Source organism: Nicotiana tomentosiformis, chromosome 12 (assembly GCF_000390325.3).
Source record: "Nicotiana tomentosiformis chromosome 12, ASM39032v3, whole genome shotgun sequence".
In the NCBI taxonomy this organism is placed as follows: Eukaryota; Viridiplantae; Streptophyta; class Magnoliopsida; order Solanales; family Solanaceae; genus Nicotiana; species Nicotiana tomentosiformis.
In genome coordinates this window covers 132776270-132847917 of record NC_090823.1, presented here as the reverse complement: position 1 = coordinate 132847917, position 71648 = coordinate 132776270, and the positions used below count along the sequence as shown (strand labels likewise).

At 38.9% G+C, this 71648-nt stretch overlaps 5 protein-coding genes across 7 annotated transcripts; 3 read left to right on the top strand and 2 right to left on the bottom strand.

Moving 5' to 3' along the window:
- The first annotated feature begins 16902 nt into the window (after window positions 1–16902).
- On the top strand, window positions 16903–21507 carry LOC104117967 (ubiquitin-conjugating enzyme E2 32). Its single transcript, XM_009629123.4, has 5 exons — window positions 16903–17140; window positions 19065–19196; window positions 19898–19982; window positions 20595–20758; window positions 20840–21507. The coding sequence occupies exons 1-5, from the start codon at window positions 17030–17032 to the stop codon at window positions 21248–21250; spliced, it is 903 nt and encodes a 300-aa protein (XP_009627418.1). The 5' UTR covers window positions 16903–17029; the 3' UTR covers window positions 21251–21507.
- A 560-nt stretch (window positions 21508–22067) lies between these two features.
- LOC104117960 (UPF0481 protein At3g47200-like) lies at window positions 22068–24001 on the bottom strand. Its single transcript, XM_009629114.4, has 2 exons — window positions 23896–24001; window positions 22068–23606 (listed from the first exon to the last, which is right to left on the bottom strand). The coding sequence occupies exon 2, from the start codon at window positions 23539–23541 to the stop codon at window positions 22225–22227; it is 1317 nt and encodes a 438-aa protein (XP_009627409.1). The 5' UTR covers window positions 23542–23606; window positions 23896–24001; the 3' UTR covers window positions 22068–22224.
- A 7659-nt stretch (window positions 24002–31660) lies between these two features.
- LOC138903425 (uncharacterized) lies at window positions 31661–33177 on the top strand. Its single transcript, XM_070191396.1, has 2 exons — window positions 31661–32313; window positions 33030–33177. Exons 1-2 carry the CDS (start codon window positions 31661–31663, stop codon window positions 33175–33177), a joined length of 801 nt encoding a protein of 266 aa, XP_070047497.1.
- A 20440-nt stretch (window positions 33178–53617) lies between these two features.
- Window positions 53618–60930, top strand: LOC104090529 (aldehyde dehydrogenase 22A1). Its single transcript, XM_009595644.4, has 14 exons — window positions 53618–53892; window positions 54038–54081; window positions 55343–55435; window positions 56014–56141; window positions 57230–57352; window positions 57473–57626; window positions 57865–57968; window positions 58045–58123; window positions 58277–58372; window positions 58538–58675; window positions 59085–59300; window positions 59390–59581; window positions 60255–60398; window positions 60470–60930. Exons 1-14 carry the CDS (start codon window positions 53781–53783, stop codon window positions 60623–60625), a joined length of 1779 nt encoding a protein of 592 aa, XP_009593939.1. The 5' UTR covers window positions 53618–53780; the 3' UTR covers window positions 60626–60930.
- An 833-nt stretch (window positions 60931–61763) lies between these two features.
- Window positions 61764–71301, bottom strand: LOC104090530 (FIP1[III]-like protein). Of its 3 annotated transcripts, none has more exons than XM_033654634.2 (9): window positions 70886–71301; window positions 69342–69520; window positions 68787–68913; window positions 68530–68598; window positions 67639–67740; window positions 67385–67563; window positions 65079–66867; window positions 62520–62602; window positions 61764–62447 (listed from the first exon to the last, which is right to left on the bottom strand). In XM_033654634.2, exons 1-9 carry the CDS (start codon window positions 71249–71251, stop codon window positions 62027–62029), a joined length of 3315 nt encoding a protein of 1104 aa, XP_033510525.1. In that variant the 5' UTR covers window positions 71252–71301; the 3' UTR covers window positions 61764–62026. The 3 variants fall into 3 exon arrangements, with proteins under 3 accessions (XP_033510525.1, XP_009593941.1, XP_070048275.1); XM_009595646.4 differs by having other exon boundaries at window positions 62520–62566; XM_070192174.1 differs by having other exon boundaries at window positions 62309–62447; window positions 62520–62566; window positions 64939–66867.
- Between the last annotated feature and the right edge of the window lie 347 nt (window positions 71302–71648).

Sequence of the window (71648 nt, the reverse complement as noted above, 5' to 3'; positions counted from 1 at the left end):
TCGCCGGTGGGGCCCACGTCTCGGAACCCGATAAAAGTTACAAAATATGAACTCCCATTCAACCACGAGTCCAACCATACAAATTTATCAAATTTCGATAACAACTCGACCTTAAAATCCCCAAATCTCATTTTCAAATCCCTAGGCCCAAATCCTTTAATTTCACCTCAAAAATATGTAATCTAGTCGAAATACTCAATGATAATCCAATATTATTGACTAAAAATAATCACAAGTGAATTACCTCAAGTTTTTCCGTGAATTCTCTCTGAAAAATCACCTCAACCCATGTTGGAAATGACCAAAAATTCCAAAATCCCGCAACCCCTATATTTTTATTCTATCCATGGGTTTTCGCATCTGCGGCTCACTAAGCCGCTTCTGCGGTTCCCACTTCTGAGTCGAAGTTGCCGCTTCTGCAGCTTATTTCGCTTCTGCGAACAAGAGGTCTGCATCTGCTGCCTCGCATTCGCGGAACCCAAGCCATTTCTGCGATGAGGCCCCTCCTCTCTCACTTCCTCTTTTGCGATTAGCTCGTCGTAGGTGCGAGTCCACTTTTGCGGTCCTGCGTGCGAACGTGCGACCCCTGCTCTTGCCAAGCCAATTCCGCTTTTGCACAACCAAGCTCACTTTTGCGAGCTCGCACTTGCGGTCCCTCATGCGCAGGTGCGAAGACACTAGCAACAGAAAAATTCCAGCATTTCCTTATGTCAGAATTTGATCCGTTAATCATCTGAAACTCACCCGAGGCCCCCGAGACCTCAACCAAATATACCAACAAGTCCTAAAACATTATACGAACTTAGTCAAGGCCTCAAATCACATCAAACAATGCTAAAACCACGAATCATACCCCAATTCAAGCTTAATGAAACTAAGAATTTTCAACTTCTACATTTGATGCCGAAACCTATCAAATCAAGTCCGATTGACCTCAAATTTTGCACAAAAGTCATAAATGATATAACGGACCTATTCAAATTTCTAGAATCGGATTCCGACCCGGATATTAAAAAGTCAACTCCCTTGTCAAACTTCCAAGCTTAAATTTCTATTTTAGCCATTTCAAGCCTAATTTAACTACGGACTTCCAAATAATTTTCTGGACACGCTCCTAAGTCCAAAATCACCATACGGAGCTATTAGAATCATCAAAACTCTATTCCGAGGTCGTTTACATATAAGTCAATATCTGGCCAATCTTTTCAACTTAAGTTTCATCTTGAATACCAAGTGTCTCAATTCATTTTAAAAACTCACCGGACCCGAACCAATTACCCCGGTAAGTTATACAATAACTGTAAAGCATAAATTAAGCAATAAATGGGAGAACAGGGTTGTAATACTCAAAATAACCGGCCGGATCGTTACAGTCCTGCAGTAATAGCGAGAGGTCATTGTAGGCCATATCACATGGCAGTATAAGGTTATGACGGAACTAAAGCAAGCATTGTCAGGTGCTTCCAATAACGCAAATGAATGAGGTCTAGTTCTTGTTGGTGCTCTCGCAAATAAAACAACACAGAGGGCCGATAACAATACCTTGAGGGGCGAGGTTGTTTTCAATGGGGCCGGGGGGAGCAGTTTCGGTCACAATAACGAGAGCGATCCCTTCAAAAGCGAGCTTTTATGATTTATGAGGGAAGTGAACGCTCGCATGGACCAAATCTCGGGCGCACCACCCGTGCTGAAAGGGCCGGGCTTAAAGAAGTATACTCAGTTGTCGTACAAATCAAGCGCGGCACCAAAATTAATCCTGAAGCAGTTTAAAATGCCCGACGTGCCGAAATATGATGGGACTTAGGACCCTGAAGAGCATATTACCACCTATACAACGACGGTGAAGGGGGACGATTTAGCTCCCCCATGAGATCAAATCTGTTTTGCTGAAGAAATTCGGAGAGACACTCATGAGGGGAGCCTTAACGTGGTATTCGCTATTGCCTGAGCATTCCATAGATTCCTTTGAGATGCTCGTGTTCTCGAACTTTTGGAAGTGCGGGGGGAACATTTTTGAGTGCTGAGGCAAAAGGAAAAGTGTGGACCGCAGAGGAAAAGTGCGGACCGCATAGCAAAAGTTCTTTTATTAAGTCCCATGCCGGGGCTAGAAAGGTGAAGGCCCGAAATGTCGACATATTCAGAATTACACAAGGAGAGTCCGAGTTGCTACGGGAATTCATTACCCGGTTCCAAAAATAAAGAATGTTGCTCCCGGTTGTTCTAGATAAATGGGCAGCTGAAGCATTCACCAAGGGTCTGAATCCGAGAAGTTATGATGTTTCTCAAAAATTGAAGAAAAGTTTGCTTGAGTTCCAAGTGATGAATTTGGAGGATATTCACAACCGTTACGAGTCCAAGATAAGGATTGAAGATGATCAGATTGGCTTCCTGGCGTCAGCAAAAGGTCAGGATAAGAATAAAGAAAAATCAAAAGACGATTTCGACACAGATAGACGGTCTTCGAGGGGTCAGTTTTTGCCCTACGAACGGGCCGAAGGATGTGGCAGAGGTTTTCGGTCAGCAGACAGGTTCGTTACTGACAGAAGAACTGATCGCAGTCAGAACAACAGATCATTGTAGGACAAAGAGACGTTAGGTTCTCGGGATCCTTCTTATCCAGTCTATCAGAATACAACTTCAACATGAGTGTAGTAGAGTTGTATCGGCTATGAGGAACATTAAAGAATCACGGTTCCCGAAGCCGATGAGGTCCAATCCCAGCCAGAGGGACCCAATTTATGGTTCGAATACCATGGGATGAATAGCCACCGGACTGGGGACTGCTGACATCTGTGAGAAGAGGTGGTAACATTACTGAAAAATGGCCATCTCAGGGAATTCTTAAGTGACCGGGCCAAGAACAATTACGATCGCAACCGTGATAATGCGGAGCCCTTGAAAAGAGGAGAAGACCCCCCGCATCAGACGATCAACATGATTTTCGGGGGAAACAAGATTAACTGGGTTACCTTCTCAGAAGAAAAAGATGAAGGTATCACTAACCCACAACAAGAAACTCCGAAAAGTCGCTGAAGACGACATCACTTTCACGGAGGACGCAGACGGACTGTTGCTACCGCATAACGACTCATTGGTAATTTTTCTAAATGTGTTAGATTTTAAAATCAAACGTGTTCTGGTGGATCCAGGAAGTTCGGCCACTATCATATAATGGAGTGTATTGGAACAAGCCAAACTTATCGGAAGCATTATTTCGGCCACAAAACTCATCACCGGATTCAACCTCGCAAGCGTGACGACCCAAGAAGAAATCCTGCTGCCAACAAATGCCGAAGGGGTAATTAAAATGACTCTTTAGGTTGTGGACGGTGATATGGGTTACAACATTATTCTGGAAAAACCATGGTTGCACGAGATGAAAGCCGTGCCTTTAACATATCATCAGTTATTGAAATTCCCAACTCCCGAGAGGATTAAGCAGATTAAGGTGATCAACCGGCAACAAGGGAGATGAATGCGATTTCGGTCTCAAGTAGCAAAGAAAGGAAACATACGTCATAGCAATTACAGGAACCGGCGCCTGCTCCTGAATCACGTCAAGTTAACCAGGGGGAAAAAGCGTCAGAATCTTATCAGGTGTCAAGATACTTCCAGGTACCAGAAGAGACGGACGCAACGGAGTCCACAACGGAAGAGCTTGAGCATGTCATTTTATTTGAAAAGTTCTTGAAAAGGAAATTTCACTTGGGGACAGGACTACACCCCGAGCTCATGTCGGGGTTTATTAAAATTCCTAAATTTAATATCGATTGTCTTGTGTGGTCGCATGCGGATATGACAGGTATCCCGACGGAAGTGGCCGTACACAAGTTAAGCTTGGATCCCAACATCCCTCCGGTAAGATAAAGGAAACACCCTATTACGGAGGCGAGGAATAAATTCATCAAAGAAGAGGTAACTCGCCTACTTGATTTTGGTTCGATTCGAGAGGTAAAGTATCCAGACTGGCTAGCTAATGTAGTAGTAGTTCCTACGAAGAAAAATAAATTTTGTATGTGCATAGACTATAAGGATTTGAATAAGGCGTGCCCAAAGGACTCATTCCCACTGCCAAACATCGATCAAATGATTGATGCAACGGCCGGGCATGAGTTGACGAGTTCCCTCGATGCTTATTCCAGGTACAATAAAATTAAGATGAACCAGGAGGATTAGGAAAAAACTTCGTTCATAACGAATTTCGGCACATACTGCTATAATATGATGCACTTTGAGCTAAAGAACGTTGGAGCCACTTATCAACGGCTCGTAAACAAGATGTTTGAAAAAAGGGAAAACCATGGAAGTCTATATAGATGATATTCTTGTTAAGTCTTTGAACGCATGTGATCACCTTAAGCATTTGCAAGAAACTTTTGACATCATAAGGAAGCATAACATGAAGCTTAACCCCAAGAAGTGCACGTTCGGGGTCAACTCCAGCAAGTTCCTAGGATTTATGGTATCACAAAGGGGGATTGAGGTAAACTCCGATAAGATCAAAGCCATCGAATACATCCCAGACCAGCTATCAAGCGTGAAAGAAGTTTAAAGGCTCGCATGAAGATTAGACGTTTTGAGCAGGTTCATTTCCCGGTCATCAGAGAAATGGCACTGTTTCTTCGTGCTGCTCAAAAAGAAAAACAACTTCGAATGGACCTCGGAATGCCAACAAGCTTTGAGAGATTTGAAAATGTACTTGTCAAGCCCTCCGTTACTATCAAAGCCGAAGGAAGATGAAACACTGTTAATCTACCTAGCAGTCTCGGAGGTAGCATTAAGTGTCGTTTTAGTCCATGAGGATGAAGGTACACAATCTCCCATTTATTACGTTAGTAGAATTTTTAATGGGAGAAGAAACTCGCTATCCACACTTGGAGAAGCTGGCCTTAGCTATCGTAGTTGCCGCTCGGAAGCTGAGGCCTTACTTCCAATGTCACCCGATAGTTGTGGTGACCACCTTTCTGTCACAACCCAAATTTTTCTCCGTAGGATATCGTGATGGCACCTAGTCTTAGGGACTAGGTAAGCCTAACACTTACTGAATTAGTGTATCACAATATGCATACGCCCATAACCACATCTCTGGTCATAATAGTTATTCATAACCAATTACTTCATTGTCAATTAACTTCATGTTAACAAAAATCCCGTTTAAAACCTTCACAATACTGACAACAAGACACGAGGCATAAAGGCCTCATAATTATTTACCTGAATTAACGAGTTATATTTAACGCCATCTGGGCACTAATCTCGTAGGCTAAAACTCAATAATTGCAGTACGAATATGGCTAAATATGCACATACCACATGAAATAATTATCAATTAAGTCTTAACATGCATGACTCCCTATTGAAACTATAGTACAAATTAAATTTCACAAAGGAAAAATTTAAAACACATAAATTTTTATCACTAGGATCTCGTCCTGATATAACTTCCACCGCAGCTTATAGCCCGGTTTAAACAGTTCACATCATATTAAAATGTGAGGATCTTGTCCTCAACTCTGAATCACAGGTAATATGCACATAGTGTCAACCGAAATCTTTCCATTTCTTCTTTAAAATAATTTCTGTTAAACAAAATCACGACACATAATTAACCCTCATACCGGTAGGGCATATAATTCATAAAATTATAATTAATTGAGATGGTGTTGACGAACCTATGTCAGGTGCGGCGATGTGGTATCACCTGCGAGTTTATGTATAAGAGTAAAATCAGCAATTTGATAACCTCATAATAATTCTTAGCACGTTCGAGGACGAACGTTTGTTTAAGAGGTGGAGGATGTAACGTCCCGACTTGTCATTTTGAGAATTAGCATCCCGTTCGACAGTTTAAGATCTCGAGAAGCTTCGTAATACGTATTATGACTTGCGTGTGCGGTCGAGTTTGGTTTTTGGAAGGTTCAGAATTAAATTGGAAAAACAATCCTTATTTTTAAAACTTAAATGAAAAGAGTTAACCGGAGTTTGACTTTTGAGAAAACGACTCCGGAATAGGATTTTGATGATGTCAATATCTTCATATGGTGATTTCGGACTTAGGCGTATGTCCGAATTTGGATTTGGAAGTCCGTAGGATAATTTGATGTATTTTTGCGAAAGTTAAAAATGGAAGATTTTTAAAAAGTTTGACCAATAGTTGACTTTATTGATATTGGGGTCGAAATTCGATTTCGGAAATTGGAACAACTCCATTATGTCATTTAAGACTCGTGTGCAAAATTTGAAGTCATTCCGGATTGATTTGATACGTTTCGACGTAAATTATAGAATTTGAAAAATTCATAAACTCATGATTCGATTCGAGGCGTGATTCATAATTTTGACGTTGTTTGATGTGATTTGAGGCCTCGAGCAGGTCCGCTTTATTTTATGGGACTTGTTGGTATGTTAGGACGGGGTCCCGAGAGGTTCGGGTGAGTTTCGGGGTGGTTTCAGACCATTTTTAGGTCATTTTTAGTTGCTGATTTTTGGCCACAGAGGTATGCATCGCGATCACGAAAATGCAGTCGCGATCACGAAGAGCAATTTTGCTATTTGGACACTGTGAATCGCGATCGCGGAAGCCTTTTCGCGATCACGTAGAGGAAAATTCTGCTGCACTAACTTGATTTTGGAAGCTTATGTCTCGCAATCTATAAGGAATTTGGAGATGATTCAAAAATAAAAGTTGTATCTCTTTGTGTCTAGTTTTTAGAAAATCAAACCATTTGGCATTTAGGTTTGTGTACAAAAGGGTATGATGGATAAACTACAGTCTGTCTGGGAAGAGTTTGAAAATTGCGAAGAAGAAATTGATGTTGCACAGGGCTGACTTTGGAAGCTTATATCTCGAAATATATAAGGAATTGGGAGATGAGCAAAACATGAAAGTTGTACCTCTTGATGTCTAGTTTTCAAAAAGTCAAACCATTTATTATTTGATATTTTGAACAAAAAGTTATGATCATTAAACTAGAGGCTATCTAGAAGAGTTGGGGAGTTTGTGCCTCGGGATCGCGATTGGTTTTCCGCGATCGCGAAGAGCAAATTTTGAGCTGGAATCTTTTGTCTAGAAATTGTCCGAAACCACTTCGAAACTCATCCGAGCCCCTCGGGACCCCGTCCTAACATACCAACAAGTCCCATAACACAATGAGGACCTGCTCGAGGCCTCAAATCACATCAAACAAATTCGAAATTACAAATCGTGCCTCGAATCATGAGTTTATAGATTTTCCAAACTTTGTAATTTACGTCGAAACGTATCAAATCAATCCGAAATGACTTTAAATTTTACACACGAGTCTTAAATAACATAATGGAACTGTTCTAATATCCGGAATTGAATTTTGACCCCGATATCAATAAAGTCAACCCCCGGTCAAACTTTCTAAAAATCTTTCATTTTCTAACTTTTGCCAAAATGCGTCAAATTGTCCTACAGACTTCCAAATCTAAATCCGGGCATACGCCTAAGTCCGAAATTACCATACAAAGCTATTGATATCATCAAAATCCTATTTCGGAGTCGTTTTCTCAAAAGTCAAACTCCGGTTAACTCTTTTCATTTAAGCTTAAAAAATAAGAATTGTTCTTTCAATTTAATTCTGAACCTTCCAAAAACCAAACTCGACTGCACACGCAAGTCATAATACGCATTACAAAGCTGCTCGAGATCTTAAATTGTCGAACGGGACGCTAATTCTCAAAATGACAAGTCGGGTCGTTACACTTTCCCCTGCGGAATATCCTTCACTAAACTGAACTCTCTGGTAGATTGGCCAAATGGGCCGTCGAAATGAGTGAATTCGATAAAGAGTATAAACCTAGGACTACGATTAAGTCACAAGTTTTGGTCGATTTTCTAGCCGATTTCAGTCCAGGATTACTGCCTTTGGCAACCAAAGAAGTAGTGATGGTGTCAGAATCGACATCGGGAGTTTGGACCTTATTTACAGACGGAGCTTCCAATGTAAACGGGTACGGGTCTGGCATAGTATTAACCACGCCTTCGGGAGAAACCCTAAGACAGGCCATAAAAACAGTCTTTTTGACTAACAACAAAGCAAAGTATGAAGCATTGATTGCAGGACTCGAATTGCTCGGGGACTAGATTCTGAGGTCATAGAAGTCAAATGCGACTCCCAGTTGGTGGTAAATCAAGTCTACGAGATCTTCGAAACCAAAGTAGAGCGCATGTAACAATACATGATGAAGGTTTAGGATCTACTTGCACGATTCCAGGAGTGGTCAATTACAGATATCCCAAGGGAAGAAAACGCAGAAGCGGATGCACTAGCTAACCTCAGTTCATCAACGAAAATGAAGGGATTGGATTTTGTGATGGTAGTGTATCTCATGCCCTCGATTCTGGACGCAGATAGCTATTATGAGGTAAATACGACTAATTTGGTATGGGATTGGAGGAATGAGATCATTGATTATCTCGAACACGGAAAGTTGCTCGAAGATTCCAAGGCATCCCGGGCGTTGTGTGCCAAAGCAACGCGATATAGCTTCAATGGAGGCCAACTGTACAGGAAATCTTTTCAAGGCGCGCTGGCCCAATGCTTGGGAACCTCCAAAGCTAATTATATTATGCGAGAAGTCCACGAAAGGATATGTGAAAATCATTCGGGCACAGACTCATTAGTACTAAAACTGATAAGGGGAGGGTATATTGACCCCAAATGGAACAAGACGCCAAAGCTTTCGTGCAAAAATGAGATAAGTGTCAACGGTACGCACCACTGGTAAATCAACCAGCGGAACCATTACATTCAGTTCTATATCTATGGTTGTTCATGAAGTGGGTAATGGATATCGTTGGACCACTGTCGCCGGCCCCTGGTAAGGTAAGATTTCTTTTAATTTTAATTGATAATTTTTCTAAGTGGGTTGAAGCAGGTCCTTATCAAAAGATCGATGAACGCGAGGTGATGGATTTCTTATGGGAGAACATAATTTGCAGATTTGGGATACCAAAGAGATAACCTGCGATAACGGGCCATAATTTATAGGCGCAAAGATTACAAAGTTCCTTGAAGACTTGAAAATCAAAAGAATCACGTCTTCGCCCTATCTTCCGAGCGCAAATGGTTAAGCGGAATCAATGAACAAATGGATTATACATAATCACAAGAAGAGGTTGGAAGCGGCCAAAGGTAAATGGCCCGAGGAGCTGTTTGGAGTGCTATGGGCATACCGAATAACGGCCAAATCAAGCACAAGAGAAACTCATTTTTCCCTTATGTACGGAGTAGAAGCTTTATTCCCGGTGGAAGTAGGGGAGCCCACCTCGAGATATTTCTAAGCAAATGAAGAGACAGACAACGATGCAATGTTAATCAACTTAGAGCTACTCGATGAGCGCATGGACTTGGCACATATAAGAATGGCGGCCCAAAAGTAGAGAATGGAAAGATATTATAATCGAAGAGCCAACCTCCGTTATTTCAAAGTGGGAGACTTGGTTCTAAGGAAAGTAAATCAAAACACCCGGGAAATCAACACAGGGAAGCTAGTCCCAACCTGGGAAGGCCCCTACCGGGTTTCAGCTGTCACCGGGAAAGGTTCGTATGAGTTAGAGAATCGGGATGGAGAAAAGTCGCCAAGCAAATGGAATGTGGCATACCTCAAGAGATATTATTGCTGATGAACATCACATGTACTGAAATTATGTGTTGCACGCTTTTTCTCTTTGTCCAATTTTTGTCCCAATTAAGTTTTTCTGGCAAGGTTTTTAACGAGGCATCAATGGAAAGCACACTACGAAGAAGGTTTCAACAACATCAATAAGACCTTTAATAGCAAGGCACACAAGCAAAAAAACACTTAGGAGCGGTTATATAATCTTTGGCTCGATAGCAAAATTTCCACGGGGAAATTAAATTTGCTATCGAGCAAAGGTTACCCAACCGTTCACAAGTGCAAACCACTAAGGGATTGTTAGATAGTCTTTGGCTCGATAGCATAAATTCCTAAGGGGAAGTGAAGTTTGTTACCGAACTGAAGATTATCTAGCAATTCATTAGTGGAATCCTCGAAGGTGCAAAACTTCCAGTGTTCCAATTCACTTTCTTCGCATTCGAACACTTAGGGGGGATGATATGAGGATACGATAACAATTACTGCCACATCGATCGAAATACAAAAATCGGAAATATAGTTGTATCATCGGGATCGGGGATGCGCAACCAGCCTCGTAGAAACAAGTTGTACAAGTTAGCCACAAAAAATAGTAGTTTCTTTTAACATCACGAATGCTTATGTACTTTTTGAAAATTGAAGGAATAAAGTAAAGTCATTTTATTTCTATCTTGTTTCTTGTCTGAACGATGAATTGATTTTATCATTTGAGAGTTAAACAAGTACTTCAAATGCTAGTGTCGTAATGAACATGAGACGTCATCTTCAAGAGCACCGTATCATTTATGCAATCTCTTCAATACTTGTATAAATGTTCAAACGAAAGAACGCAGAAAGACTCATGCAATACCTAAGCAAAAGATGTTTTTATTCACAATAAATGTGCCAAAACGGAAGCATCGGGCCCTGTCGGGAGACCCGGAGGAAAAGTTAAACTGCTGTATCTCCGAAACTCGGAAGAAGAGAAGCGTTCGCGCCCCCATGGTAAGTGGGTAGATCTTCCGATGGCTCAACATCTTGGCCCTTATAAGTTTGGCCTTTAACATCTTCGCCCTCCGGTTCCTCTTCAGCTCTCGAGGTTTCGAAACCGGAACCAGAAGAACCGGAAGCATTAGGCCTTGCTGGGAGACCCCTTTTTAGCAGCTTACTCTAGCTCACGGGCTTTAGCGATTTCAGAATCAAAGTCAATGATACCCGCTTTAGCCTCTTCCAAGGTTTTCTCCTCATGTTGAACATAACGTAAGTTTTTTCAACAACGAGGGAAGCCACTCATTGCTTGAGTTCTTCATTAAGTTGGTTAATCTCGGCAGAAAGATTTTTCCGGGTGGATCTAATGGACTTGAGGCTAACGTTGAGTTTGCAGATAGTAGAGTTGAAAATTCTATTATGCTCAATGATTTTATTATACTTCTCCTCCAATTGGGGATATTTCACCCCCGCAGTAGCAATCTCTTCAGTTTTTCTTGCTTGCTTTGCTACAAACGAGTCTCTAACACAATGGCCTCATCAATTTTGGCTTCCAATTCTGAGAGGCGAGCAGCAGGTTGGTCCCGCTCGGCCAAAAGTTGATCATGTTCGGAGGTAAGTTCTTTTTTGTCCCGAATCAACCTCTGGAGGCCCTTGGAAGAAAGGAAATTGGCCTATAAAACAAGAAAGGTGAACTCAGGATATTTATTTAATCAAAGATAGGAGACATGGCAAAAGAAATAAAGAATGTGCCGATGTGGCGTTGTGCATGGCATTGTTCAACAAGCACTCTCCCAAGAGAGCCTGTATCTTTTCCCAATCTTTTTATGAAGTGAAAGGCTTCAGATACTTTGCAAGTTTCACCGGCCGGGACATCAAATTGCATCCGATGGAGATCGAGAGAGTAACGCTCCTCCTCCTTTGCAGATCTTCTGAGGGGGCAGCATAATTTTTCCCCAAATTCCCATGAACTGGGACTGGGGGGGATGAATCTCCTCTACTCGGGCAGATGCAGCCGGTGAAGATAATTTAGTAGTTGCTGGTGGAAGAGTTGGTGAAGAAAGAAATGAAGCTGATGGTGTTGAAGGGTGAAAAGCAGCTGCGTCAAATGCAGTGCTGGTTATTAGTTGCTCGTCAACCGAAGATGACAGAGACCCGGTACTCAGCCCCACAATACCGGGCGCAACGACTAGGATTCGAAAACGGGAGTTGGCATTTTCCACCATTTCATACTCCCCCTGAGCGCCGAGGCATCGTCCTCGGTTAGTGTAACTAACTCAATAGATTGAGCAATCTGTTAAGTTAAGGAAGGTCGTCGTCTTCTATGTAGAGAAGCTCCTTCCTCGTTAGCTTCTCCATCATCGTCAATAATCACAGTATCTATGGTCGGCTTATGCGGAGGGCTCGTCACCACGACTTCCGAAGATGACTCAGTGGCAGCATTCTTTGCCCTCTTATTCTTTTCCCCTGGTCGCGGAGGAACGCCTTTTTCTGGTTGTTTGTTCTCTGGCCGGGGACTCCGGGAAAAAACACTTGCACCAGAAGCAGGCCCGGAGATGCATGTCTATGAAAAAGCTCTCTGCAGCAGCCTCGCCGCATCAACAAGATCAGCCAAACATCATCCTCGGGGACGATAACCGAGCCCTAGGGTAGACCTATATTCAGCAGGAGAGAAGAATCTGACAACTTTCTCATAAGAAAGGATAAGGACAAGATAAATTCAACTTACCATGATTTTTGGACTTCCATCCATATTTCAGGGATAGTTCTTTCCACGTGCGGGTTTCGGGCATAGCGACGTTTAAAATTTTTTGAACCTTTTTGTCCAAGACCTCAACCCTATGGGTAACCCACCGAGTCGTTGAGACAGGTAAAAGGAGAAAATTTAATAATGGCGAGGAATGGTCTTTAACAAGAATAAAAGCAAACTGTATACTTACGAGTGCAATTCCACAATTCCGGGAAGGAAAGAGCCGAGGCCGAGATGATGTCACTAGTGGAAATTGAAACAAACCGTTCCATCCACCCAAGATCATTATCATCATCCATGCTGGATAGCAATGCATAGTGGCCCCTGTTACAACTCATGTTTTCGTACGAACGAGTACGTCGTAAGTCAATTGATGTAAGCTCAGAAATGAAATTATATTTTAAAAGTATATAAAATAAGATAATCATGTTACCTCTGAGGTTACAAATATTTAAGATCATGAACAACAAGTACAAAGAGGGTTGGACGGTTCAGAAGCTAAAGCAATTGAAGAAAACAATGTTTCGTCAAAAGTCGACAAGTTGGGAATGTTATAACATGTATCTTTGGGGTGAGACTAGGGTGCTTAACATGATAAGGAGATTATGTTATGATTTGTATTAGTCGTATAACATCCGTATGTTATGTTTTAAAGTCAAGCGAGTTGTGGTATAAAAGTCGATGAAAGTCATCACAAGTTACATTCGTAAGTTTTACTGAAACTTTGGGTCAAATGTAACTGCACGTTTCTCCCAATATACTTAGAGTTACGGGGTGTTCTACCCATCAAATTAAATATATATGAGTCTATTTTCCAATGCATTGAACCGTTTATCAATACGACATCGGAGTAGAGAGATATGATCATTGTTGCGATACTGCGCAAGCTGCTAGGTGACAAGTAGGTGTGTCACCTACTTGCTTAAATGAGAGCCCAAAAATGGGCCATTTCGGGTCGTCCAAAGAGGCCTTTTAAAGGCCTATTTTCTTCATATATTAGACTTAAAATAGAGCATAATAACCAGATATAAGCTCTGCAAAAATCCTCCCAAAAATTTCCCACAAACCCTAATTGATTTTCTCTCCCTTTCAAGTTCTAATTGGAGGTAAAACCTAGAGTTTGAAGAACCAAGATAGGAGCTGAGTTATCTAACAAATAAGGTGAGTTTACTGCTCTCTTTCATCCATTTTTTCTGCTGTAAATTCATGGTAAGTCGTTCTATACTTGTAAGAACTCACGGGACGATGATCGGAAGCCGTGAGTTCGAATTATTCACTTGTAGTGGACTATTTTGTGGAGTTTTGGAGGAGGAAGGGGGTGTAGAAACACCATATAAATGTAGGGTGTTGGGCTGGTCATTCGTCATAATATTTCCGGGTCGTTTGACACTACTACGGTGGTCATTTTGTGTATGAAGAGATTGGGGTGTGTTGGGCTGTTTTGTAGTATTTGATGGCGTATATAGAGCTGGAAAATGATGTATATATGTTGTTATTGTTCTGTTCTTGTATTGTTGGTGTTATCTTAAATTTGGAGAAAGTAAGGATTATATGGGAGATGCTGCCCATTTTAATACAAAATAAGCTTGTCGTTCGTTGTGCGATAGTTGTACCTTTTGTAACTTAACGATAGCATTATTATCATTCTTGTAAATTAAGGTGAAAAGAGGTGAGCTCAACTTGGTGATTGGAAAGATTGTGATAAGATATGTTAAGGCTAAACCTTTCTTCATTTTGGTATGATCTCGTAACTACATGAGTTTGATAACGAAGCATAAAGAGAAGTTTGTATTCCTGAATTTATTCACATTATCCTAGTCTCAGAAGTTACAGTATTCTCCCTTATCGGGACTTCATATTCAGTTTAGTATTGTCTTATTTCAGCCAATAGAGCAGAGAGTGTATATATATATACAGTGTTACAGTATTTTTACCACCATCGAGCTATAATCGGTGGGCAGGCCTCTATTGGGCAACCTCTGATCAGATGGTAAGTTATATACCGAGCCTACTGTGGCTGAGCGCCTATGAGCGAGCCCAGAATGGCCGAGATACAGAGCCTAGTATGGCCGAGCGCCTATGAGCGAGCCTACTACGGCACGGCAGTTACACATACCGAGCATTATAGGGCCGGACAACTATTTTACATACTATATGGAGAGAGTTGAGTCAGTATCAATAGGTAAGCATATCTTCAGATTATTTTTGACTCCCAGTTACATTCAGTTATTATATCATCAGTTCAGTTTTAGCTTTCAGTTATTCTGTTGCCTTACATAGACAGTACATTATTTGTACTGACATCCCTTTGCTGGGGACGCTGCATTTCATGCCTGCAGGTCCTGATAGACAGCTGGATAGACCTTCCCAGTAGACAGAGCTAAATGACAGCTTGGTTGGTAAGCTCCACTTCCCCGGAGTTACCAGGTCTAGACCTTGGAGTCTGTTTTATATATACAGGTTTGATGGGTAGGTCGAGGCCCTGTCCCGACCATGATACAGTTCAACTATCTCTAGAGGCTTGTAGACAAGTCCTGTATAGTTTGTATATCAGTAGATATTCATGGCGGCCTCGTCAGCCTGCACATTTATATATAGATATATATATTTAAATATATATGAGTTTTTGGGTATGTTTACCCCTCAGATGAGAGAGATGATATTTTCAGATAATTCAGAATATGGCCTCATCGGCCTAGGTTGAGGGTTACCCCTCTAGAGTTCATAGTTACAGAGTGGCACGCTCGGGTCGAGTATGGTACCGGGTGCAGGCCACGTCTCTTCAGGTTTGGGGCGTGACAGCCCCGCTTACTGAAGTTAATCATCCCTCCACGGAAGATCTTGGGGGAATAAAGATTCATCATGTGAGCTAGGGATAGCTCCTCCCCCGTTTCTTGGCACAGGTGCCGAAGGCAAGCAATTATCCTCCACACCGAGGGACTCACCTGTGCCAAACATACTTGGTAGCGGAGGCAAAACTCCACAATAACAGAATCAAGCTCTCTACTCAGAGAAAATGTCCCCAAAGTGAAGGGATACGTATAGAAGTACGTAAAACCCTTCTTGGGTAAGGTTACCCACTCCGCTATATCAGGAGCAATAATGCTTAAATCCTAGCAGTTACAATCTTCCTTCACAACAGGAATGCTGGAAGGATGGATGGAAGAAGGATATCTGCTAACAGCCCATGTACGAGAGCTAACAGAAAGAAATTTCTCTTCGAAGTCTTTAGTTGTGACAAGACTTCTAGGGATGATAGTGCTCACTGTAGGAGGAGCGGCTTCATCGGCTTTGTTTTTGTTCTTTGAGGAACTGATATTTTTTGAAGAAGAAGCCATTATATGTTATAGAATAAGGAAATGTTTTTCTCGTATGAGGAGAGTTAATGAAATATTGAAGAACAACGTACAAATTGAACGAAGAGAGTTTGGAGAATTATGGGTGTGAATGAAGGAGATTGATGCATATAAGTAAAGATTTATGTGCCTAAATTCGTGGCCATAATTATCTTGATAATCGAAAAAAGTTATGTTGAATCGTGGGATGGCGAGTATTCGGGGCATTAAATGCGGAAAGACGTACGTCTAATCAACCGTCAGAAGTTTTTCAGATGGGGTTAGAGAAATTTCCGCTAAAAAGAATGTTTCTACCAACTTCCCGGTGACACAAAGTTATGTCATCGAAAAGCATGGGGGCTATCTGTATAGGGTAAAATATGCTATGTTAGGTAATTACATAAGAGGATGACACGTGGAACCGAAGGCATATGATAGCTAAGGCCGAAGACAACTGTTTCATTTATTACCGGAAAGAATGATGCTCATAAAGATGCACTAAATGCTTGCCACCCGGTAGTATTTAATAGAGAATATTCTACAGCATTTAATATACTACATGTTACAAAGAATTTGTCATTCATACTCACTGTTACACATTGTTCAATGGCCCTCATAATTGACATTAAAGAAGGGTATGATTCTAAGACTTTGTCCCCTAGGAGCAACTATAAATAGTGAGCTCTGTTATTATTGTAAAGGACACGAATTTTCTGGCAAACTTATGCTATAATCTATTCAAAACTTTATACAATTTTACCTTATTACTTTTTGATTTCATTAATGTTGTGCCCGGAAGCCTTGCTCCCGAAACTACTGTTTATGCTATTTCATCTTCATCTCAATGCTTAGTATTATATATTTGTTCAATTCTTTTATTATTTCATGATCGAATTAATTTATTTGTATAGAAACCACGTATAAATTCAATTGTACCGTTTTACGGAAAAATAGTAACAACCATCCAAACAAGCTGTTAACTACTACCCTTTTTCTCAACAAATCATTATCACCCCCCTTTAAGATTAGCCTAAATAAATTTCCTAAATTCATCCCTTCAAATCATTAATCTTTCATAATCACTCTTTAGTCTTTACCATAACAGCCATTAAGACTTTGTCATTGTACCCAATAAATTACTGCCACGTCATCCTGAATGACGCATCGCCCATCCCATCTTAAAATCCCACCCACTTCCACTTTTTCCCAAAAACAAAGTTTTCGCTTATTTATTCGCACCAATTTTCATCATTATCATCGGTGGAACTTTTCGACCGGCGGTAGGTTTAATTTTCCGACATACGGTGGTCGGTGGCGGCTCAGATCGATAGAAATGGCGGAGGATAAGTATAATCTGAAAAATCCAGCGGTGAAGAGAATACTACAGGAGGTTAAAGAGATGCAATCTAATCCTTCCGATGATTTCATGAGCCTTCCTCTCGAGGTTTCAATTTTAATCCTTGATTTTCCAAATATTTACGAAAATTTACCCTATCCTTTCATGATTCATTTGTTTTTTCTCTTTGGACCTGTGGTGGATCTAGAATTTACATGTAGTACGCTGTTTGCTTTCTGGGATTCAAATCAATTGGTGTTTGATTAAAAGGTTTAACTTCTTATTTGAATTGAAATTATAGTGCGAAATTTCCTAATCTCTATTGGTTAATTTTAAAAATTCCGAATTTATATAGTCTGATTTAGCTCAGAAATTTAGTCGAACTTACTGGCCATGAGCAAAAACTGTAGATATATTCGAGTGGAGGTGTAGGTAATTTGCTGGATCATCTGAAAGTTGGTCAAATTTACTGGCCGCAAGCAATAACGATCAAATAAATTGGAAAATTTGTCTGTTTGTGCACATGTAGATGTATGTAGGGTGTGTCGGGGAGAGGGGTTATATTTGTTTGTATACGGTTTGCTTTTTTACTGTGGAAGTAAGGTTTGATGGTTTTCCGAATTGGCAAGGAAGGGGTTTTGTTGATTCAATTTTATTACATTCTGATTTTAAGGATAATGTTCCTTTTCATAGCTGTTTCTGCTTGAATTTTTTGGTTGTTCATGTTGAGCTGATAATTTTGATTTCTTTTTTATCCATTTAGGCCTTTGGCTGAGTTAGTGATGCTTCATGTTCCATATTTTCTTCTGGATTCATTTTATACAACTTACCAATTTGGTTTTACAATGCTGTTTTGCATATGTTATTTGTTATTTTCCTTTAGTTCAGCTGTGTGCAAATTGTCTATCCTCTAGCTGGACAAGTTCATCCTGTTGGATATATTTTATCATGTTTTTGCATTTACTTCAAGGATTGTGTGTGAACTACTGACTCAATTGAAGACTAGTTAAGTTCGAATATATGAGGTCTCTATGTCAAGCAGTATTTAGAGGATTGGACATAGCTAGATTAATTTAATGCTTGTTGTACCTACTACAATTTCTTTTCTTTTTATGATGGTGGTGTCCTGACCAGTTTGCGCATCTATTCCACCGGGCATCTGCTACTTCCCACAAACATAGGTCTAGGTACCAGGTATCTCTGCCAATCAAGGCTTAGGCAATTGGGAAGAAATCATCTGGTGTTCTCCACTAGGATTTGAACCTGAGACCTCATAAGTCATTATTATCCTCCCACTTTATTGGCCACAGGCCTTAACCTTGGGTGCTTGTCACCTATTAACCATCCTTTGTATTCATTTTACTCTATTCCGGCCTATTTCATTCTTATACTATAATTTGTCAATTAGGGCAAATTAGAGATTTTTTAAAGCTAGAGGTTCTCTAAATCTCACTTTTATTCCTACGTGGATGTACAAGTCTTAAAATTTGAAACTACTTCGACAAATCCTTTTTTGTCGACTGCTGAAATAAACAAATTACAAATTGGACAAGGCAGCAACTCTTGATTTGTACTATTTAAAAGATAATAGTGGTCCTATGCCCATGATATAAAACTCTTAAGCTTCGATAAAATTGGCTTAGTGGTTTTTGTATTCTAAGTTCAAATATGTCAAAGGATTATGGTTGATCCTGCTTAAGAATCAACCTCACTAACGGTGAATGAGCTCCGTGCTCTTCTAGCTCATTTTAATGCTGTTCTGTTGTTATGATATAAATCGGTCAAGATTTGATTTTGGGGCATTTTCCTTCCCTTATGAGGTGACAGTATGTATTTTGGATTCTTGAATCCATCACTAGTAAATGGATTTCATCATAATAACGTTTGTAGATATTGCTTTCAGAAATATCGTATCTTGCATCACATTCTTATGACAAATGACTAGTCATCTTCTATTAACAAGTTATTTTTTAATTGTTGAAGTTGTATGATGACAGTACAACTTAAGCTGACTTTTATGTTACTTTTTCAGGAGAACATCTTTGAATGGCAATTCGCAATCAGGGGTCCACGAGATTCTGAGTTTGAAGGGGGGATTTATCATGGACGGATCCAGTTGCCTGCCGAATATCCTTTCAAGCCTCCTTCTTTCATGCTTTTGACTGTAAGTTTCTTGCTGTTTTAAAAGCTAGTCTTACTACTTAAAGTCATTTTATGGAATAAGTTTTAGTAGAGATCAGAATGGGGCGAGTGATGCTGGTCAAACCTCACCTGCCACAAGCGGGCTTCACAGATTGGGTTGGGCAGGGTGCTAATTAATTTTGATGCGAAAAAAGGATAAATAGCAGGCCTCTTGGGAAAAAGAGGCTAAGGAGATTTGTCATTCAAGTGGAAAGTAAGCAAATCTTAGGAAAGTCTTACCATAGGATAAGATCTGACTGATGAGTAGTGAAGGAAAGTCGATTTACTTGTACTCTCTTTTGTTTTGCATCTTTTTGATGCCTTTAATGAAAGTCTACTTCATAAAATAAAAAAATGAGTACTGAAGGATGTCGTTCCTTTGCTTCACGTGCAAATCTGGAATATGTTTTTGAAGTGTGACCCAAGTTCCCTCCCACTACATAGTTTTTCTCGGGAGGGTAGCGAAAAAGATTGTAAAAAGCAAACAAAAGGAAAAAGCATGAAAAAGAGAAGATATGGCATTGTTGGGAGCAGTGGGTGGTCACGTGAGTTGTGCATATTGTGGGTTGGGATAGTCTACTAACAGGAGAGCCAAACCCTATCCCATTCCATTGCCATCTGGGTTTAGAGTTGATTCATTTCATGTTTAATAATCTGCTAACTCATGGTTGATTCTCTTTTCAGCCCAATGGACGTTTTGAAACCCAAACCAAGATATGTTTGAGCATTTCTAATCATCACCCTGAGCACTGGCAACCGTCATGGAGTGGTAACTTCATCATTCTCTCGACCATTTTTGCAATATGTTATATTTTAATGAATAATTCACTTTCATATTGTTGCACCAGTGTTTACTTTTGTTTGGGTTGGGGAGGGGGGGGGGTTGCGAATTTAGGCAATGTCATGTTAGGGCATAAAAAGATATCTTCATCTGTATGAGTTGGCATTTTCCCTTCTTGAAATTATATGGTCCTGTGCTTTTAACCTGTGGCTGTATTTCGCGGAGTGTACTTAAATTTGACATGAGGCTGTGTTGATGGTTTTAAAAGTCAGAAGATATGATTGAATATGTGGTATAACTTTTTTATGATTGCTGTTGGTGTCCTGTACTTGAGCAAAACAAAAATGCAAACACCCACAGTATGCAAAAATCTCAATCAAATAGTAGAGTGTGAGCAACCCATATGGATTGGCGACTATTTACAATACATTATTGGCCTGCAATTATTATTCTTTTGTTGTATTGACAAGAAAAAAGCAGTTTGCAGTGCGCAAGCTATTGTGTGGTTTAGTCTTTTGTCTTAATGGATGCTGCTTTCCATCTTTTGGTCAGACGGAGCTACGGTAGCTAATCAGCGTTTAAATATCTTATGATTTGCAGTTCGGACTGCGCTGGTAGCTCTGATTGCATTTATGCCCACCAACCCAAATGGTGCCCTTGGATCACTAGACTATACAAAGGAAGAAAGGCGTGCTTTAGCTATTAAATCTCGTGAAACGGCTCCAAGATATGGAACTCCCGAGCGCCAGAAGCTGATTGACGAGGTATAACATTATCTGAATATCATTTTGATATCCAATCCATCGTCTGGAGGCTCAAGCGATAATAGTTGATTTGTTTTACAGATACATGAATACATGCTAAGCAAAGCACCCCCAGTTCCTCAAGCTACTTCCTCGCCAGCTCCTGAAGAACAGAACATTAATGGACAGGATGAGGTCCAAGAGAGTCCTGAAAACCCCAGCGCCGCTGCTGAGGAAAGGCTTCATAATCCATCTGATGCTAACACAAATATTGAAGAGAGACGCGAATTGGCTTTAGATGCAGAACCTGTACGGGCACCTATAGAGCTCCCTGCTGCACGGCCAAGCGAGCCTCGGGTACTGCATACACCTCAACAGAGCGTTTCGAGGCAGGCTGATGACCGTATATTTACATGGGCAGCAGTTGGACTTACAATTGCTATACTTGTACTTCTGTTAAAGAAGTACATGAAAGCTAATGGCCATGGTGCTGTCTTCATTGATGAATCGTGAATCTACCAACAGTAAATATGCAGTTCAACTGGGAATATGTTTGGCAATTTACTCCAATTCGGCAAGCTTATCCAGGAAATATGTAGTATATTTATCCCTTTGCCGTTGTGACGTCAATTATATAGATCGTGTAAACATGAATTACCATATGTTATTTTGACAGAGTTCTTGTATAGATAAAAGATGGTCCTTTTTCTGAGATGCGAAGGATCATGTGAAGAAGTTAAGATGAAGTAAAGAAATTTAGTTTCACATTAGCTTGCTTCTTTCTGTTCGAAACGTGTAATAAAGAATATTTATGGCTATTTTCAAGTAATAATAATATATATAATAACATGGATGTGCTTGTCTTAAGTTTAGAGTAGATAAAACAGATTGATAGGTAATAAGCTAATTCATTTTTATAATAGAAACAAGGTAATATACAATCAATACTTATTTCTAATCTGCCAACTATTTCACTGCAAAAGTTTGATGATTATTCCGAGTCACTAAATGAAATCTTATAATTCTGCATCTTAGGAGCTTTAGTGTTTGGCTGCATTTGCATCAACTTTTTCATGAATCAGCAAGGTTGCGGTGGAATGAATAGGTTTCCTTCATCCATAACCAGAAGTCTCGGGTTCGAGATTGTGGTGGCATGAATAAGATCCCTTCACTCATGAAATCTCGGATTCGAGCCTCTTCATCCATAACCAGAAGTCTCGGGTTCGAGATTGTGGTGGCATGAATAAGATCCCTCCACTCATGAAATCTCGGATTCGAGCCTCTGGAAGTGAAGTAAATCTAGGTAAGGAGCACTCCTTTAATGGAATAATTTGGAATCTGCATATAATGGTGTACCAAAACGAAAATGATGAAAGGAGATTGAAAACTCAAATTTCTCAAGCGTGGTGCAGTAAAAATGCAAGAAAAGAAAATAAAATTGCAGAAAAAACATAAACTACTAAGAAAACAGTCAAGCCTGCAATTCCTTAGGAAGTCTTGTTTATTTTCTGGCAACATACTTTCCACATAGTTTTCTTCTTGTATCCATTAACTTTCTCACAAAGTCCACTATAATAGAAATCCTTGACATCAAACTCCACATGAAGCTTATGGAACAGTTGAAAAATCTCTTCATCATTATATAAACTGCTGTCCAAAATCTCCCTTTGTATTAAATGGCTTGCATCTTTTGCAGACCTTACAAGAGATTTCATGAAGTAAACGTAAGACATAACGTGTTTCGAATCAATGTTACTGTGAGCCCGTAAAGGAGTTGTGGATACTGTTGTACAAACATCAGACGCTGGATATCTCACTCGCAGACTTGTTGAACCAAACTGCTCCAATGCCATCAGATTTCTGAATAAAATCACAGAGTAGTTGTGTATTTTCAAAGATGGAATTTCCAATACTTTGTCTTTGGTAAATCTAACATTCATAACACTTTCACTTATTGCTTTCTTGAACTTGATCCCTACAGCATGAAGATGTAGTACATTGTGCAAATGTTTTTGTACGCCATTTGGTTGAATTTGAGGAATCGTTGGGAGATAGCATTGGTGAACTAAGTCCAATAAATGGTGAACTTCAGGGTCAAATTTATCTATAGATATGAGTCCTTCACCTGGAATTAATTTTCTAAAGAAGAGTAAAGCAAGTTGAATAAGGGAATAATTACATTCTTTAGGAATTGGAACTAAGTGAAATATTTGGTGTAGAACAAAAAAAGGGATTTGATTTTCGAGTAGAATTAAGTCACATCTTAATCGAAAAAACATCTCGTAATTGCTAAAGAATATATCATCTCTACGTCGATAACCCTTTAAAGCAAGCTTGAGAAAAAGCTCAATGAGAAAGCCACAATCAAGTAGCATCATTTGGACAAATTTATTACTTCCAATTTGATCAATTGTGTTTTCTCCATAGCATTTTCTTGCTTTCTCCTCTAAATTTCTAAGTGCTTTCACACAATTCTCTAAAATGGTTTGTGTATTTATTGGTTTTCGACTAACGAGCGTGTTGAGATAACACCACTTTTGTTCCTCCATATTCTTAAGTGTGTCAACTCCATGGTGAAAAGGACCTATTGAGACTAATTTAGGAGAGTAACTATTTTCACTTCCCTTTTTAACTTCTTGAGGAACTCTGTTGATACGATAAAAATTTGAGATATTTTTCATCTTTTCGCCAATTGATTGTACAAGATCTTCTTCTTCTTCTTGCACGATATCGAGTAATACATGATCTTTGTTTTTGATATTTGTGTAGGATATATCTTCTTCTTTCATCTTTCCTTGAGACATTACTAGAATTGGCTCCCTCCAAAATCGTTATTTCATTAGATCTTATAAATGAATTAACCAAACCTCTGCAGAAAAAAAAAACAAATTAAAAAACCTTGAATTTGTACCACCCACCCTCAACAACCGCCTTAAGTATCGACGAATTCAAGATTTAGAGTCAGTGCGTTCTGCTTTTTATATATGTCTCAAATTTTTAGACGGTCAACACACATATATAGTCCGAGCAAAATATAATGAATTGTGTCGATTCCAATGCGTCTAATCTAAATCCTCCACTGCCCCTAAGGTGCAAAAGAAAGAAAAAGAGAAACAAATAGATGGAATTAGAGGTTGAAAAGATTGAAATAAGTTTACCAGATGAATGCAGCAATGATACTAAAGAGAAATAATCCAAATATGTTGATGATGACAAACCATAAAATAGAGGAATATGATGATTGGTAGGTGTTATATTAAATGTGTCTAAAAATAAAATTTTATATCTTCTTATGAGTTTCACAGATAGGAGAATTCATTTGTTTACTTCATTTAGAGAAAAGCATTTGTTTTGTCAGAAAGCAAAGAATTAATACAAAGAAAAGCTTATTAATTACTTCTCTAAGAATCTTGAATTGGAAACAGTATTGGAGTAACAAAAGAATATAAATATTCTTAGACTTTGTTTTTAAGTTGCATATATGTAAAGCTACTGTCTTTTCTAATGTTATTAGTCCTTTTGTATTTAGAAAAATATAGCTTTCGACTTGCAACTTTGAATCATTTTGACACAGAATTTTAATTTTTTGAGTTAGAAATTTTCTTTTCTGATTTTTTTAATTTCAATTACTAATAACGCTTACTGCCTTCAATTTTTAGAAAATACTATTCCACTAACCAAAACTTAATTAAGTTTGCTAGTAAACTTCGTGAGTTTATTGATTAGTGCAACTTCTGTACTAATAATCTGTAATTGTAACCTTCACCATATGATGAAATTTCTGACCTTGACCAATTATTTGTTTGGTTAAAGTTACGTTTTTGTTGTTAAACTAAATATTTCATAACACAAATAATTCATCATCTTTCTATCTATTTAAAGGCTCTTGATTACTAATAAATATTACATCCGTTTCAAATTAATTACAATGAATTTTTGACTATTTACCCTTCTTTATGTATTTAATATAATATCTCTTTATTACATTTACTTTATTTATGTGCCATCTCCATCTTCAAGAATAATTACTGCTTGGGATAAAATGAAAAAAAAAAAAAAATTTAGTCTTGAACTTCTAAAATAATAAATAATTTGGAACATCTATGTTTAAAGATTTCGATAAATAATTTGAGGCCGAAGGAATAGAAATTAATTCCTTCATATTAGTCGTATATTGACTTATTTTAACTCTAATTTCTCATCTAACTTTACTTTTTAGAATAACAATAGTACCAAATAAATAAATGAAAGAGCCAATAATAGTAGTTCTTTTCTTCAAATTAAAAAGTAGTAGCAGTTCTTTATTTTTGACTTTAATGCCTTGAATGCAAATCTAACGTTTAGTTGTGAAACTTTGAAATAATGTCAAAATTAGTTCTTATATTTGATCCTAAATATTAGGATTTTGAATTATAAAAGGAAAATTTCAGTTGATTTAGGGTGTGTTTGGTATCCAATTTTTTCATGTTTGGTTGGCTTAAATGTTTTGGAAAATATTTTCCTTATGAACTCATTTTTCTCCAATTGGAGGAAAATATTTTCCTTATCAAGAGAAGGGAAAACATTTTCCAAAACTCCTTCTCAATCTTCCCATCCTCACCCACCCCACACCCTCACACCCACCCACCTAACTCCACCCCTACCCACCCCACACCCTCTCTCCAAAAAGGTCTTTTTTTTTTCAAATTTCAGTAAAAAAAAAATTGGATTTCAAATTCCAAATAGTAATTGTAGGCATACAAATTTTATTGGAATTAAATCCGTAAAATAATTTGGACTATATTTTAAATTCAAGATATATTAGTTCAAATAAATTTATTGGGTTATATAATTAGAGTAGTTATATAAATCCAACATATATGGATTAAATAAATAAGTCTTAATCCATTGGGCTAGCCCATTTAATTGGGCTAAAGTGATGAGCCCACTCCATTAAGCCCAAGATATCATCTTTCTAGAGGCCCAGTTTGGTGCCACGTGTCAAATGACGTGGCACGCCAAGTCAAACAGAAGAGCCAATGGGATCATGCTATGTGTCAAAATGACAAGGCATGCCAAGTCACATTAAAAAGTTAAGTGACATGTTCTGGCCAATCAAATGCGGCCTTGTCATACTTCGATTTGATTGGTCAGAAAGAGTTTGTTCTTATCATAACTCTTTCCTCCTACAACTATAAATAGGGGTCTTCATAACCCAGAAAAGATACCAGAAGTTATAACAAGAAGCAAGAGAGAGCTCGTGGATCAAACGCCGTAAATTTTTCTACAAGTTTCAAGCTTCAAGTAATCAAGTTCAAGTTCAAGAAATCAAGTTCAAGCTCAAGAACGAAGAACAAGTCAAGATTCAAGGGGTACGAGTTCAAATCAAAGTTCGTGCTACTTGAATTCAAGATCATCGTTCGTGAAAACAAATATAGATTCAAGATCAAGCTCAAAGACCCTTGAATTTATTTATTATTGGAAAGAAGAATCAGAGGATTCATAGAGATTGTACACTCAAATATTTGAAATCAAATACTATGATTGTTGCAATATTTTTCAGTCTCGATTATTTTCTCAACGCAATTTATTGTCTACAAATTCTGGCACGCCCAGTGGGACAATCTCTACCTCTCATCTCAACTTTTCAAATCACCAAAGTTCAACAACATTGAAATGGCTTCAAAGAAAATCAACTCCAGTTCAACTTCCACCAAGGCTGCTAATTCCAGGTTCTATGCTGATGTGGAAAGCATCCTCGATGTTACCTTTGGAAGCTTTGGACCAGTTATGAGGAGCAAAGCAAGCTCGTTATGACAACAAGCATCCTAAGTGCAGTCCACATCAACCCCTGTTTTCGGATCTTCATCCTCAAAAGGAGCAAGATTTTCCACAAACGTACCCAAAGGAGGAAACGATGTTGCTGAAAAGATGAAGAAAACTCTTGCTCTGCTTGACCTCCCCGGATCCAAGAACTCGACTGTGAAGGAAGATGATGATGCTTCAAGTGATGGATCCTCCCCACTTACACCGCGTAGCTTGAGCCATTAGAGAATCAATCTGTGTGACAATACATGTTACTCCTCATCATCTACAACAATCATACAAGCTATGGTGACAAATACTTCATATGTGAAAGAGCAGTTGGCGAACTTGACGGAAGCAATCGCTGGCTTGACCAAGTGCATGCAAAATCAAGATGCTAGAATTGACAAGCTAACAGACAGGGTGGGAATCTTGATGGAAGAATAATCCACCCATGCACCTGGCAAGCTCCCAGAAGTTCCAGAGATTGATTCTCCCCCGATACGAGTAGCATCCGCTAAGGCTATCCCTGTCTCATCTGAAGGGATGATTCTCATCGATCAACTGAAGGAGTTCATTGAAGGAACTATTAAGAATAAATATGAAGTTGCTGCCAAGTCCTCCCTTACGTACGCAAAGTCGTACACTGCAAGGATCGATATGTTGAAGATGTTTACTGGCTATCAACCTCTAAAGTTTCAACAGTTTGATGGTAAAGGCAATCCAAAGCAACATGTGGCGCACTTCGTTGAGACATACAACAACACTGGGACTTATGGAGATTACCTTGTCAAACAGTTTGTCCACTCGCTAAAAGAAAATGATTTTGATTAGTATACAGACCTCGAGACGAGATCTGTTAATAGCTGGGATCAACTAGAGCAAGAATTCCTTAATCGCTTTTATAGCACGAGATGTATTGTGAGTATGATAGAACTTACAAATACTCGTCAACAAAAGGGTGAACTAGTTATCGACTTTATCAATCGTTGGAGGAATGCAAGCCTCAACTGCAAAGACAGGCTTAGTGAAGCTTCGGGCATAGAGATGTGCATCCAAGGCATGCATTGGGAATTGCGCTACATCTTGCAAGGTATCAAGCCTAGCACATTTGAAGAACTTGCAACTCGTGCCCATGACATAGAATTGAGCATGGCCTCTGCTGGAAATGAAAGGCTACCCATCTATGAACCTCGCAAGGGGAATGACAAGCAAGAAGTCAGGAAGTGGGGCAAGTTCGTACCCAAGCCTAAAATCAAATAAGCTATGAATGTCAACACATTACATGTAAAGTTCAGGACGAAGGTGAGCAAGAAGCAGAGTATGAAATCCATTTCTTTTCAAGATAAGCCAAGTGGAAAGTTGACTCTAAAAGAAATGCAAGAGAAAGAGTACCTATTTATGGATTCTAATGTGCCAGCTATTTTTGAAGAACTCCTCGAGTTAAATCTCATTGAGCTTCCGGAGATGAAGTGACCAAGTGAAGCTGGGAAAATAAATGACCCAAATTACTGCAAATACCATCGACTTGTCAGCCACCCTCTAGAAAAGTGCTTTGTCTTCAAGGACAAAGTTATGGACTTGGCTCGCGAAAAGAAGATCGTGCTTGAAGATGAGAAAGCAAGCGCAAACCAAGTCTTTATCACCATTGGCTCATTCAGTCCGGATGAATTATGTGATTTTAAAGAAAGTAAAGATGAAGAATTACTGGAGAACGACAAAGCTGAAGTCAATCAACCTGATGATGATGGAGGTTGGACGTTGGTGACTCATCGTAGGCACCACAGAAGGAGACCACGAAAAGAATCAGTAGAACAACCAACAAGGAAAATGATGGTAAAAAGACCAAGGAGATGGAATCCAGTTAAGCACTTAAAAAAAGCAAAAGTGGAGGTGCACCACTCTCAAAAGTCACAAAATCCAGTGACCTTGGAGGAGTTTTTACCAAGTTGGTTCCGCATGAAGATTTCCCATGGGGGTATCGATGCCTCTTGTTGCCATGGTGACGAAGGGAAAGAAAAAAGTGATGACCTACCGTTGGCACCATTTTCGGAAAAGCTCATCGAGTCCACTCCTCAAGAAGTTAATTCTTGTGAAGAAAAAGTCACGTTCACAAATGACGATCTTCTGCTAGGTGACACTCTTCATAACCGCCCATTGTACCTGGTTGGCTATATGCGTGATGAAAGGGTAAATTGAATTTTGGTTGATGGAGGATCCTCAGTGAATATTTTACCAATTCGCACTGTGAAAGAACTTGGTATTCCCATGAACGAACTCTCAGAAAGTCATGTGATGATCCAAGGATTCAACCAAGGGGGGGCAAAGAGCCATAGGTGCGATCAGGCTGGAAATCATCATTGAAGATATGCAATCAAGTGCATGGCTGCATGTGATCGATGCAAAGACTTCATACAACGTCTTGCTTGGAAGGCCTTGGATACGTGAGAATAAAGTGGTTCCATATACCTACCATCAATGTTTGAAATACTACGAAGGTGAAGTCGAGAAAAAGATAATTGTTGATGACGAGCCATTCACTGAGGCTGAGTCACACTTCGATGATGCAAAGTTCTACTTGAAGAACCGGATTGTGAAGGAGCTAAAAGTGGATGATGTCATGAATGACAAGGATGATGAGTCCACGACTAAGAGAGCTATGATGGTTGCTGACAAACCCAAAGCTGTTGTTGAGATGGTACACCCCAGCCCAAATAAGTCTCATAAAGGGAATATTGTGTCTCACGGCAAGAAAGTAACTCCTCCACTCCAATACGTCCCTAAAAAGAAGAAAGATTAAGGCGAATCATCTAATCTCCAAACTAACATGCTAAAGGGGTTAACTCTTCCGGTCAAACGAATTGAGGCAGTAAAGTCGTCCTCAATGCCGCTTGCAAGGTTTGTGGCCCAAAATCATTTGCAGAATGTGGCACTCCCTACAAAGTGAACAAATGAAGGTTTTGATCCTAACGCTTACAGGCTATTTGAAAAAGCTGGATACAATCCTAATGAGCCATCAAAGTTAGGGAAGCTACCATCAGAAGCTGCGACGAGACAACCACGTGAAGGTTTGGGATACAAGCAACCGTCACCAGTGCACATCTCCATAAGAAGGGCGAGCAACAATTATATCACTGTAGAAGATGAATTTGCCGTTTCTAACAAGCCTTTTGTCTTTGATCGACTTGGAAAATCAACCGTGAGGACTTCCGTGTTTGAGAGATTGGGTCCATTAAAGAAGGGGAACAAGTTCCAGAGAAATTTTCAAAGCATAAGAACACCCGTTTCTCCCAAAATCCAAAAGATCTCTAAGGATTTCCAAAGTTTGATTCCTTCTAGAATGAGGAGACAAACAAAACTTGTGGTTTCATGTAAAGAAGTACTGAAGGTAAAGCCATATATTGTCGTCTACACTAAGGAACGTGACGAAGATGAAGAAAGTGTGGGTTCTTCGTATCATGTTACTGTACAAGGCGAGAATGGTGTTCCATCTTCAATGGAGGATAATGCAGAATTGGAGGATGTTTCACCATGTTATCACATATCCTTCAACGATGGGGACCCTCATGAAGATGAAGATGCAAAAGATGCTCCGCCGGAACTTGAAGAAGGGGTGAAGGCAACGATTGATGCCTTAAAAGAAGTTAACCTTGGCACTGATGAAGAACCAAGACCTACCTACCTAAGTGCTTTACTATAAGTTAATGAAGAAAGCATTTATATTTAGTTACTCAAGGAGTTTAGGGATGTCTTTGCTTGGAGTTACAAAGAAATGTCTGGCTTGGAACCTAAAGTAGCAGTCCATCACCTTGCAGTCAAGAATGGCGCTCGTCCTGTTAAGCAAGGTCAAAGGCGCTTTAGGCCGAACTTGATTCCCCTGATTGAAACCGAAGTTAACAAACTCATTAAAGCTGGATTTATTAGTGAAGTTAAATACCCAACATGGGTTTCAAGTATTGTCCTTGTAAGGAAGAAGAATGGCCAGATTCGAGTGTGCGTCGACTTCAGAAATCTCAACAATGCGTGTCCCAAAGATGAATTCCCGCTTCCTATTCCAGAGCTGATGATCAATGCTACTACTGGATATGAGGCAATGTCGTTTATGGATGGTTCGTCAGGCTATAACCAAATTCACATGGCACCAAAAGATGAAGAGCTTACTGCATTCCGCACCCCCAAGGGTATCTATTGCTACAGGGTAATGCCTTTTGGCTTGAAGAACGCCGGTGCTACTTATCAAAGGGCTATGCAGAATATTTTTGACGACCTTCTACACAAAAATGTTGAATGCTATGTGGACGACTTGGTGGTAAATTCAAGAAGAGAGGCGGCCACTTGAAAAACTTGAGAATGGTGTTTGAGTTGCTCCTGAGGTACCAACTTAGGATGAATTCATTGAAATGCGCCTTTGGAGTTACTTCCGAAAAGTTCCTTGGTTTCATTATCCGATATCGAGGGATTGAAATTGATCAAGCCAAAGTATATGCAATCTTGAAAATGCCTCAACCTCGGGATATTCACGAATTGAAAAGTCTGCAAGGAAAGTTAGCGTACCTTAGGAGATTCATCTCAAAACTAGCTGGGAGGTGACAACCATTCAGTCGCCTTATGAAGAAAGGTGTCCCTTTAAAATGGGACCAAGCGTGTAGCAATGCCTTTGAGAGCATTAAATCCTACTTGATGAAGCCTCCAGTTTTGGCAGCCCCTATACTTGGAAAGCTGCTAATACTATACATTTCAGCACAAGAAAGATCTGTTGGAGCGATGTTGGCCCAAGAAAATAGTGAAGGGAAAGAAAACTCCCTTTACTACTTGAGCAGGATGATGACACCAAATGAGCTGAGTTATTCGTCAATTGAAAAGTTTTGTTTGGCGCTAGTCTTCGCAATCCAAAAGTTGAAGCACTACTTTCAAGCTCATGTCGTTCGTTTGGTTTCTAGAGCAAATCCCATCAAGTTCGTGATGTCAAAACCTGTCCTTAGTGATCAACTAGCAAGGTGATACCTCCAGTTTCAACAATTTGAAATCGTGTACATTCCTCAAAAGGTTATAAAAGGATAAGCATTAGCGGACTTCTTAGCAGATCACCCTATACCTGATGATTGGGAGCTAACTGATGAACTACCTGATAAGGACGCAATGGTTATTGAAGTTCTACCTCCATGGAAGATGTACTTTGATGGTGCTGTACATCGCAGAGGAGCTGGTGCTAGTGTAGTATTTGTCACTTCTCAAGGTGAAGTTCTGTCCTACTCTTTTACGTTGACGCAACTATGCTCTAACAACATTGCTGAGTATCAAGCATTAATACTTGGGCTTGAAATGGCTGTCGAAATGAAGCGGTTGCAATTGCAAGTCTTTGGTGACTCTCAGTTAGTGGTCAATCAGCTTTTAGGTAGTTATGAGGTCAAGAAGCCTGAACTATGCCCATATCATGATTACGCTAAAATATTAATGGGGTGGCTCGGTGATGTGACTATTCAGCATGTGCCAAGGAAAGAAAATAAGAAGGCTGATGCTTTAGCTACCCTAGCTTCATCGTTAACCCTACCTGATCAAGCGCAAGTTACTGTCTGCCAAAAATGGGTAGTATCGCTGCCAAATGAGGTTGAAGGTGAAGAAAATGAACCCAAGCATCTTGTCGCTGTTTCTGAAGTTGAGAAAGAAAAATGGCAACAACCCATTATCGACTACTTATGCTTTAGGATACTTCCAAAAAATTCGAGGAGAAGGACTGAAATCCGTCGCCGCGCACCTCGCTTCCTTTACTACAAATATACTCTATACAGAAGGTCATTCGAGGAAGTACTCTTGCGATGCTTAGGGGAAGAAGAAGCACTCCAAGCTTTGCAAGAGGCACATTCTGGGGTATGTGGGTCACACCAGTCTGGACCAAAGCTCCACTTAGATATAAAAAGATGGGATATTATTGGCCAACGATGGTAAAAGATTGCTTGGACTACACTCGAAGATACAAGGCTTGTTATTTCCATGAGAATTTTATTCATCGACCTCCTGAAATGTTGCACCCGACTATGGCATCCTGGTCGTTTGATGCTTGGGGATTGGATGTTGTTGGACCACTGCCAAAGTCCTCTGGTGGGCACCTATACATCTTGGTTGCAACTGACTACTTCTCAAAATGGGCTGAAGTTGTTGCTCTTAAGGAGGTAAAGAAGGAAAATATTGCAAGTTTCATCCGAGTAAATATAATCTATCTCTTTGGCATTCCTCATTACATAATAACGGATAATGGAAAGTCATTCGATAATAGGTTGATGAACAAGATCTGTGATCTCTTTGGCTTCAAGCAACGTAACTCTTCGATGTACAATGCTGCCGCCAATGGTCTAGCTGAGGCATTCAACAAAACTCTATGCAACTTGTTAAAGAAAGTCATCTCCAAATCCAAACGAGATTGGAATGACCGTATAGAAGAAGCTCTATGGGCATAAAGGATGACTCACCGCACACCAACACAAGCGACTCCTTATTCGCTCATTTATAGAGTCGAAGTTGCCTTGCCACTCGAGCATCAAATACCTTCATTACGACTGGCTATTCAAGAAAGGATCACTAATGAAGAAAATGCTCGACTTCAATTAGCAGAGTTGGAGGCTCTTGATGAGAAGATTGGAAGCTCAATAGAGTCTTGAATGTTATCAAGCTCGATTGTCTCGCGCCTTCAATAAAAGAGTTCGCCCGAGATCCTTTCAAGTAGGAGATCAAGTCCTTGCCATACGAAGACCCATTATTACTTCCCATAAACTTGTAGGGAAGTTCACTTCAAAATGGGATGGGCCATATGTCATACAAGAATCTTACTCAAGTGGGGCTTACAAGCCGGTTGATGCAGATGGCATGAGAATCGGCCCTATCACTGGCAAGTTTTTGAAGAAGTATTATCCTTGAAGTTGCAACACTCCTTGACGCATGAGCCTAAATTGCATATTCCTACACTCCTGGCTCACATGAGTCTAAACTGTGTACGACCCACACAAAAAAAAGAAGAAGTCTGCTAGGTTGAAAAACCTCGAAAGAGGCGGCCTAGGCAAAAGTTAGGACATAAAAAAATAAAAATAAAAATCACCCATTCTGAACTACGGTATGACTTGATCCTCTTCACCGAGGTACGTAAGCAGCTTAGAGTTTCATTCTGAGTTTAGTCGCATAAGTTCAAAAGATACATAATCCCCCAATCATTGTCCAAACAAAGTACGATGGAATGCAATCCATTCAATCAGCACTTGAAAATCGATCTGAGATACTTTTCTTCTGTTAAACTTTGGATCCTATTTGATTTAAAGGGGGCAAGCCGCTATGATAAATTGGTGTCTTCAATAAAATGATTAATATCTTTTAGGAGGCTGCCAAGCATTTGCATTGAAGTCAGGGGATTCGTTATGCCTTTATGTTCGTCAAACCTTCAGGTTTTTGGTGTACCTTCACGACGTTTCATATTCAGTGAGACTTGAACCCAAGATATTTGGCGAGAATGAAGTTCTTGAATTTTAATTTCTGACAATTAAAAAGGTTTTACAATCTCGAGACTTCCACACCAAGAAACAAAAAGTTTGGTGAAGTCGCGCTAATTTGAGCACTTGAAAATCGATCTGAGATACTATTCTTCTGTTAAACTTTGGATCCCATTTGATTTAAAGGGGACAAGTCGCTATGGTAAATTGGTGTCTTCAATAAAATGATTAATATCTTTTAGGAGGCTGCCAAGCATTTGCATTGAAGTCAGGGGATTCGTTATGCCTTCATGTTCGTCAAACCTTCAGGTTTTTGGTGTACCTTCACGACGTTTCATATTCTGTGAGACTTGAACCCAAGATATTTGGCGAGAATGAAGTTCTTGAATTTCAATTTCTGATAATTAAAAAGGTCTTACAATCTCTTGACTTCCACACCAAGATACAAAAAGTTTGGTGAAGTCGCGCTAATTTGAGCACTTGAAAATCGATCTGAGATACTATTCTTCTGTTAAACTTTGGATCCCATTTAATTTAAAGGGGGTAAGCCGCTATGGCAAATTGGTGTCTTCAATAAAATGATTAATATCTTTTAGGAGGCTGTCAAGCATTTGCATTGAAGTCCGGGGATTCGCTATGCCTTCATGTTCGTCAAACCTTCAAGTTTTTGGTGTACCTTCATGACGTTTCAAATTCAGTGAGATTTGAACCCAGGATATTTGGCGAGAATGAAATTTTTGAATTTCAATTTCTAACAATTAAAACGGTCTTACAATCTCGAGGCTTCCACACCAAGATACAAAACATTTGGTGAAGTCGCGCTAATTTGGAACTATCGGCATATCAGAAACCAAAGTCGACTTCGAACTATCATCTGAAACTATCCTTAAGGCATTAAATTTTAAATTTTGGATATGTATTAGATTTTGAAGTTTAATTTCCAATAAATCAAGTGGTTCGTGATTTCGACATCCCTACTTCAAGATACAAAATCTTTGGCGAAGTCGCGCAAATCTCCAATTGTCGGTGTGTCAAAATTTAGTATTGACTTCGAAATATTATCTGAAACTATACTTAAGGCACTAAATCTTGCATTTTGGATATGTTATATGTTTAGAAGTTAAGTTTCCAATAGATTAAATGGTTTGTGATTTCGACGTTCCTACATCAAGATACAAAAGTTTTGGTGAAGTCGTGCAAATCTGAAACCGTCGTCGCGTTAGAATTTAATATTAATTTCGAACTATTATCTGAAATTATCATTAAGGCATTAAATCTTTCATTTTGGATATGTTATAGTTTTGCAAGTTAAGTTTTCAAAAAATTAAATGGTTCGTGATTTTGACTTTTCTACACCATGATATGATTTTTTTGGTGAGACTGCGCAAATCTAAAATTTTCAACGTGGTGGAATCTAAAGTTGGTTTCAAAAAAAATATATTATCTGGAGCGATTTTGAAGGTGTTTGATTCTAAGTTTTGGGTATATTTTAGATATTGAAGTCTAATTTTCGAGAAATCAAACGGTTCGTTATTTGTACTCTCCCACGACAAGATATGAATCTTTTGTTACAAGCGCGTAAAGCTGAAAATTATGCGACTAAGATAAAAGTCGGACAATGTAAAGCAAAAGAGAAGCTGAAATATTTAAGCCCTCGAAGTCTCCAAGTTGAAGTCTTCAAGTCCGTCAGTCTTCAAGTTGAAGTCTCCAAGTTGATATCTTCAAGTTCGCCGGTCTTCAAGTTGAAGTCTTCACGTTCGCCACTATTCAAGTTGAAATATTTAAGCCCTCCAAGTCTCCAAGTTGAAATCTTCAAGTCCCTCGGTCTTCAAATTCGCCGGTCTTAAAGTTGAATTGTTTAAGCCCTCCATATCTTCAAGTTAAAGTCTTCAAGTCAGCTAATTTTTCAAGTTGAATTTTAAAAGTCAACCACTCTTCAAGTTGAAGTCTGCAAAGTCCGCCAAATTTTCAAAGTTTTCCAAGTGTTCAAGTCGATGTCGTCAAGTCGATGTCGTCTTCGAGTTGAAGCTTTATAACTTTCCAATCTTAAGGTGGACATACAAGTCCCTTTGTACCTTAAGTTGGCCTATTCGTAGGTTTGTCCTTAAAAGGAACTATAATTTTCATTGAGAGTAATCTCTCTGATAGTCGGGTCATTTTGAGAGTAGTCTCTCCGATAGTCGAGCCACATTGAGAGTAATCTCTCCGATAGTCGGGTCATTTTGAGAGTAATATCTCCGATAGTCGAGTCACATTGAGAGTAATCTCTCCGATAGTCGGGTTATTTTGAGAGTAATCTATCCGATAGTCGAGTCACATTGAGAGTAATCTCTCCGATAGTCGGGTCATTTTGAGAATAATTTTTCCGATAGTCGAGCCACATTGAGAGTAATTTCTCTGATAGTCGGGCAGGGATGAATACTCATCCCTTCACAACCTCATATTGCCTTTTTCATGCATGGATCATCTCATTAAACAAGAACACATCTTTCTTGTTTGACCTACAAAAAAAACGACAAAAGAAAAAAAGCACAGGAAAAGAAGAAAAAATTACCTTCGCGTCAATACCTCCAAGTCGTTAAAAGTAGACTCAAATCAATTTACAAAAGGTGAAATTGGTAATGATAGAAAGAAAAGTGTATTTATAGACGACGGAGGTCGGCAGTCAAAGATTTGTTTCGATGTGGGATATTCGTAGTCCATCCCCGAAAAGGATTTGAGTCTATTGAGGCGGCGCTCCTAAGGAATGTGCACGAGTAGTGGTGGCGTAAATTCTGATAAACAACTAAAGCACTCTGACAAAGAATATAAATTGTATTTGAAGTTCACATGGAGACAACTAAAGACTTAACGTGTCAATCTGCTGGGCATTACAAATGGAAAGATTCTTTCTTAAATTGTGAAAGAATTGGAATTTTCGAGCAGCATTAAATTCAAGTATCAAAGGTACCCCAATCAACGCGGATCCAGCATGAGCTAATGTTAAATTCTCAAGTCAAATTATTTTAAGGCATAATTTATACAACACAAATGAACCTCGAAAATACCTGTTTCGAGGATATTTGATCCGACTCTAATTTATCAGTACTTCAGAGCCTCGCCTTGAGATTTAATAAATTCGCACTTCAAGCGAGTCTTGAAGTAGGGGTATTTGTAGGTATATAAATTTTATTGAAATTAAATCCGTAAAATAATTTGGATTATATTTTAAATTCAAGATATATTAGTTCAAATAAATTTATTGGGTTATATTATTAGATTAGTTATATAAATCCAACATATATTGATTAAATAAATAAGTCTTAATCCATTGTGCTAGCCCATTTAATTTGGCTAAAATGATGAGCCCACTTCATTAAGCCCAAAATATCATCTTCCTAGAGGCCCAGTTTGGTGTCACGTGTCAAATGACGTGACACGCCAAGTCAAACAGAAGAGCCAATGGGATCATGCCATGTGTCAAAATGACAAGGCATGCCAAGTCACATTAAAAAGCTAATGAAATCGCGACACGTGTGCAAGTGACATGTTCTGGCCAATCAAATGCAGCCTTGTCACACTTCGATTTGATTGGTCAGAAAGAGTTTGTTCTTATCATAACTCTTCCCTTCTACAACTATAAATAGGGGTCTTCATAGCCCAAAAAGACACCAGAAGTTATAACAAGAAGCAAGAGAGAGCTCGTGGATCAAACGCCGCAAATTTCTCTACAAGTTTCAAGCTTCAAGCAATCAAGTTCAAGTTCAAGAAATCAAGTTCAAGCTCAAGAACGAAGAACAAGTCAAGATTCAAAGAGTACGAGTTCAAATCAAAGTTCGTGCTAGTTGAATTCAAGATCATCGTTCGTGGAAACAATTATAGATTCAAGATCAAGCTTAAAGACCCTTGAATTTATTTACTATTGAAAAGAAGAATCAGAGAATTTATAGAGATTGTACACTTAAATATTTGGAATCAATTACTACGATTGTTACAATATTTTTCAGTCTCGATTATTTTGTCGATGCAATTTATTGTCTATAGTAATATTGGAAAAATTAAGGCACGTCTATTTCAATGAAATTGTGACTGTTGGAAACTTTGCTTTAATCTTTTACAGTTTATAATTCAGCCCCAACATTTATTACAAACTTTATTACCTAAACCCCACCAGACCTACCCGTTTCATTCAATCAACAAAACTTTATTACAAACTTTAGTTTCATTCAATCAATTAATTATATGTGGTTCTGTTGTCTTTCAACACAATTTCTGCATGTGTTTCTCATGAGTCTCTGTCTTTAATTTCGCAAAGTAGGGATAAAATTCGCGTAATCCTCATACTTTATTTTGTGGTGCTTATCCAAAAAACGGATAGAGTTGAATTTGTACGTAGTTCTAAGGATATGTGGTATACCTTAATACAAATCGTAAGGATAAATAGAAATCTTAAATACTGATACCAAATAAATAAGGTTGGAAAGAAGATGATTTTTAGGACTAATCAAGATGAATCAATGTATGAAACTTGACGGAATAACTCTTCAATATAGGAGTGTATGGTGCTTTAGTTACAATGTAAGCAAAAAAAAGGCCTTCTACAGAAATGTAGTCATCCTCTTTATAGTGGAGGATCCTACTTTAGATATAATTAAAAATACATAATGGAGAACCCATGATAAATCAGCTTTTCCCTAATTTTCGCCGAGATTCTCTCCCTTAGTATGTTTGCAACGGCTCTTGTCTGTGAGCTCGAGCACGGTCGGCCTCGGCGTTCGTCGGTATTGCTTCTAGAGCTCGATGTGGACCCGGGATCAGGTGATGATTCGGGATCGGTATCGGTTGGCCTCTGCCCCTTAAGCTCGAAACCATCTCATCATAGTTCGATTCGGACCCGAGCTCGATAATGACTTCGAACTCGGTGTTTGACCTATACCTGAAATCTGAAGCTCGTTCGTACCATCTTCGGAACCCATCTCGATATTACGAAGGCTTTCTTCGATCCATTACGTTTCGACCTCGATCAATCGTACGAAGGCCGAAATCTATTTCGACAGTATACAGATAGTCCCATCGTTTCTCGATAAGGATGTGGTGAAAAACGATATGATTTATCAATAGCTCGATTGGATATGCGATGACATTTGCATCGAGCCCGACCATGATGTCCGTGATAGTTGTCTGTCGGTTTAGCTTACTAAGGCATTTAATACGTGTCAAACTGTGGTCGGCCACCGCTGATATTGAACCGTCATTGCTTCAATCTATAAATAGCCCTTCCTTCCACCATTTATCACTTTTACGTCTTCAATCTTCCAAAAATTTTAAGTCCCTTTTCGTCTCTTCTGAGTTCATTCGATGATCTGTGACTCTTTTTTGCAAAATTCTTCTTCTAAACCACCAAATCTTTGTCATCTTCTTTAAATTCAAAAATGGTGAAGATATCAAAAATCGTCCACCAAAAAGAAAAAGCTTCTTCTTCCCAATCTGTCGCCGATAAAACACCGGTGGATCCACGGCCTGAGGAGTGCGTTCCGGCAGCGTGTGTTCTTACCTCCGATTTCAAACTCGATAAAGGTTCGCCAGTTCCCGGCTGATATGAGCCCGTATCGAGATATATTTGTTCGATAATCGGGGGGGGGGGGGGTATATCGAGCAGATAAAAAAAGATTGTAACTGGGGGAACAAAGAAGTGGTAGTGCCATCTCTCGAAGAGGATATTACTACTCACGTGAAAGGGATTTTAAGTGTGTACACTTACCCTTTCACGTTAGGTCCCCTACACCCTGTTATAATAAATTTTTATCGCAAATACCTAATAACCCTAGGCAAGATCCATCCTTCTTTTTGGCGGATCGTTATTTTGATCCGATACTTTGTGAACAAAATCGAGGGGATGCCTTTCATCCTCGATCATCTCATCTGTTTGTACCGTCCTCGCCTTTTTAGATGAGGGTTAATAAAATTTCAACGTCGAGCTAGCAAGGCTCTGTTCTCGAGCATAGATGAGGACAGAGATCGAGGCTGGATGGGCAGGTTCGTTCGAGTAAGGACTTCGGACCTGATTCCGACTGAAAAGATGCCTTTTCCCGAGGAGTGGAACATGAAGCGTAAGTGTAATTCTGTTGTTATCTCCTACTATTTTGTCCTTTCATTTATTTTCTCACCGATATCCTCTTTTTTGTGATACAGCGGTTCCCTGGATCTTGGCGCAGTTCCCGATCTCAAGAACTGGGTACATTATCTAGTTTTGACCTCCACTTACGCCGAGCGCTCATGGCGTGACTTGTCAAAGGGCCGACGGGAGGCCAAAAATCATGGTAAGCCCCTTTCTCGTATTTTTTGGTAGTTCGAACAAGATGCTTTCCATATACTTTAATAAAATTTCACGTATGTAGGTATGGGCAAAGATGCGGTTTTGAGGCCCTCGTCCGTCGAGGAAGATGCTTCGGCCTCTGTCCCAAAGCCGATGAAAGATAAAAAGAGGAAAATGGCCTCCGTTCCCGAAGATCCAAAATCGAAGAAGAGGATGGCTCGTAAGCCGAACAAGAATACCATTCATTTGACCATAGAATCAGTTCTGCATCTAAGGGATAAAGACGAAAAAGAAGAAGAAAATGATGGGTTTGCGCTGGCGGCCCGAACGAAGAAGACCACTGACGTTTCACAGGCAGCTGGATCGATGGTGGTTTATAAGGCTCTGTCTCGAACTGAGGATATATCGGAGAAAGATTCGAGTAGAGTCCTCGAGTTGTTGAAGATCGAAGATGCTTCCCATCGAAGCCAACAGATGGGGGATATGTCTGAAGGGGCTCTTTCCGAATCTCTTTGAACCGAAGAGAATGCTCCAAGTGATTCACTTGGGGCAGTAGCAATTGAAGACTCGCCCACCTTCCCTGCTTTTTTTGCAGGGGAGATTCAGGAAACCCAAGCTTTGGGGCCCTCGAACTAGATAGGCCTCATGATAGAGAGGATATTTTTCGTGACTTGTTTACCGGTGTCGAGAACGTTGCCGGTACTAGTGATGTATCAGATCTTTTTCACGGAGTGCAGCAGGCTTTGAATCACGTAAGCCTTAAATTATTTTGTTGGAATTACCTTTATGTTTGCTTTTCTTTTCTAACTTCGTTTCTTCTTTCTTTGTAGGCCGCGACAATTCATCGAGAAGCATGTTCTCAGTCCCGAACCTAGCTGCGTCGAGTTACGGAGAAGAGGAACTTCCTTAAACTCCTCTTAGGGCAAAGGGGAGAGGAAATAAAAGACCTCCGAGTTGAGTTGGCCAAGACTCACCAAGATCAGACTGATCTATCCGAGCAGGTAATGATACTTTTAAAAGCCTATGGGCTCGATACCAGAATGATGGCTAATATTTTGGTCTCACAGCTGCAGCAAAAAATTGAGATGATCGGGAAACTCTGTGAGGAGGTCGATGTGATAAAAGCAGAGTCTTTGAAGTGGAAAGAAGGTATGGACCACTTTGCTGTAGAGAAAGAAGCTGCTCGAGCCCAATTATCATTGGCATAAAACCAACTTCAAAGTATGAAGGAGAAAGGCTCGGTTCAAGCAAAAAGAATAGAAGAGCTCAAGACTCGGTTGGCCTCTGAACTTGCCAAGGCTGAATTTGATGCTGAAAAGGCAAAGGTCGATGCGGATGCGCTCGTGGCCGTCTATCGGGCCGATGCTGAAACTGCCCAGGTCTAAGCAAGAGAGGTAGCCGAGACCACCGATACTCGAGCACACTGGATCGCTGAACTTGCTAAGTGTCGATCTCGGAAGGAGACCCTCGAGGAGATCCATGCTCGAGGTTTTGATCTCGCTGAAGAGATAAAAAAGGCTAAAGAACTCGAAGCTGATGCTGAAGCCTTGGCTTCCAATGATGAAGATGATGATAATGATGACGATGATGGGAGTAAGAGCGGGTCCGAGAACGAGGGGGAGCCCGGTGGAGAAGAGACCGCTCCCAGAGATAACCAAAAAACTTAGTCCTTAGTTTCTATATTGCAATCAATCATGTAAACAATCTTGTGTATATATATATATATATCCTTTTCTTTTACCGACTTGCTTCTGCTTTATTTCCTGCCTTGTGAAGATTTTATTCATGCCTTATGAATATTTTCATAAGGATTTAGGCTATTTGATCGAATTTAGGCTTCGTAGAATTTATAACCGAGTGAGTGCTTACTCAAACTGAAATAAGGTATCCCATAGGCTTAGTAGTCGAGTTGAGTGATTGTTTGAACTTGAAGTAATACAGCCCATAGGCTTATTAGTCGAGTGAGTTATTGCTCAAACTTGAGATGAAATAGCTCGTAGGTTTAGTAGCCGAGTGAATAATTCGAACTTGATGTAATATAGCCCGTAGGCATAATGGTCGAGTGAGTGCTTGCTCGAACTCGAAATATAAGTAGCCCGTAGGCTTAGTAGTTAAGTGAATGATTCGAACTCGAAGTAATATGGCCCGCAGGCGTAAGGGTCGAGTGAGTGCTTGCTCGAACTCGGAATAAGAGTAGCCCGTAGGCTTATTAGTCGAGTGAATGATTCAAACTCGAAGTAATATAGCCCTTAGGCTATAGGGTCGAGTGAGTGCTTGCTCGAACTCTAAATAAGAATAGCCCGTAGGCTTATTAGTCGAGTGAATGTTTCGAACTCGAAGTAACGTAGCCCGTAGGCGTAATGGTCGAGTGAGTGCTTGTTTGAACTTGAAATAAAAGTAGCATGTAGGCTTAGTAGTCGAGTGAATGATTCGAACTCGATGTAATATAGCCCGTAGGCATAAGGGACGAGTGAGTGCTTGCTTGAACTCGGAATAAGAGTAGCCCATAGGCTTATTGGTCGAGTGAATGTTTCTAACTCGAAGTAATGTAGCCCGTAGGCGTAATGGTCGAGTGAGTGCTTGCTCGAACTCGAAATAAAAGTAACCCGTAGGCTTATTAGTCGAGTGAATGATTCGAACTCGATGTAATATAGCCCATAGGCGTAAGGGTCGAGTGAGTGCTTGCTTGAACTCGGGATAAGAGTAGCCTGTAGGTTTATTAGTCGAGTGAATGTTTGCTCGAACTCGTAGATTTATCTCAATCATGTTTTTATAATAAATCTCAAAATAGAGGAATTTTTCTAGGATATAAGATATCGGTAAAGAAGAAAACTTTCTTTGCAAGTCATTATACATGTGTTCATATTTTACGTCAGGGCTCGAGCCAACTATATGAGCATGGTTTGTTTTGACCATCTGGCTCTTACAATTTTTCCTATTGGAACCCTGTTGTTACAAAGTAACTTTCTTGCATCAGAACTTGATATATTTGAGGGCTAATGCCCACCAAGTATTCGAGGTCGATTGTAAAGAGGCCTCAGATACTGTCGAATTATTTCTAAGTTTATCACGATCAATGGTTGCCTCAATAAAAACCTTACCGAAAAACCCATTTGGGATAAAACCGGTCGAAGGAAAAAAGAGTGCAACGCGTGCTTTCAGACCTAGGGCTTTGTGTTGAATGATCCATCTTTGTTCCTGATCGAACTCTTGCAAGGGTTAGTTTTGAAATATAAACGAACATGGGAGGGTCGAACCTTAGCAGTAGTATCGTTTTAGGTGCGACACATTCCAATTGCTTGACAGTTGTTTGCCGTTTATAATACCGAGCTTGTATGATCCTTTTCTGACGTTTTTGAGAACCTGATACGGTCCTTCCCAATTCGGTCCTAGTTTTCCTTCGTTTGGATTTTAGGTACTGAGGGTGACTTTCCTTAGCACTAAGTCCCCAGGTTTAAAGTGGCAAAGCTTGGTTTTTCGATTATAGTATCTTTCGATTCGCTGCTTTTGGGGGGCCAATTGGACGAGAGCAGCTTCTCATTTTTTATCTGATAATTCGAGGCTAGTGTTCGTAGCCTCGTTATTAGACTTTTCTTTTGTATATCGAAACCTGGCACTGGGTTCCCTGACTTCGACTGGAATCAAGGCTTAGGAGCCATATACTAAGGAGAATGGGGTCCCCCCGTACTAGATTTTGATGTTGTTCGATATGCCCAAAGAACTTCGAGTAAGTTTTCTCTCCATTTTCCCTTAGCGTCGTTCAGCCTCTTCTTTAGGTTTTGAATGATAGTTTTGTTCGTTGATTTGGCTTGTCCGTTCCCACTGGGGTGATACGGTATTGATAATATCCTTTTTGTTTTGTGGTCTTTGAGGAATTTCGTCACTTTGCTGCCGACAAACTGTTTCCCATTGTCACACACTATTTCGGCGGCGTCCCGAATCGACATACGATATGATCCCGGATAAAGTCTATAACCTCTTTCTCTCTTACTTTCATGAACGCTTGTGCTTCAACCCATTTAGAGAAATAGTCAGTCATAAATAAAATGAACTTTGCCTTACTTGGGGCTGATGACAAAGGGCCGACGATATCCATTCCCCATTTCATGAATGGCCATGGGGATAGGACCGAGTGAAGTTGCTCTCCGGGTTGATGGATTATTGGTGCAAACCTTTGACATTTGTCATATTTTTGAACAAACTCCTTTGTATATTTGTCCATATCGATCCAATAATAACCTGTCCTGATTACTTTTCGGACTAATGAATCGGCACCAGAGTGATTTCCACAAGTTCCCTCGTGCACCTCACGTAGGACGTAGTCGGTGTCTCCTGGACCTAAGCATACTTCCAATGGTCCATCGAATGTCCTTCGGTATAACGTTCCATCTGCAGTTAATGTGAATCGAGTGGCTTTGGTTCGTAGGGCCCTAGAAAGTTTAGGGTCCGATGGGAGCTTTCCATTTTTTAAGTATTCAATATACTTATTCCTCCAATCCCAGGTTAAGCTTGTAAATTTATCTCGGCATGACCTTCTTCGATCACGGATCTCGAGAGCTGAACGACAGTCCCCGAGCTTATCTCGCCTACCTTGACCGATGATCCCAAATTTGCAAGTGCATCGGCCTCGCTGTTTTTCTCTCGTGGAACATGCTGTAAAGTCCATTTTTTGAAATGGTGCAAAGTGACCTGCAGTTTGTCCAAATACCTTTGCATTCTATATTCTCGTACTTCGAAGGTTTTGTTTACTTGATTTACCACCAGCAAAGAGTCACACTTGGCTTCAATGACTTCTGCTCCCATGCTTTTAGCTAGCTCGAGACCTGCAATCATGGCCTCATACTCGACCTCGTTGTTAGTCAACCTGGTAGTTTTGATAGATTGCCTAATAGTGTTACCCGTGGGTAGCTTTAAAATGATGCCTAGCCCGGAGCCCTTCATGTTCGAAGCCCCATTCGTAAAAAAGGTCCATACCCCCGATAACGTACCTAATTTCAATAAGAGTTCTTTTTCAACTTCGCGTATGAGGGTCGGCGTGAAATCGGCCACGAAGTCCGCCAAAATTTGAGACTTGATGGTTGTACGAGGTTGATATTCAATATCGTACCCACTGCGTTCGACGACCCATTTGGCCAATCGATCGGATAGTTCGGGCTTGTGCAAAATATTACAGAGTGGGTAAGTGGTCAATACGCATATGAGGTAACATTGAAAGTACGGTCTTTACTTTCTAGAGGCGCTTATCAGTGCAAGTGCCAGTATTTCTAAGTGTGGATATCTAATTTATGCTTTCCTAAGGTTCGACTTACATAATAGACGGGAAATTGCATACCTTGCTCTTCTCGAACTAGGACACCGCTTACCGTGATTTCCCATACTGCCAACTACAAGCAAAGTTTTTCGTATGTTTTTGGAGTATAAAACAGTGGTGGGCTCGATAGATATCGTTTTAATTCTTCTAATGCACGTTGGCATTTCAGGGTCCACGCAAAATCGTTTTTCTTTTTTAGTAGAGAGAAAAATTTGTGACTTCGATCTGACGACCTTGAAATGATTCGGCCTAAGGCTGCAATCCGTCCCGTTAGCCTCATGCACGGATTTTACGTTGTCCACGATGGCGATGTCTTCGATGGCCTTGATTTTATCGGGGTTAATCTCGATCCCCCGATTTGACACCATGAAGCCTAGGAACTTGCCCGACCCGACCCCAAAAGCACATTTCTCGGGGTTGAGCTTCATGTTTGTTTACCCGAAAAATGGATAGAGTTGAATTTGTACGTAGTTCTAAGGATATGTGGTATAGCTTAATACAAATCGTAAGGATAAATAGAAATCTTAAATACGGATACCAAATAAACAAGGTTGGAAAGAAGATGATTTTTAGGACTAATCAAGATGAATCAATGTATGAAGCTTGAAGGAATAACTCTTCAATAAAGGAGTGTATGGTACTTTCCTTACAATGTAAGCAAAGAAAAACTGCCTTCTACAGAAATGTAGCCATCCTCTTTATAGTGGAGGATCCTACTTTAGATATAATTAAAAATACATAGTGGAGAACTCATGATAAATCAGTTTTCCCCTAATTTTTGCCGAGATTCTCTCCCTTAGTGTGTTTGCAACACCTCTTGTCTGTGAGCTCGAGCACGATCGGCCTCGGCGTTGGTCGGTATTGCTTCTAGAGCTCGATGTGGGCTCGGGATCAAGTGATGATTCGGGCTCGGTATTGGTTAGGCCTATGCCCCTTAAGCTCGAAATCATCTCATCATAGTTCGATTCGGACCCGAGCTCAATAATGACTTCTAACTCGGTGTTTGACCTATACCTGAAATCTGAAGCTCGTTCGTACCATCTTCGGAACCCATTTCGATAATACGAAGTCTTTATTCGATCCATTATGTTTCAACCTCGATCAGTCGTACGAAGGCCGAAATCTATTTCGACCGTATACAATGTTGTATTTCCTTAAAATCTCGAATATTTCCTGCAAATTGGTCAAATGGTCCTCTGCGCGCAAGGACTTAACTAGCATGTCATCAATATAAACTTCCATTGATTACCTATTTGTTCCTCGACCATTTTGTTTACTAGGCGTTGGTAAGTAGTTCCTGCATTTTTTAGCCCGAAGGGCATCACAATATAACAATATGTTCCATACTTGGTGACAAATGAAGTCTTTTCCTGGTCTTCCGGGTTTATTTGGATTTGATTATACCCGAAATAGGCATCGAGAAAAGTAAGGATCTCGTGGCTGGCCGTGGCATCGATGATGCGATCGATGTTAGGCAGTGGAAAAGAATCTTTGGGACATGAACTATTTAAATCCTTGTAATCTACACGTATTCTAAATTTGTTCCCCTTTTTAGTGACTACAACTACATTGGCTAACCATTCGGGATATTTCACCTCCCGAATGGACCTTATTATGAGAAGTTTAGTTACCTCGTCCTTTATGAATGCGTGCTTTACCTCGGATTGGGGCCTTCTCTTTTGCTTTATTGGTTGGAACCTAGGGTCCAGGCTTAGCCGATGCGCCGTTATATACGGTGGGATCCCTGTTATATCTAAATGGGACCAAGCAAAATAATCCATGTTATCGATAAGAAATTGAATAAGCATGTTCTTGAGTTCGGGGGTTAATCCTGTTCCCAGGTATACCTTTTGTTCAGGCAAATGCTCGATTAGTATGACTTGTTCCAACTCTTCAATCGTTGATTGGGTAACATGGAATCATCGGGAAGCATGAAGGATCGAGGGATCCTTTGATCATCATCTTCATCGATCTTCTGATTTCTGGTTGGGTTAAAGCTGATGTTTGTGATTGCTATTTGGCATCTTGTTCCTCTTTTGAGATCGATACCTTTATTGGAGAAGGCGAGGATATCGGATTCGCTTTCTTGATGGCAAACATTTCTCTTGCGGCCGGTTGTTCTCCGCACACTGTTTTGACCCCTCTCGATGTTGGGAATTTAAGAACCTGGTGTAGGGTTGAAGGTACAACTATCATGTTGTGGATCCATGGGCTTCCGAAAAGGGCATTGTACCTCATGTCGCCTTCGATTACGTGGAAATTCGTTTCCTGGATGGTCCCGACCACATTTATCGGTAGAATTATCTCGCATTTGGTGGTTTCACATGGCATATTGAATCCGTTTAGAACCAGGGTTGCGGGTACGACCTGGTCTTGTAGACCGAGCTGTTCTACAATATTCGATCTAATGATGTTGGCCGAGCTACCTGGATCAATTAACACACGTTTTACTTATTTTTATTCATAAGTACGGATATTGCTAGTGCATCGTTATGAGGTTGTATGACTCCTTCTGTATCATCATCATTGAAGGACAATTTTCCTATGGGTGCGTAATCCTGAGTTAGAGATCGATTTTCTCTTATAATCGATGTCTTAGTGCGTTTAAGCACCGACCCTTGAGGGGTGTCGACGATGCCGATGATCATGTGGATGATGTATTGTGGTTCTTCTTGTTTGTTTTGCTTGCCATAATCCCTGTTTTTGAAATGGTTCTTCGCCATGTCGCTTAAAAATTCTCGAAGGTGCCCTTTATTGAATAACCAGACTACTTCCTCTCTTAGTTGTTTGCAATCTTCCGTTTGGTGGCCATGGGTGACATGATATTCACACATTTGATTGGGATTCCTTTGGGCAGGATCGGTCTGCATGGGTCGAGGCCATTTAGTGTCTTTGATGCGTCCGATAGCCGACACGATGGCGGATGCATCAATGCTGAAGTTATACTCCTATAGCCGAGGTGATTCCTTAGATCTGATAGGCCTGTCAAACCCACATATGTCTGTCATCCCCCGAGACCCTTAACCTCGATCACTTCTTCTGTTGCTTTGTCCGGGGTTACATCTCGATTCATTGATTCTGTGGTTTCTACTATACGGTCGGTATCGGTCCCTGATCGGACCTTGTTGTCGATTGATATCCCTTCGAGCAGCGGGTTCAGCCCCCAACTGATCATCTTCGACTCTAATTTTTGATTGGTACCGATTGTGCACGTCGACCCAAGTGATAGTTGGGTACTAGATCAGGTTGTGCTTCAACTCGTGATGTCGTCGAACTTCGTTCGTTCAAACCTTCAGTGAAAGCCTGAACAGCCCAATCGTCTGTGACTGGTTGCAGATCCATTCGTTCCATTTGAAAACGAGATACGAACTCCCTTAGCATCTCGTTATCCTTTTGTCTTACCTTGAAAAGGTCTGATTTCCTCGTTGCGACCTTTATGGCCCCGGCATGTGCCTTTACGAAAGAATCTGCTAACATAGCAAATGAGTCGATTGAATTCGGTGGTAGGTTGTGATACCAAATCATTATTCCCTTCGAGAGGGCCTCTCCGAATATTTTTAACAACACAGATTCGATTTCATAGTTCTCTAAATCATTGCCCTTGATGGCACACGTGTAAGAGGTAACGTGTTCGTTGGGATCGGTCGTTCTGTTATATTTGGGAATTTCGGGCATACAGAATTTTTTGGGGATTGGTTTTGGGGCTGCGCTCGAGAGAAAAGGCTTTTGCACGATTTTTTTGGAATCCAACCCTTTTATCATTGGTGGAGCCCCCAGGATCTGATCGACCCTGGAGTTATATGTTTCTACTTTTTTTATCGTTGGCTTCGACTCACTTTGTGAGCTCCTCGAGTATTTTAGCAATTTCGAGAGTAGTCCCCGATTCTTGCTCATTTGACCTCACTATGGCTGGCTCCGTTATATGGGTAAGTTTTCGAGGTGGACTGGGCTCCGGCCTGCTAGGTAGTTGGGTTTGGCTCTGCAACTGAGCTATCGCTACCTGTTGGGCTTGCAACATTTCAAAAATCATACGCAAGCTGATGCTGCTTTCCTCAATGTTATGGGTGTCTCGGGCTACAGATCGAGCGCCACCATGAATACTGTATTCAGGTTCAGAACGTTGGTTTGCCTCAAGGGACATATGCGAATTAACGTCTAGTGGTACTTCGATTCGAGCTTCAACGACATCGACAAGCGGCCTTCCGGCCCTGGGCGTCAAGTTGTTGGTTTCATCTTGAAGGCCGACTTCGTTGTCGATAAGTAAATCCATTAATCAGGGGTTTGTCCTTGCTAATCCGAATCCAAAGATACTCTCGAAAGACAAGCGTAAAACGGTGTGTGTTACAGGTTTGTATCAAATAACTACTGTTATCCTTAGCCCCCACGGTAGGCGCCAAACTGTTTACCCGAAAAATGGATAGAGTTGAATTTGTACGTAGTTCTAAGGATATGTGGTATAGCTTAATACAAATCGTAAGGATAAATAGAAATCTTAAATATGGATACCAAATAAATAAGGTTGGAAAGAAGATGATTTTTAGGACTAATCAAGATGAATCAATGTATGAAGCTTGACGGAATAACTCTTCAATATATGAGTGTATTGTGCTTTAATTACAATGTAAACAAAGAAAAACTGCCTTCTACGGAAATGTAGCCATCCTCTTTATAGTGGAGAATCCTAATTTAGATATAATTAAAAATACATAATGGAGAACCCATGATAAATCAGCTTTTCCCTAATTTTCGCCGAGATTCTCTCCCTTAGTGCGTTTGCAACGGCTCTTGTCTGTGAGCTCGAGCACGATCGGCCTCGGCATTGGTCGGTATTTCTTCTAGAGCTCGATGTGGACTCGGGATCAGGTGATGATTCGTGCTCGGTATCGGTTGGCCTCTGCCCCTTAAGCTCGAAATTATTTCATCATAGTTCTATTCGGACCCGAGCTCGATAATGACTTCGAACTCGGTGTTTGACCTATACCTGAAATCTGAAGTTCGTTCGTACCATCTTCATAACCCATCTCGATATTACGAAGTCTTTCTTCAATCCATTATGTTTCGACTTCGATCAATTGTACGAAGGCCGAAATCTATTTCGACCGTATACATTTGGAATTACACTATGTTTCTTCTCGTTGTTTTTTTGATTAGTCTACTACTTTGATTCATGTGGTTCATTTTGTTTAATGTTGGTGCATATGCTTAGGGGAACATTTAGAGTGTCGGTTACGGATTCGATCAAATCCAGTAGTTTTAATTTAAACCTGGATTTTGTCTTGAATAAATTCTCGAACTCATAAATTTTAAATTCTGATTTCGTTTGCTTCTAAATGTATTACTTTGTATATCTTCCCATTATTAATTCTTTGCTAGTGCATTTAGAGGATGTATTTTATAGGATTTTTTGGTGTTTGAACAAGTTACTCTAAATGTATTTTTGAAGAAAACTTTTGCATGTTATGTTAATGTATGAAGATAAATAGATAATATTTAGCTATTAGTTACCTGCTTGGTTTCTTCCTATTTGTTCTATCTTTGGTGGACAGAGTTACCTAGCACCTGATGTTGGTAGGAGGTGTCGTGTATCCCGTAAAATTAGTCGAGGTAGGCCGTATGCGCAAATTGATCCAAACACCACGATTATAAAAAAAATCTAGCTATAATTTACCTGCTTGGTTTATGTTATGTTTTAAAAATTATTTATAATGTTGTCTAGCAGGGTTTTTAATACTAGAAAATTGTTTAAGAAATATTTTAGCAATTTTTTTAATAAAAGGATTGTTTTATTAGAAGCGGGTTGGTTGTTTAGTAAGACTTTGGTAAAGTTTGGGAAGTTTTGGTCATTACTATCTGTTAGGATCGGGAACCCGGGTAGTGCGGAATTTAGCCAAACAACAGTATAATAATAATAACAAAGACAATAGAAGTTGATAATAACGACAATTAAAGAATATAAAGAAGACACAAATTTAACGTGGTTCGGTCAAAGTGACCTACGTCCACAAGCGGAGAGGAGCAATTTACTATAACAAAACACTCTAATTAATCCCAAATATCCTAAGAGAATAACTTCACAAGATCACTCCAAAGAAAGGGTTCACACAAGTGCTTCCCAACACTTAACTCTCATACAAAACACTCTTAATAAATGAAGAAATGAAGACTCAAGTCTTGTTGGTGTGTCTAAAATGAACTAATGGCCTTCCCTTTTATAGGCAAAAAAGTCTTGGCCTCTTAGGTGTAAAAGAAGAGATACAACTTGTGCAAATGATGTCCACCACACAATGCAATATTTTTGGGTCCCAAAGAATATTGACAACAAAGTCTACACTTTGCAAAAATGCTTATGCTATGTGATGGACTCCATTAGCCAAAATAATGGCCATATTACACTATCAAATCCTGTGGTAAAACCGTAAAAGTTACTATGATCATATTTTTGATGAATTATACTTGTTCGTACCAAAAGTTTGCACTAATCCAAATATTTTAACTTTTAGAGTCACAAATTAAAATGAGATACATAATTAGAGGTTTTGACCAATATTGTCCCTTATCTTTGAGGGTAGGTCTATTTTGGTCCCTCAAATATAACCCTGAGCATATTTAGTCCCTTAAGTATGCTAAAGTGGAGCATCTTTAGTCTCACTGATAGAGGTTTTGACCAATATTGTCTCTTATCTTTGAGGGTAGGTCTATTTTGGTCCCTCAAATATAACCTGAGCATATTTAGTCTCTTAAGTATGCTAAAGTGGAGCACCTTTAGTCTCACTAACACAATATATTAAAAAACTAACGGTGTTACCCAACTCTGATTCATGAAGCAAATCTTCAGCTCTAAAGCAAAATGTTTCCTCTCATTTTATTGGATAACGCAAATTATCACTTTAATTCCTCATTTTTAGATAATGTCTTCTAAAATTTTGATCTTGAAAATATCTCATTTTATGCCAGTTTTCAATGAGAAAATGACACTGTATAGCCGCTGTTAAAATAATAGCCGAAAAAATATATAAAATTTATAAATTATTTTGTATATATATATATACATTTAAAAAAATTGGTTGATTTTTCCAAAAAGAAAAGTTAAAATTTGAAAAAAATAGAGCTGTCAGGATCACTTCTAAGCATATTATTGAAGCAAACGAATAACCAGATTATATTATCATTTTTAGTCCGTGCCAAAAGCTATTTACATCTGGTAGCAGAATAAGTATATAAAGTTGGTATATTTTTTGTATATTAACATACAAAAAAAATTTAAAAAGAAATATATATATACACAAAACAATTTACAATTTTATACATTTTTTCCGGCTATTATTTTAATAGCGGCTATACAGTGTCATTTTCTCATTGAAAACTGGCAGAGAATGAGATATTTTCAAGATCAAAATTTTAGAAGACATTATCTAAAAATGAGGAATTAAAGTAATAGTTTGCGTTATCCAATAAAATGAGAGGAAACATTTTGCTTTAGAGCAGAAGATTTGCTTCATGAATGAGAGTTGGGTAACACCGTTAGTTTTTGAATATATTGTGTCAGTGAGACTAAAGGTGCTCTACTTTAGCATACTTAAGAGACTAAATATGCTTAGGGTTATATTTGAGGAACCAAAATAAACTTACCCTCAAAGATACAACAACAACCCAGTATAATCCCACTAGTGGGGGATCTGGGGAGTGTAGTGTGTACGCAGACCTTACCCCTAACCTGGGATAGAGAGGTTGTTTCCAATAGATACTCGACATCCTTCCCTCCAAGAACTCCCAACTTGCTCTAGGGTGACTCGAACTCACAACCTCTTAGTTGGAAGTGGAGGGTACTTACTATCCGAACAACCCACCTACCCTCAAAGATAAGGGACAATATTGGTCAAAACTTCTACATAATTATTTACTATAAGTAAATGATAAATATTTATGTTAAAGACATACATTTAATATTCATTTATCAATTTAATACAATTATCGAATAATTAGATATTTAGAAGCTGTAAAACTAGCAGTGACTAATAATTAGTGAACTGAAAAGCGACGTCAACGAGGAACTGAATCTTTTTTTTTTTCTGTGGTTATGGAGATGAATCTCATATATTCCTTAGCGTAAAACCCTAACGTTCTTCTGCATTTCGCCATTTCCCTCTCCGAAGCTTCTAGAGTTTTCCCGAAACTTCTATGGCGTTCTGGTGGGCGCTGATTGTAATCGTATTCGCATTCGCGATCTGTAAGTTACTGTTGATGCTAATTCCTTCCAATGTCCCTTCCATTGACGTCGACACTTCCGACGGTAAGCCTACGAACGAAACGATACGCCGTCGTATTTTGCATTTTGCACTACTTTCGAATTGCTTATTATTGATCAGCTGTAGTTTTTTTTTTTTTTTTTTACATGTATTAATGTGTTGGTTTTAATGATATTTTTGGTGTTGTAGTGTTGGACGATGGGAATCACACGAAAGAGAACAGCTTCATTTATGTAAGTAACGAATGAAATGCTTTTTTGCTTTAGAGTTGAATTTTGGTACATTTACTTGATGTTGATTCGAATTATTGATGGTGTCGAACTATTACACTGGGTACCTACTACCAGCACAGGTACTAGGTAACTCGACCCATCAAAGCTCAGGCAGATGGGAAGGCAAAAAATACTAGTTGATTTCTTCACAGCTGTCTAAGCCTTGTTAGTAAGAGTTTTACGGGGTATCTATGCTGGTGGGAGGTAGCATGTACCCTTTGAAATAGTCGAGGTGCGCAAGCTGGCCGGACACCACCGTCAAATACTAATAATAATAATAGTAGTAGTAGATAGTGTCAAATTGCGTTTTGCTTAAAAAAAAAAATTCATTTTATGTTTGAAACAGTTTTCATGGCGTGATTTGGTTGAAATGTGGTTAGTTGAGGAGGCAATGTAGTGATATATATTTTACTGTATTGCAGAAAACAATTTGAATTTGGAAGTGTGTTTGGTAGAATGTAAAGCCATTTCCTGAAAAATATTCTGTGGAAAGTGTTTCACATTGACATTAGAAATCATTTAACCTTTTACAATGTTCAATTGGTATATTATAATCATAATATCATACAAGGTGGTGGATAGAGTATACAACAACATACCCAGTCTTATCCCACACCGTGGGGTCTGGGGATGGTGGATAGAGTATGGGGATTGAATTTCCCCAAGGGGGAAGTCTAACGGTCGAGACAACCTTGGGAAGCAAGATTAAAGTCCCGACAGAAGCTATACTAGATGAATTATTCTTATCAAAAAAGCCTGAATGTTGGTTGAAGCAAAAGATATGTAGCAGAATGGGGATATTTTGTAAAAAAAAAATGACCTGTCAGTAAGTTTCTGAAGTCAATTTTATTCTTTCGATGGAAATAAGTTTACTCCACAACCATTTTCAAAAATTCAAGATAACTGAACATTGAAAATTATTGGGAAATTATTTCTGTCTTAGTGAACACACTGGGAATATGAGTTTTATGTAATTTACAGCTTGACATCTTACTGAGAGTAGCTCTTAGGTCTTAGCGCTTCCAACTCATTTACACTACCAAGAAAGCATTTCTCTTTAGGAGAACTAGTCAGATGACACAGTTTGAGTTTTAATGTGGTGTGCATGTCTGTGTTGTTAGAACTTTGCCCTCTTACATTTTGTGGAACTTTATATGGTTCATTCCACAAGGAAAAAGAATGTGACACCTGTATCTTTTCATGACGAATTTTGCTCATTTAGATTCCCTCGAGAAGACATACGGACAAAGTTCAGTGCTATGAACCTGCAACAATGAAGTACCTGGGTTTTTTCCCAGCGCTGAAACCTGATGAGGTCAGATTTATGTACTAATATAAATATGACATTTGTGTTCCTCTATTCTAAATGTCAATATCTTGTGTCATGCACTAAACTAACTTCCCCTTTTTCTCCATCCTTTTTTACATGGTTCAGTATCTAGAATCTTTGTAATTTCTCAAAAAGTATGTAGTATTTTTGTATGAAGTTTTGCATAAAAATACTGAGTCATATTTATTGGGATTTGATTAAGCAATCAGCTAACTGGTTCTCTTTTCCTGCCACTTATATTCTAAGAACTTTTATGTGATCTTAAACTCATACATGAACTTCAAGATTATAGGTTTGTTCTTACAAATAAACCAAACAGGGCTGCTAAGATTAGCGTCAGAATTAATAATCCTTATTTGGCACACTTTTGCACCAGCTTATGCCTTATCATAGTTAAAGTGGTGGAGGTTCCCCGTGGTTTGCCTTAGCATTTTCCACCTCATATCTGGGATCGTATTAATTTCCTTGTTCTTCACCCCTAAAACCAGCATCGACAGTCTTTTGTAGATAAACACCTCTTTACATGCAAGCCAAATGCAATTAACAAATTAAATTATGCTCAGGTTAAGGAGCGGGTTGCACATGCAAGAAAAGCTCAGAAGATATGGGCAAAGAGTAGCTTCAAGCAAAGACGCCTGTTTCTGCGTATACTTCTAAAGTATATTATTGAACATCAAGACCTTATATGCAAGTAAGGACCACTTACCATGTAAAACTGCTGTTTGACACTGCCAACAATATTGACACTTTAAAGTATGTTCAAGGTGCATGATGAAATATACTGAAATGCTTAAGGTAACTGTTGCCTATGTTTCTTCAACATCATCTGTATAGAAGCAGTAAACGCTTAAACCGACAATTTTCGAGCAAAAACTTAGGGAATTAGACTGGATTCTTTCTTTTTGGGACATCATTTTATGGATCAAAGAATTTAGAAGAGTTAGTGATGCTGGAAGACTATATGCTGAAGTCCACGTTGACGCATATGTCAGTTTTCATGGATGTGAGGTACAATTAGTGACCAAATATTGGTGGACCTCCAAATGAATTACTATCAGTTATTGATTTATACACTAACATGGTGTACACAGTAAAGTGTTTCAGGAAAGACCCATAGTTGAAACAACTCTTGTGGTGGTCCAGATAGAAAGTGCTTGGAGACATGAGCAGTGTTCCATTAAACATAATTTCGTTTCACAATCATACACTACGAAATTGAAGAGGAGATAAGTGCAGAAAACTATTAAACTATTGCCTAGAGATCAGAACTTTATGCCAGTGACATTATTCCAAGTGTTTGGTTGCATCAAAGTTTTCTGTCCAATAATACTAAATATAACTAATGGAATATCAAAGATGAACAAATAAAAGAACTGCAGAAGAATCTCACCCCTAGGGCTTTGGTCTAATGGTAAGAGCTCAGAATGTGATGCATAGGTTAGCGCATGTCACATGCTCGAACAATGCTGCAGACAAAAGGATGGTATTTAAGTGGAGAAGGGTAGAGGGGAGGGCCCATTATCGATAGAGTTTCGAACCATGCGCCACCGGCCCTCGGGATTTATTGGTCATAAAAAAATAATAACGGAAGAATCTCATGATTATGAAAACCTATCATTATCCAATTTCTCTTTCTCTCGCATATGACAACCTATAGTTTTAGCTTTTAGTCTAAGAGTTAGTTGCATTTAAATTGCGGCTTCTTTACGCTAAGCTACTATTTATCTTCCTATTTTTATTTGACCTTGTCGGATTATTTCTTTGAACAACTTTTGCTAGTATCTCTTCACGTGATACTGGAAAAACAATGGTAGATGCCTCCTTGGGAGAAATAATGACTACATGTGAAAAGATACATTGGCTTCTTTCAGAGGGTGAAAAGTGGCTAAAGCCTGAATACCGGTATGTCATGCAAATGGTTTTCCGTACTTGCATTTCTATAAAATAGTGGATCCATTGCTTACATGGCTTCAGCCCTTGATACCTAAAAAGAAATTTATGATAAGATGTTGTGGTTTGCAGTACATGTGGGAGATCAATGCTTCACAAGACTGCAAAAGTGGAATTTTATCCTCTTGGTGTTGTTGGTGCTATTGTTTCATGGAATTACCCATTTCACAATATCTTTAATCCAATGTTGGCTGCAGTCTTCTCAGGGAACAGCATTGTGATAAAGGTCTTCATTTTTCTTTTCCAACTACCTACAATGCTTGTTTGCTCATGGATAGAACTTTAGCAAAATGGTATGCACTTGGAAAATATTTGAGATGAGCATACTTAAATGTAGTTGTCACATCTTGAACTTTAAATATGTACACATACAATTAAAACTGCAAACCATACAACCTCTCAGAAGCAAAATGCTAAAAAGCAGTGGTTTTGACTTTGACGAGATCCCCTCGCTGTTACCTTAGGTCTCAGAACATGCCAGTTGGTCTGGGTGTTTCTATCTGCGAATCATTCAAACTGCTCTTGCTGCAGTCGGAGCTCCTGAGAACTTGGTAGAAGTTATAACAGGGTATGCATTTATAGAGCATTTATCATCTTCGCTATGGGTTGATTTGTCATACATTTTATCAAACTTCCCTTGCCAGCTTTGCTGAAACTGGAGAAGCACTAGTATCCTCTGTCGACAAAATGATATTTGTTGGATCACCTGGTGTGGGCAAAAAGGTAAGTCTCCCTGAATAGGGCTTATCTTTTGATATCTAATGTGGAGCAACTTAAATTCCCTTTTCATCTTCTCGATACCTTTGAGTAAATTTTCTTTTTCTTTTTCTTTTTTCTGCTTTATAAATCCTAATGTTCTGACTTTGTGTTCTGCAGATTATGCGGACTGCTGCAGATACACTGATACCAGTTACCCTTGAGCTTGGTGGAAAAGATGCATTTATTGTCTGTGAAGATGTCGATGTGCCACATGTATAAATTTTTCCAGTCTGCTTTCTTTTTGGGGATAAAGTACATTTGATTACTTTCCACTATGATAAGATCATTCAAATCTCTACGAGAAATTAAAGAAAGAAGATCATTCAACTATACCTTTATTTTTATGAGCCTTCAAAGAAATAATCAAACTTAATGCAGGTTGCACAAGTTGCTGCCAGAGCAGCTCTCCAATCAAGTGGGCAGAATTGTGCTGGTGCAGAACGTTTTTATGTTCACAAGGACGTTTACTCTTCTTTTGTTGCTGAAGTAGTTAAAATTGTGAAATCGGTTACTGCTGTACGTAATTTTTCTCATTTTTGCCTCATTTTCAACTCGATGCATTATAAGATCTTTATTCTTCATGAGACATAGCATTTTGCACATAATGGTTGTTTGACTTCTTAGTTAGATGGCTTACTGATCTTATCTGAATGCTCAGCTCCCAATATATCATGTTCATCCTTGTTCAGTTTCCAGTAGGCTGCTAATTGTGAGCGTTATAAGTATGAGTTTGCCCAGAATTGAGAGATAAATACATAATAGTTTCCTGAAGCCTAACTCTTACCTTTCTCCAAAAAAATAATTCCTGAAGCCTCAGCATAAAACTACTTATTCTTTTGTTAATGACATTAATATTAGTGATTCTGCTGATGTGGTCCGATTTTCTAAAATAATTATATAATCTAAACTGAAAATTTTATTGTAGGGCCCTCCTCTATCTGGGAAGTATGACATGGGAGCCATATGCATGCAAGAGCATTCTGAAAAGCTTCAGTACCTGGTAAATGATGCCCTAGACAAAGGCGCTGAAATTGTTGCTCGAGGAAGCGTAGGCAATATTGGCGAAGGTGCTGTTGATCAGTACTTCCCTCCTACTGTGATTGTAAACGTAAATCACACCATGAAGTTGATGCAGGAGGAGGTATCATCAGTTTGATAGATTTTCTTTTGTTTTAGTTTACTACAGGGATAAAGGTGGTCTAGTTAACTCCATATGGAAATTGCTCGCAGGCTTTTGGACCAATATTGCCGATAATGAAATTCAGCTCTGATGAAGAAGTTGTTCAGCTTGCAAATGATTCAAGATATGGACTTGGTTGTGCTGTATTTTCAGGCAGTCAGCGTCGTGCTAAGCAGATAGCTTCAAAATTACATTGTGGAGTGGCTGCTGTCAATGACTTCGCATCAAGTTACATGTGTCAGGTACTTGAAGTATACGCATCAGACTCTTGAGGCATTTTATCAAGAGTTTGGCATACTTATATGTGACTATTTACTTCATGATGATTGAGGTATGATTACAAACTAACTACAATTTTGTGAACCTCAGACAATACCCTGTGACATATGCATGAGAACTCCATTAGTGATTGCCGTAATTACTTTTTCTCCATTATTACTATTTTATGTATCAAGGTTCCCTCTGCTTAAGTCTAACTGTCCTACTTGAAAGTTTATGCAGATCCGACATGGTCTTATTATTTCTTAACCTTAACATCAAAAGAGATCAAAAAGATCCTTTCCATCATGACTTACCCCCATTCTTCAATTGCCAAAGTAACCCTTAATTGCATAACCTAATCCAAAGCTACCTTTCCCCTCATGACTTAACCTCATTCTCAATTAGTGAGGCTCATGACCTTTCTGCTCCCATCATCCGTCCTGAAGCTTCGTGTCCAACCCTGACATCTCCCTCTTCTAAAGGCCAACTACCTCAAAAGTCCCAAACTTTATCCTTGAAAACTGACTTTGGTTTAAATATTTGGACCTCCCAGCTTACTTGGTTAACGCCATCCCCCTTCCCGGCATCCCTTTTTTCATGTTTCTTTTCAAATTGCGCCCCTTCTCAACCTTTCTTCTGAATAATGATATGCAGTCCCTGCCATTTGGTGGTGTAAAAGACAGTGGATTTGGAAGATTTGCTGGTATTGAAGGATTGCGAGCTTGCTGTCTTGTAAAATCAGTTGTGGAGGATCGGTGGTGGCCTCTTATTAAAACCAAGATACCAAAGCCTATTCAGGTGAGTTCTACATCTTCTAAAATCATTCTATCATTCGTACATTTCATGTCATTTACCCCATCTTTTTGCAGTATCCTGTTGCTGAGAATGGATTCGAGTTTCAAGAGTCTCTTGTGGAGGCTCTTTATGGTTTGAATATCTGGGATCGTTTACGGGCATTGGTGAATGTTTTGAAACTCCTTTCAGAGCAAACCACCCCCACGAGCAATAGAAGGCGAAGTGACTAAAACTACTGCTCATCTTTTTTGCCAGAAGCTTAAAAACAAGCACTCAAAACAATTTCCTTTGATCTCTCATCCCGCAATTGCTCTCAGGGTTGAACTCTTACCAACGTTTACCTTTGGTTTACTAACTGGATAATCAATTTTGTTTTTTATCGGGATTATTCAGATCAGTTCTAATTACTTTTTTGTCCAGCGTTGACACTCGTGAAATTGTTAAGCTAAAATGGTTCATCGGCACTATCCCATGGTGCATGACTATGGCCCGGGCTATATGTATCCTCTGATAATGATCATTCTTATTCTCAAAATTGCACCATTTTAGTAAAAGTTCTGCCCAGTGACATTCCAATCCGAGCCAAAAGAAACTTGTATACCAAATTGAAATGAGACCATAGTTGTATTACATTAGCAATATTTCGAAGTTTCATGCTCAGGCCTTAGCTATGATAGTTAACTGTACTGGGCAAAGACTTGAATATTCAGTTACATTGAAAGACAAAATATCTCCTCTAGCACCTCACTCACAAAATAAATAAACGCATGAGATAGTCTCTTCTACAACTCTTGCCTGAAACTGTTCCTATTACCACGAAATAATATAGATACTCAAAAATGACAACTCTGTGTTTAGTATCACAATGCCTAAGGAAAAGAGACCCAGTGGAAACTACAATAGCTACGATAAAATAGTCCCTTAAAACTACTGAAAAGCTGAATAACAAGTTGCAGATAGCACATAAGTAATAAGTTAGTTCTTTCCGTCCAACTACCCATAAGTCTTCACGACTTAACTATAAACTAAACACCAAAATGTTATTTCTGTACTTACTATATTATCCTTGAGTCAATTGTTCAACGTACAACTTAATAAACAAGGAAAGCAAAATGAAAAATAGCAGAAGACAAATATCTCATGCGAGCTGGCTATTTGAACCTGTAGCTCCGAACCACTGCATCGAACAGGAATAGCTGTTTTCATGCCACTGCTTCCAAAACCTATTTAAGGAACTATAAGAAAAATGACAAACCTAAGAATTGAGAGATTATACATTGGAGCCACCAATGGCTTCCTCCTGTAAAATTGGGAATTCAATAAACTCAAATCATACCATCACTGGTAGCCTGTTATGAGCAACTTAAATCCTTTTGACATCAAAATAATCGATTATACTTTTAAGAGGAAAAAATGGAGTTTAGCAGAGACATAACAATATCCTTTATTAGACGTGTTTTCTTTTCCCTCTTTTCATGGGAAAAGTATTCTTCTTAACCCCAGGTATACCATCAGCAGCCATTTCTGTAGGTGGAATGCCACTATACAGATCCAGTTATGGAGGTAAACTAAGAGGCAGATCCTCTAATATGACCATACAGCCGATGGCATTTGATGAAACATCATTCACTTTAGTTGGCCTCACTTGCAACCCATCTCCTCTTTCGTGCTGGTCTTTGTTGCATAGTTTCAGTCGTGCCAGTAAACAAATCAACGGAAGGCTTAGAGAGATTCTTTGAATCACTTTTAAGAGCAATAGGCTGCTTGAAACGCTCTCCACGCTTTTCCATCTTTGCCATGATCTCCAAAATTTTAGGGTTGTCCTTTCCTTCCACATCTTTAGCATTAGCAAAATTCTTCGTTTCACTGACTTGCGATTTGCCAAAACAAGTGCTTCTCCTTTTAATGGTTTTCTCATTTATTTCTTCAGAAATTATCTCTCCCTCTTCAATATCCAGAGACCCTTTCTGCTGAGCATCTGAGAATATATCGAGCCTCTCTTTATCATTTTCTTTAGGATCAATTGTCAGGTTTCGACTTCTGAGTGTCCTCCTGTAATGGGGTTCGTTAGTTCCATCAATAGGCTTCAGCTCCACATAACTATCTGAATCCAAGTAGCCATACCTGCCAAAGTATGTTACACCCCCTGCTTTGGAGCATCTTCCGGAGGACTGCAGATCCACGGTCACAAACAAAAAATCAAAATCCTGATAGTTTACACAATTAATGAAGAGAGGCCGCCTTATCGTGCAAGAGCTCACATGACACAAAAACTTACCATGCACAAAATTAGAGAACTTGCTAACTGTTAAAAGGCATCACTATCATACTAAGTACTAACAAAACTGAAACTTTGAAAGGGTATGTAAATTAAATCATTAAATAGAAGAGAGTTATTTAATCAATGACTATATTGGTTTGTAAAATCATAATTAGAAGTGAAGAATAAAAGGAATTAGCATACGTGCAAATGAGCAAATCTACAGGACCTGCCGAAGTAGAACACCATGTTTTAGTTTATCAATAACTTCAATTTAAGACGTTGGAATGTGTTAGGAACAAGGATAATCACAAAGCTTTATAATGTTTTCAAAGTATATCAACATAAAATATAAATTATATAAGAGAGTACATTTTTACCATGAGGCATCAATGTATGTAAAGTTGATGGTTATATTGAGAAAAAAGAAATGGATCCTGAAGCAGCAGTAAATGCATTATAATCATGAAACAAAGTATGCAGTTAAAGTTTTCTCCACATCTTTTTTCGATTTTCTATTATTATATTAGTTTTTTCACTTTGAAACAAACAGAGGGAGGGGTGGGAATTAAGCATACAGAGCTGGAAAAGGCAAAGGGCAAATCCCAAATCCTTTTTATATTTTGATATATGGTGTTTAGCTTTTCTTGTTCTTTTTTTCCCTTTTTGATGAAGGTAGTGATTTTGTTGAAAAGATGGGAAAACCCATACATACAATATTTATACCACATAGAGAACCTTAAAAACCATGATGATAGAGAACCATATCCTTTTATAAGAGAACCTTATAAAAAGACATGGTTCTCTACAAAAAACACCCGATCATCAGCACTAACTGGAAATATCAGAAAGTGGTCCAAAAACATACAAGGTATGATGTCTAATTGTTATGTCCTCAGACTGAAAACTATCTCCTTAAGATCCCAAGCACTATGTATCGAAAAATTGAAGACTACTACACCTAACACCCCCTCCCAGTCCCTATCCCCTTAAAAAGATAAAAAAGATTTCATTGTAGTCCAAGTTCAAGCAGGCGCAATACCCAGTATGGCCTCTCAAATCGAATTTAGAGAATTTAACTGTCTGGCTAAAACTATCATTTCCTATCTAAAAGACAAGTTGGCCACACCAAAGACATAAAAGGAGCATACACTAGGAACAGCAACTTCAGTGATGTGGCAATCTACTTTATCTTATTTCACTACCCATCTCACATTCTTGAACAGGATTCAAAGTCATCATTTTCAAATTTCTTGATATTGAGCAATAAATGAAAGCAAAGATAATACTTTAGTAAAAACAGAAGGTATCCCATGTACACAAGCTCATGTCAAGAAAGAACATATGATTTTCTAGAATGTGGAGTTATAACAATAAAGTTCCTGCGTAAGCACAACTTTAGGATAGTTGATACCCAGAAAGAAAAGCACATTCAGGACACGTAGCTTGACGCTAATAGTAAAGTTCAACAAAGTTTTATGCCAATGCCAGCTACAAAAGGCGACTTTCCTCCTAACCGTTTCTCTATTAGAGATAAAAACAATCAATGAAGTCATGCAGAAACATTGTGCGAGTGACGTATCAATCTGCCAGAATCAGAATAGAAAGATCCACAACCCCTTTCAACCACAGAAATAGAAACTCTTTTCTTCAATTGAGATCTGGTTAGTCAGAAGAAATAGAAAGTCTCACCATGTATACAATTTAGTGATATCCACCCACTAGCTATACAATTTGGTGAGTTTTCTTTCTAGTTTAGCAGAGATCCTCTTTACAGATATTAACATTGCCCTATATAAAAATACTTTACTTGCTTATCACTGTTGGAGAAGAGAAAGACTACCTATATAATTCTATAAAGACAACGAACCACTGGAGTCCTCTCACACTTCTTGCAAAAGCTTTATCACATTAGATATTTAATGTACACCAAGTGACAAAAGACTACCACCAACTGGAGCTACATAATGATAATATGCTCCTTAAACAAACACTCTTTTCTCATCAAAGTATAGACAACTGTCACTAAAAATCTAGATGCAATTTTTTTTGTTGGATCAAGAAAATAAACCGACTAAATGGTCACCGACAAATTTATATGGTACCATAATTAACTACAGAATATTGATGATCAATTGATCATAGGTAATGTAAGAATTCCTAGAACAGCAACCTTAATATGATTTTGGAATGGCACGTCCAATCTTTTAAGGGGCAATTCAAGAAATTTAAATTTAAAAGAAAACCAAGGCAATATGAAAACTTCAGAGAAAAGGAACATACTGAATAAAACGCACAGGGAAATTAGGAGACCTTGGAAGAATGGGATGACATCGCACAATGGAACAAAACCCAACATATATGGAGTACTCATATTTACATATGGAAGTATACAATCTTGATATTCGTATACACAAAATTACCTCTCTGTTCTCAACAACCAAGCACGTGGCAACAGAATCTCTCCCCTTTGGGAATCTCCAATGATTATCTCTATGAAAAAATTTAGACCCTTGACCAAATTGACTGGCTTTATTGCTTTCCATGATCAATTTGTATTTTTCATGATCCACATGCCTGTCATCTAAAAGCTTTTCTACTAGATCGGGTCCATGTTTATTGTCAAATGACTCAAACCTTTTGTCACTTGAATTTCTTCTGAATGAACATGATGCCCTCTCAGCATCTAATATATTTTGCTGATACCTAATATTTTCATCTTCAACCCTGAGCAACCCTTCAGATTGCCGGTACCTTCTTCCTCTTTTAAAATTACCCTGATTACCAGGATACTTGATTGTCTGATCAGCACTGATAGAGTTGGTCAAATTAGCAGACTGACCACCATCTTGACATTTCCTAGTCCCACTGAATATTCCATGTCTACCACGTGGCAGTTCAGGGCTCTGCCACCTTCTGCTAGCTGTACAAGGTTCCCTATACAAACGAAAGGATGGAGGTCGATACCCGTCAAATCTCCCTTCCTCATCCTTTAGATCCATGCAAAATACATTATTTAAACTATCGTGGGGACTGTTATCTCTCCTTTTGCCCCTATTAGGGCTTTTAGTTTCTCTTCTGAAATAAGTCAAATTTACATGATAGCCATCTTCTATAATATTAGTATCCCTGTTGTTGTATGATCTATATCTGTTATCTGTCTCTTCCATGATATCATAGATGTAATTACATTCGGTTACAAGATCATCAGTCCTCATTCTGTTGTTACTCTGCAGCTGATCAATTTTCCACATTTGTTGACTGGGTATCTCATCATCCAGATACGGAATGTGCTTATCAATCCATTGTTTTGATTCATGAAAAGAATTATTGTCCATGTCCTGAACAGTGAGTCTGCTCCTATAATGGGGTCGATCCCTTTTGGACAATTCATCATATGTAGATAGTGTCAGTTCAAGAGGATTTAGCTTTCTTTTCGTGCTTCGACTGCTACACCAGTTGTCATATCTGTATTCTAACTGACATTCCCTCTCAGGATCTTTTTTATAGGAATCCCGGCATGGATAATCAGAAAATCTTCCTGCATCTGCCCTCTTAAAATGTGAAGTCTCTTCTCTTTCATGAGAGTCAAAAGCATACCGTCTATCCCTATGTCTGTGTTGGATCACAGTTGAATTACGCCTTTCATACAGTATCCTAGCATCATATTTGCGGGAATCTTCAACTTTCAGGTGAGTGGGAATTGTTTCACTCATTCTACCAGGTCTTCTTCTGTCATGCAGCAGACCTCTTTGCACAGGCTTTCTACCTCGTGTAAAATATTTAGAACCACCAGACTTGGTTTGGATATAATGGGTTCCGGAAACTGGCTGGTAATCAATTGTACCCTTCTCCGGTAACTCAGAGTCTGCGTTTGGTAATGACCTTATATGATGATCATGGGATTTCTCAATGTCAAGAAAAGCCCCATCTTCAGATGCATCACTATGACTTAGAGAACAACAAGATGAACCTGGGCTATGCTGTCGGCCTTCACCATGCAATGGTTCTTGCAACATTACAGATTTTCTTGGATCAGATATGTCTCTCACACTGCTTTTATTTGCATCATGAGAAGATTCAATTGCTCCCGAGGTTTGATCGACATCACATTCAGTCCCCTCTTGGTGGTGATGCTCATCTGCATCAGAGAACTCACAGTTTCCATTGTTATCTGAATCCATAGACACGTGTTCACGAACAGGTGTGTTCCTGGAATCCAGAGCTAATCTTATGAGAATGAAGTAACTTAATCATTAAATATATTTTTATTCAATACAGATCAGCAGAAAACCAGCTGAGAAGCGAGAAGCAAGACCTAAAAGTAAAGGTGAAGATAGCAATTCCTCGTAACACATTTGACTAATAGAAACCCAAAAATGAAACAGATTACCATGGTCCATGAAAAAGAAATTTAGATTATTTTTACGGAATTTGGCAAATATTTCTGGGACAAAAACTTAAAAAACTTAGAAGCTGACACAACTTTAAGCCAACTACGAGCATCAAAACCATGCAAGCAAACCTATCACATGTCAAACTCTTAAGTCACATCAAATATAGCGTTCGAAGTTCAACGATTTAAAAAGTAAAATCTGCAAGGGATTTCTACCAACATGTCTTTTCCAAAATAGTTGTGGTCCAAAGAGAAGAATAAGTATAACCAGAAAAAGAATAAATCTAATAGAGATACAGACTATCATGACAGTTCAACCAGTAGATCTCAGACCTTCTAGATGTAGAGTTGCCTGATACTCCTCTTCCTTCCAAGCTGGCTGACTCATCTTCACTGGCACTACTAAAACAGAGAAAATCCCTTCCATCTCTCCCAACATCTCCATTCTCAGATGATTCCCGCTGCTCTTTTGGAGAATTTATGGGATCTTCCACTGAATCCTGCAAAGCAATCTGGTGCCAGCACAAGACTGTGAGAAGACAGTGCTTAGATGGTCAAGAAGTGGGCAGAATAAAAAAGTTTGTTACCTGTATGACAACATCAGAATCCCGATCCTGTGAACGTTCCACATCTGTCGATGGTTGACGCTCGATGATGCTCTCTTCCACCTCAATTTCTCTACCTTTTGGCTGATCATGGCAAGTTTAGACCATAAGCATCATTAACAGTGCAATTTCAGAAAACATTAAAAACGACTAGGTTACAAAGACATCTACAATTTTTTTTCCTTTTAAATTCCATACTCAGCATGGTTTGAACAGAAGATGCTAGTTTTCCAATTCAATTCAGATTAAATGCCCGTCCATCATAAAGGTAATTTGTTCTTTACAAGTTTTGCCAACTATAACAGGTTCTCATAGTCCAGCACCCTCAAATGGGTGGCAACCAATCCATTGGCATCTCGACTACAGCATCTTAACACAAAGGAAATCAAGCAAAGAAGAGTTGCTGAGCATGAGAGAAAGAGTAAAAGAAAGAACCTTTAAAATACAGATGCAGGTAGAGTTAGGGGTGCACTCATTATGGTAAGAATTACCTGCATTTTTAGGCAGTCCTTTTCCAGAAAAGGGTCAGAGCTATGCCTTTACTCAATTACTTATTTTGGCTTTTAATAATGGAAAAGATAAGGTTAAAGATCAAGAGGAATTTCACAACCCATTTGATGCATATAGAAGTGGTGTGTATGACCTGATTAAGTAAGGAACTTTGGAAAGACATAACAGCATGAACTGCTGTTGTCTAAACAACTTTTGTTGGCTGGAGAAACTGTTCTACTCTGACTAAAGTGACCAGCGTTTGCGGACATTACTTCTTGAAAAATATGGTCACCCTCAGATTTCACAACCCATTTGATACACAAAAGCTGCAGATATTGTTTAAGAAGTAGTAAATCATGAGAATCATCCAGAGATACCTACCTTACTATTTTTCGAAGTCTTGTAATCTGAATCCTTGACTACCCTTTTGGCCTTTTCTCGGTGCTTATCCTATTTCAGAAGTCAAGACCAAGGATGAACATGTAAGACTTGCAGTAAAAATGGTAGAAGCAACTTTACCACCACTATACATACTCGAAAGTTGGGAAAATATACAAAAAGAAAGATGAACAAAAAATGACAGAAGGAAAAACTATATAATACATATCATAAAAGACAAACTTGTATACATTCATTACCAGGCAATTGCAATACTGTTTCCAACTATCTTCATCGAACCCAAAATTAAAATAATCTGTCAAGTCAGCACCTGGATACCGCCAAGGTTTCTTCTCAAACATATCAATATTCATGTCCAAGATATTCCTGAAAAATTATAGATCAATTACCTATCTATAAAATATGAAAAGATTCTATACTGCTAGGATTATAGATCAGTTATTCTTCCCTTTTGTTCTCTTGTAAATATGGTTTAGTACATAGGTTGTACTGTTATATGCTAATACATACAAATGTTACCATCTCAAAAAAATATGAAAAGATTCTGCCTCAAAAGAACATAGAACGGTTTTCTTTGTTAAACCTATTTCATAACAGTTCTTTGAGGAGATGATCAACACTATCTCCAACAAGCAAATATGCACCAGGAAAAATGGAACCAGTTGTTTCAAATGTAGATTATTGTCTTTTATCAGTATGTTTGAAATGTAGATATTTTCCAATAAAAATGGAAACACAAGAAAGCACTTAACCAAAGATTAGACTACAGGCTAAGTTTGACCAAATTTACTAACCTCGACCGAGGAAGTGAGAAGCTCTGTCCATTTTGAGCAGCGGAGCCTGAGCCCATCCTTTGCATGTAGCCATTATCCTCCCAGGTGCCCTTGACCAATGCTGTGGAGTAAGAATGTAAGCAAGAAGATCCATTGGCTTTGAGATGACTTGAATATGCTGCTTGTGGAGGTCTGGTGTTCTACAGAAAAATAGAGAAAAATCATAATATGGAGCATGAAGCAATATGAAGTAACAGAACTGCATTAATTCATCTTCATTTTGTATACATTGTATTCTGGCCAACTTGCGCGCACCTTAACTAATCCACAAAAGCTAAACTGCACTAATTCATGTAAACGCTGAAGAAACATATCACCATGAAAATTGCCGCAATTGAAGAATTCAAAATAGATAATCAAGAAGAAATATATAAAGATAATTTCAGTAAATTCCCAAGTTGCAGCAAGTGATGGTAGGTGTATCGCAACCCAAAAAACAAGGGAAGCAAATATTCTCTGCCTTTGCTTTGAAAAAGAGCAAAATCAAGATACATGACATAAAGCATGATTCTGCCCATTTTTCTAATAAACAATATAAACATACATATATATATCATCAATCAACTCGGTTTAGCCCGGTTTAACACTTGAATTAAACCCAAAGCAATATCGAAACAACTCAAATTTGTATTTCTCCCACTCCGAAAATTTTGGGACTTCTCGCTTCCCAGGTTTCAAACTAAGTGACTTTGAGTAACATTTGAAAATGTATTTTCACCATTTGATATGAGGATAATTGTAACTTATAGTAGCTTCAGAATATTTAAATTTTCAGTTTTTTAAGAAAAAGAATTACTCTCGTCTGATTTTAACTTAAATGGACTCTTGATCAGCAAATAATGCCAAACGAATTGGAACAGTGTGTATATTTACCTAATATTCAGATTCTCAGGCAATCAAACTTCTAATAAAAAGAATTAGTTCAACTTAATTACTGCCAAGTAAGAGTTCTCGAAAATTGAAAATGGCATAAATATCAGAGTATACAAAATTAGCTTTGTACTAAAGTCCGCCTGCTTTTGCATAAAAGCAAACCAAAATAAGCATCCAAAAATCTAAGCAACTACTCAATCAGGTTCAATTAATCAATACCAAAACAATTACTCATGAAATAATTTCAAATTTACACTACATTTTTTTTCTAATTTCAGTCTAAATGATCAGAGGTCGATACAGAATTTGAAGTTTATAGTTTCCGACAACAACCTCAAGTTAGTATACAATAATAATCAGGTTCTAGATATTTATACATGTTCCAAAATCTAAGAACTCTCTTTTCTTTTCCTTTTTTTCTTATTACCATGGTGTCCGGGTCAGCTTGCCCATTCACCGAGTACCCTCCTGCCTAAGGGTAACTCTGCCTAGGAAGAAATCAACTAGTGTTGAAAAAATCTAACCAACTTGTTTCGGTCAGGTTCAATAATTAATCAATACCAGAGCAATTTAGAAATATAAACTCAAATTTTAAACTAGTTTTTTTTCTCAATTTTACAGTCTAATGCTACCTTGTAACTGTTTTTTTCTGCATTGCCGTTTTCGCTGCTGTTTGAATTTTGTCCTGAGCCATTTCCTTCAGCATTTCCTCCATTTTCCACAATTTCATCTTCATTGAGAAAATGATTATCATAATCTTCTTCATCATCATTCAACACTATGTTTAAATCATCCTCACTCTCGCTCTCACATTCCTCTTCCTCTTCTCTTACTCCATTTTCACCGTTAAAGTTACCGACGGCATTACAGTCAACGTCGTTGACTTCCGTTTGAAGCTGCGTTGAAATCTGTACGGTGTTTATTGCTGAGCTTGCTCGAACTTCGACGTCGGCGTAGAGATCGCCGAAATCGTCGTCGTCGTCGACGACGTTCTCCATTTCGAGTGTACGGTGTACACGAAAAGAGTGTGAACTCAGGGTTTTAGATAAACCCTACTTAAAGTGTAATTAAAAGGAATTATCATCTCGGTGTATTTAGCGTGATGGAAAATGTTTTTCGAAATATATTTTCTAATTAATGTTTTCCAAAAAATATTTTTTAGAAAATAAATTATTTTATGATATTCAAATGCTAGAAAATATTTTTTAAAAGTACTAAACATACAAAAGAGATAAAATGGCTTATCTCACCTATGTTTTTTCTTAATAGCCTGGTTATAGTAGAGTTGCTAAAATTTAGAATGTGTTTGATAGTGACCAAAATATCTCTAGGAAAATATTTCTGGAAAAAACAAGTGAATGATTAGTATAAAAATAGTCAAATATAATTAACTTT

Bases quoted from the DNA above. Each gene is read 5' to 3' on its own strand.
- LOC104117967 (XM_009629123.4), top strand. From the start codon at position 17,030: ATGGCGGAGGATAAGTATAATCTGAAAAATCCAGCGGTGAAGAGAATA. The intron at 19,983-20,594 runs GTAACTTCATCA...TATGATTTGCAG, and splicing joins CTGGCAACCGTCATGGAGTG to TTCGGACTGCGCTGGTAGCT. The intron at 20,759-20,839 runs GTATAACATTAT...TTTGTTTTACAG, and splicing joins GCCAGAAGCTGATTGACGAG to ATACATGAATACATGCTAAG.
- LOC138903425 (XM_070191396.1), top strand. From the start codon at position 31,661: ATGGTTATTGAAGTTCTACCTCCATGGAAGATGTACTTTGATGGTGCT. The intron at 32,314-33,029 runs GTCATTCGAGGA...GCTCATTTATAG, and splicing joins AAATATACTCTATACAGAAG to AGTCGAAGTTGCCTTGCCAC.
- LOC104117960 (XM_009629114.4), bottom strand. From the start codon at position 23,541: ATGTCTCAAGGAAAGATGAAAGAAGAAGATATATCCTACACAAATATC.
- LOC104090530 (XM_033654634.2), bottom strand. From the start codon at position 71,251: ATGGAGAACGTCGTCGACGACGACGACGATTTCGGCGATCTCTACGCC. The intron at 67,741-68,529 runs GTAGGTATCTCT...TGCCATGATCAG, and splicing joins AGACTTCGAAAAATAGTAAG to CCAAAAGGTAGAGAAATTGA. The intron at 62,603-65,078 runs GTAATTTTGTGT...GTAAACTATCAG, and splicing joins TGGTTGTTGAGAACAGAGAG to GATTTTGATTTTTTGTTTGT.
- LOC104090529 (XM_009595644.4), top strand. From the start codon at position 53,781: ATGGCGTTCTGGTGGGCGCTGATTGTAATCGTATTCGCATTCGCGATC. The intron at 54,082-55,342 runs GTAAGTAACGAA...TTGCTCATTTAG, and splicing joins AAGAGAACAGCTTCATTTAT to ATTCCCTCGAGAAGACATAC. The intron at 58,373-58,537 runs GTATAAATTTTT...AACTTAATGCAG, and splicing joins AAGATGTCGATGTGCCACAT to GTTGCACAAGTTGCTGCCAG.